Source organism: Pan paniscus, chromosome 9 (assembly GCF_029289425.2).
Source record: "Pan paniscus chromosome 9, NHGRI_mPanPan1-v2.0_pri, whole genome shotgun sequence".
Classification (NCBI taxonomy): Eukaryota; Metazoa; Chordata; class Mammalia; order Primates; family Hominidae; genus Pan; species Pan paniscus.
The window spans coordinates 56,025,959-56,098,047 of NC_073258.2; the positions used below are offsets into that span (position 1 = coordinate 56,025,959).

Here is a 72,089-nt window from a genome sequence, read left to right on the forward strand (position 1 = left end):
TAATTCCTTTTTCACCATAGGCCTCAAAGCGCTCCAAATATACACTTTCAGATTCTATAAAAAGAGTGTTTCAAAACTGCTCTATCAAAAGAAAGGTTCAACTCTGTGAGTTGAATGCACACATCACAAAGAAGTTTCTCAGGATGTTTCTGTGTAGTTTTTACGTGATGATGTTTAATTTTCCACAGTAGGCCTCAAAGGGTTCCAAATATCCACTTGCAGATCCTAAAAAAAGAGTGTTTCAAACTGCTCTATTAAAAGAAAGTTTCAACTCTCTGAGTTGAATGCACACATCACAGAGAAGTTTCTGAGAATGCTTCGGTCTCGTTTTTATTTGAAGGTATCTCATTTCCAACGAAGACCTCAAAGCGGTCCAAATATCCACTAGCAAATTGTCCAAAAAGAGTGTTTCAAAACTGCTCTTTCAAAAGGAATGTTCAAATCTCTGAGTTGAAGGCAAACGTCACAAAGAAGTTTCTGAGAATGCTTCTGTCAAGTTTTATGTGGAGAAATTTCCTTTTTCAACATAGGCCTCAAAGTGCTCCAAATGTCCACTTGCAGATTCTACAAAAAGAGTGTTTCAAAACTGCTCTATCGAGACAAAGGTTCACCTCTGTGAGTTGAATGCACACATCACAAAGAAGTTTCTGAGAATGCTTCTGTCTAGTTTTTATGTGAAGATATTTCCTTTTTCAACATACGCCTCAAAGTGCTCCAAATGTGCAATTGCAGATTCTACAAAAAGAGTGTTTCAAAACTTCTCTATCAAAAGAAATGTTCAAGTCTGTGAGTTGAATGCACACCTCCCAGAGAGATTTCTGAGAATGCTTCTCTCTAGTTTTTATGTGAAGAAATTTCCTTTTTCACCATAGGCCTCAATGTGCTCAAAACGTCCACTTGAAGATTCTACAAAAAAGTGATTCAAAACTGCTCTAATAAAAGAAAGGTACATCTCTGTGAGTTGAATGCACACATCACAAAGTGGTTTCTGAGAAAGCTTCTGTCTAGTTTTTATGTGAAGATATTCCCGATCCACCAAAGGCCTCAAAGCGGTCCAAATATCCACTTGCAGATTCTACAAAAAGAGTTTCCAAAGTGCTCTATCAAAAGAAAGGTTCACCTCTGTGAGTTGAATGCACACATCACAAAGAAGTTTCTGAGAATGCTTCTGTCTAGTTTTTATGTGAAGATATTTACTTTTTCACCACAGGCCTTAAAGTGCTCCAAATGTCCTCTTACAGATTCTACAAAAACAGTGTTTCAAAACTGCTCTATTAAAATAAAGTTTCAACTCTGTGAATTGAATGCACACATCTCAAAGAAGTTTCTGAGAATGCTTCTGTCAAGTTTTTATGTGGAGAAATTTCCTTTTTCAACATAGGCCTCAAAGTGCTCCAAATGTCCACTTGGAGATTCTACAAAAAGAGTGTTTCAACACTGCTCTATCAAAGGGAGTGTTCAACTATGAGAGTTGAATGCAAGCATGACAAAGCAGTTTCTCAGAATGCTTCTGTCTAGTTTTTATGTGAAGATATTCCCGTTTCCAACGAAGGTGTCCAAGCGCTCCAAATATCCACTTGCAGATTCTACAAAAAGAGTGCCTCAAAACTGCTCAATGAAAAGGAAAGTTCAACTCTGTGAGTTGAATGCACACAACAAAAACATGTTTCTGAGAATGCTTCTGTGTAGTTTTTATGTGAAGATATTCCCGTTTCCAGCAAAGGTCTCAAAGCGCTCCAAATATCCTCTTGCAGATTCTACAAAAACAGTGTTTCAAAACTGCTCTATCAAAAGGAGGGTTCAACTCTGTGAGTTGAATGCACACATCACAAAGAAGTTTCGGAGAATGCTTCTGTTTACTTTTTATGTGAAGATATTTCCATTTCCACCGAAGGCCTCAAGGCGCTCCAAATATCCACTTGCTGAGTCTACAAAAAGAGTGTTTCATAACTGCTGTATCAGAAGGAATGTTCATCTCTCTAAGTTGAATGCAAACATCACAAAATAGTTTCTGAGAATGCTTCTGTCTAGTTTTCATATGAAGATATTTCCTTTTCTACCAGAGGCCTCAAATCACTCCAAATATTCACTTGCCGATTCTACAAAAAGGGTGTTTCAAAACTGCTCTATCATAAGGAAGGTTCAACTCTTTGAGTTGAATGCACACATCACAAAGAAGTTTCTGAGAATTCTTCTCTCTAGTTTTTATATGAAGATATTCCTGTTTCCAACAAAGGCCGCAAAGCGCTGTAAATATCCACTTGCAGATTCTACAAAAAGAGTGTTTCAAAACTGCTTTATCTAGAGGAAGATTCAACTCTGTGAGTTGAAAGCACCCATCACAAAGAAGTTTCTGAGAATGCTTCTGTCTAGTTTTTATGGGAAGACAACCTGTTTCCAACAAAGGCCTCAAAGCGGTCCAAATATCCACTCAGAAATCCTACAAAAGAATGTTTCAGAACTGCTCTATGAAAAAGAATGTTCAACATTGTAAGTTGAAAGCAAACATCATAAAGAAGTTTCTGAGAATGCTTCCATCTTGTTTTTATGTGAAGCTATTTCCTTTTTCACCATAGGCCTCAAAGCGCTCCTAATGTCCCCTTGCAGCTTATACAAAAAGAGTGTTTCAAAACTGCTCTATCAAAAGAAAGTTTCAACTCTGTAAGTTGAATGCACACATCACAAAGAAGTTTCTTTGAATGCTTCTGTCTTGTTTTTATGTGAAGCTAATTCCATTTTCACTTTGGCCCTCAAAGCGCTCCTAATGTCCACTTGCAGATACTACAAAAAGAGTGTTTCAAAACTGCTCTACCAAAACAAAGGTTCAACTCTGTGAGTTGAATGCACACATCACAATGAAGTTTCTGAGAATGCTTCTGTCTTGTTTTTATGTGAAGATATTTCCTTTTTCACCATAGGCCACAAAGAACTCCTAAAGTCCACTTGCAGATTCTACAAAAAGAGTGTTTCAAAACTGCTCTATCAAAAGAAACGTTCAACTCTGTGAGTTGAAGGCACACATCACAAAGAAGTTTCTGAGAATGCTTCTGTCTAGTTTTTAAGTGAAGATATCCCGTTTCCAATGAAGGCCTCAAAGCGTTCCAAATATCCACTAGAAAATTCTACAAAGAGAGTGTTTCAAAACTGCTCTATGAAAAGGAATGTTCAACTCTGTGAGTTGAAAGCAAACATCACAAATAAATTTCTGAGAATGCTTCTGTCTAGTTTTTATGTGAAGATATTTCCTTTTTCACCATAGGCCTCAAGGTGCTCCAATTATCCACTTGCAGATACTACAAAAAGCGTGTTTCAAAACTGCTCTATCAAAAGAAAGGTTAAACTCTGTGAGTTGAATGCACACATCACAAATAAGTTTGTAAGAATGCTTCTGTCTAGCTTTTTTGTGAAGATATTTCCTTTATCACCATAGGCCTCAAAGGGCTCCATATGTACACATGCAGAACCTACAAAGACAGTGTTTCAAAACTGCTCTATCGAAAAAAAAATGTTCAACTCTGTGAGTTGAATGCACACATCACAAATAAGTTTCTGAGAATGCTTCTGTCTAGCTTTTATGTGAAGATAATTCCTTTTTCACCATAGGCCTCAAAGCGCTCCAAATATACACTTTCAGATTCTATAAAAAGAGTGTTTCAAAACTGCTCTATCAAAAGAAAGGTTCAACTCTGTGAGTTGAATGCACACATCACAAAGAAGTTTCTCAGGATGTTTCTGTGTAGTTTTTACGTGATGATGTTTAATTTTCCACAGTAGGCCTCAAAGGGTTCCAAATATCCACTTGCAGATCCTAAAAAAAGAGTGTTTCAAACTGCTCTATTAAAAGAAAGTTTCAACTCTCTGAGTTGAATGCACACATCACAGAGAAGTTTCTGAGAATGCTTCGGTCTCGTTTTTATTTGAAGGTATCTCATTTCCAACGAAGACCTCAAAGCGGTCCAAATATCCACTAGCAAATTGTCCAAAAAGAGTGTTTCAAAACTGCTCTTTCAAAAGGAATGTTCAAATCTCTGAGTTGAAGGCAAACGTCACAAAGAAGTTTCTGAGAATGCTTCTGTCAAGTTTTATGTGGAGAAATTTCCTTTTTCAACATAGGCCTCAAAGTGCTCCAAATGTCCACTTGCAGATTCTACAAAAAGAGTGTTTCAAAACTGCTCTATCGAGACAAAGGTTCACCTCTGTGAGTTGAATGCACACATCACAAAGAAGTTTCTGAGAATGCTTCTGTCTAGTTTTTATGTGAAGATATTTCCTTTTTCAACATACGCCTCAAAGTGCTCCAAATGTGCAATTGCAGATTCTACAAAAAGAGTGTTTCAAAACTTCTCTATCAAAAGAAATGTTCAAGTCTGTGAGTTGAATGCACACCTCCCAGAGAGATTTCTGAGAATGCTTCTCTCTAGTTTTTATGTGAAGAAATTTCCTTTTTCACCATAGGCCTCAATGTGCTCAAAACGTCCACTTGAAGATTCTACAAAAAAGTGATTCAAAACTGCTCTAATAAAAGAAAGGTACATCTCTGTGAGTTGAATGCACACATCACAAAGTGGTTTCTGAGAAAGCTTCTGTCTAGTTTTTATGTGAAGATATTCCCGATCCACCAAAGGCCTCAAAGCGGTCCAAATATCCACTTGCAGATTCTACAAAAAGAGTTTCCAAAGTGCTCTATCAAAAGAAAGGTTCACCTCTGTGAGTTGAATGCACACATCACAAAGAAGTTTCTGAGAATGCTTCTGTCTAGTTTTTATGTGAAGATATTTACTTTTTCACCACAGGCCTTAAAGTGCTCCAAATGTCCTCTTACAGATTCTACAAAAACAGTGTTTCAAAACTGCTCTATTAAAATAAAGTTTCAACTCTGTGAATTGAATGCACACATCTCAAAGAAGTTTCTGAGAATGCTTCTGTCAAGTTTTTATGTGGAGAAATTTCCTTTTTCAACATAGGCCTCAAAGTGCTCCAAATGTCCACTTGGAGATTCTACAAAAAGAGTGTTTCAACACTGCTCTATCAAAGGGAGTGTTCAACTATGTGAGTTGAATGCAAGCATGACAAAGCAGTTTCTCAGAATGCTTCTGTCTAGTTTTTATGTGAAGATATTCCCGTTTCCAACGAAGGTGTCCAAGCGCTCCAAATATCCACTTGCAGATTCTACAAAAAGAGTGCCTCAAAACTGCTCAATGAAAAGGAAAGTTCAACTCTGTGAGTTGAATGCACACAACAAAAACATGTTTCTGAGAATGCTTCTGTGTAGTTTTTATGTGAAGATATTCCCGTTTCCAGCAAAGGTCTCAAAGCGCTCCAAATATCCTCTTGCAGATTCTACAAAAACAGTGTTTCAAAACTGCTCTATCAAAAGGAGGGTTCAACTCTGTGAGTTGAATGCACACATCACAAAGAAGTTTCGGAGAATGCTTCTGTTTACTTTTTATGTGAAGATATTTCCATTTCCACCGAAGGCCTCAAGGCGCTCCAAATATCCACTTGCTGAGTCTACAAAAAGAGTGTTTCATAACTGCTGTATCAGAAGGAATGTTCATCTCTCTAAGTTGAATGCAAACATCACAAAATAGTTTCTGAGAATGCTTCTGTCTAGTTTTCATATGAAGATATTTCCTTTTCTACCAGAGGCCTCAAATCACTCCAAATATTCACTTGCCGATTCTACAAAAAGGGTGTTTCAAAACTGCTCTATCATAAGGAAGGTTCAACTCTTTGAGTTGAATGCACACATCACAAAGAAGTTTCTGAGAATTCTTCTCTCTAGTTTTTATATGAAGATATTCCTGTTTCCAACAAAGGCCGCAAAGCGCTGTAAATATCCACTTGCAGATTCTACAAAAAGAGTGTTTCAAAACTGCTTTATCTAGAGGAAGATTCAACTCTGTGAGTTGAAAGCACCCATCACAAAGAAGTTTCTGAGAATGCTTCTGTCTAGTTTTTATGGGAAGACAACCTGTTTCCAACAAAGGCCTCAAAGCGGTCCAAATATCCACTCAGAAATCCTACAAAAGAATGTTTCAAAACTGCTCTATGAAAAAGAATGTTCAACATTGTAAGTTGAAAGCAAACATCATAAAGAAGTTTCTGAGAATGCTTCCATCTTGTTTTTATGTGAAGCTATTTCCTTTTTCACCATAGGCCTCAAAGCGCTCCTAATGTCCCCTTGCAGCTTATACAAAAAGAGTGTTTCAAAACTGCTCTATCAAAAGAAAGTTTCAACTCTGTAAGTTGAATGCACACATCACAAAGAAGTTTCTTTGAATGCTTCTGTCTTGTTTTTATGTGAAGCTAATTCCATTTTCACTTTGGCCCTCAAAGCGCTCCTAATGTCCACTTGCAGATACTACAAAAAGAGTGTTTCAAAACTGCTCTACCAAAACAAAGGTTCAACTCTGTGAGTTGAATGCACACATCACAATGAAGTTTCTGAGAATGCTTCTGTCTTGTTTTTATGTGAAGATATTTCCTTTTTCACCATAGGCCACAAAGAACTCCTAAAGTCCACTTGCAGATTCTACAAAAAGAGTGTTTCAAAACTGCTCTATCAAAAGAAACGTTCAACTCTGTGAGTTGAAGGCACACATCACAAAGAAGTTTCTGAGAATGCTTCTGTCTAGTTTTTAAGTGAAGATATCCCGTTTCCAATGAAGGCCTCAAAGCGTTCCAAATATCCACTAGAAAATTCTACAAAGAGAGTGTTTCAAAACTGCTCTATGAAAAGGAATGTTCAACTCTGTGAGTTGAAAGCAAACATCACAAATAAATTTCTGAGAATGCTTCTGTCTAGTTTTTATGTGAAGATATTTCCTTTTTCACCATAGGCCTCAAGGTGCTCCAATTATCCACTTGCAGATACTACAAAAAGCGTGTTTCAAAACTGCTCTATCAAAAGAAAGGTTAAACTCTGTGAGTTGAATGCACACATCACAAATAAGTTTGTAAGAATGCTTCTGTCTAGCTTTTTTGTGAAGATATTTCCTTTATCACCATAGGCCTCAAAGGGCTCCATATGTACACATGCAGAACCTACAAAGACAGTGTTTCAAAACTGCTCTATCGAAAAAAAAATGTTCAACTCTGTGAGTTGAATGCACACATCACAAATAAGTTTCTGAGAATGCTTCTGTCTAGCTTTTATGTGAAGATAATTCCTTTTTCACCATAGGCCTCAAAGCGCTCCAAATATACACTTTCAGATTCTATAAAAAGAGTGTTTCAAAACTGCTCTATCAAAAGAAAGGTTCAACTCTGTGAGTTGAATGCACACATCACAAAGAAGTTTCTCAGGATGTTTCTGTGTAGTTTTTACGTGATGATGTTTAATTTTCCACAGTAGGCCTCAAAGGGTTCCAAATATCCACTTGCAGATCCTAAAAAAAGAGTGTTTCAAACTGCTCTATTAAAAGAAAGTTTCAACTCTCTGAGTTGAATGCACACATCACAGAGAAGTTTCTGAGAATGCTTCGGTCTCGTTTTTATTTGAAGGTATCTCATTTCCAACGAAGACCTCAAAGCGGTCCAAATATCCACTAGCAAATTGTCCAAAAAGAGTGTTTCAAAACTGCTCTTTCAAAAGGAATGTTCAAATCTCTGAGTTGAAGGCAAACGTCACAAAGAAGTTTCTGAGAATGCTTCTGTCAAGTTTTATGTGGAGAAATTTCCTTTTTCAACATAGGCCTCAAAGTGCTCCAAATGTCCACTTGCAGATTCTACAAAAAGAGTGTTTCAAAACTGCTCTATCGAGACAAAGGTTCACCTCTGTGAGTTGAATGCACACATCACAAAGAAGTTTCTGAGAATGCTTCTGTCTAGTTTTTATGTGAAGATATTTCCTTTTTCAACATACGCCTCAAAGTGCTCCAAATGTGCAATTGCAGATTCTACAAAAAGAGTGTTTCAAAACTTCTCTATCAAAAGAAATGTTCAAGTCTGTGAGTTGAATGCACACCTCCCAGAGAGATTTCTGAGAATGCTTCTCTCTAGTTTTTATGTGAAGAAATTTCCTTTTTCACCATAGGCCTCAATGTGCTCAAAACGTCCACTTGAAGATTCTACAAAAAAGTGATTCAAAACTGCTCTAATAAAAGAAAGGTACATCTCTGTGAGTTGAATGCACACATCACAAAGTGGTTTCTGAGAAAGCTTCTGTCTAGTTTTTATGTGAAGATATTCCCGATCCACCAAAGGCCTCAAAGCGGTCCAAATATCCACTTGCAGATTCTACAAAAAGAGTTTCCAAAGTGCTCTATCAAAAGAAAGGTTCACCTCTGTGAGTTGAATGCACACATCACAAAGAAGTTTCTGAGAATGCTTCTGTCTAGTTTTTATGTGAAGATATTTACTTTTTCACCACAGGCCTTAAAGTGCTCCAAATGTCCTCTTACAGATTCTACAAAAACAGTGTTTCAAAACTGCTCTATTAAAATAAAGTTTCAACTCTGTGAATTGAATGCACACATCTCAAAGAAGTTTCTGAGAATGCTTCTGTCAAGTTTTTATGTGGAGAAATTTCCTTTTTCAACATAGGCCTCAAAGTGCTCCAAATGTCCACTTGGAGATTCTACAAAAAGAGTGTTTCAACACTGCTCTATCAAAGGGAGTGTTCAACTATGAGAGTTGAATGCAAGCATGACAAAGCAGTTTCTCAGAATGCTTCTGTCTAGTTTTTATGTGAAGATATTCCCGTTTCCAACGAAGGTGTCCAAGCGCTCCAAATATCCACTTGCAGATTCTACAAAAAGAGTGCCTCAAAACTGCTCAATGAAAAGGAAAGTTCAACTCTGTGAGTTGAATGCACACAACAAAAACATGTTTCTGAGAATGCTTCTGTGTAGTTTTTATGTGAAGATATTCCCGTTTCCAGCAAAGGTCTCAAAGCGCTCCAAATATCCTCTTGCAGATTCTACAAAAACAGTGTTTCAAAACTGCTCTATCAAAAGGAGGGTTCAACTCTGTGAGTTGAATGCACACATCACAAAGAAGTTTCGGAGAATGCTTCTGTTTACTTTTTATGTGAAGATATTTCCATTTCCACCGAAGGCCTCAAGGCGCTCCAAATATCCACTTGCTGAGTCTACAAAAAGAGTGTTTCATAACTGCTGTATCAGAAGGAATGTTCATCTCTCTAAGTTGAATGCAAACATCACAAAATAGTTTCTGAGAATGCTTCTGTCTAGTTTTCATATGAAGATATTTCCTTTTCTACCAGAGGCCTCAAATCACTCCAAATATTCACTTGCCGATTCTACAAAAAGGGTGTTTCAAAACTGCTCTATCATAAGGAAGGTTCAACTCTTTGAGTTGAATGCACACATCACAAAGAAGTTTCTGAGAATTCTTCTCTCTAGTTTTTATATGAAGATATTCCTGTTTCCAACAAAGGCCGCAAAGCGCTGTAAATATCCACTTGCAGATTCTACAAAAAGAGTGTTTCAAAACTGCTTTATCTAGAGGAAGATTCAACTCTGTGAGTTGAAAGCACCCATCACAAAGAAGTTTCTGAGAATGCTTCTGTCTAGTTTTTATGGGAAGACAACCTGTTTCCAACAAAGGCCTCAAAGCGGTCCAAATATCCACTCAGAAATCCTACAAAAGAATGTTTCAGAACTGCTCTATGAAAAAGAATGTTCAACATTGTAAGTTGAAAGCAAACATCATAAAGAAGTTTCTGAGAATGCTTCCATCTTGTTTTTATGTGAAGCTATTTCCTTTTTCACCATAGGCCTCAAAGCGCTCCTAATGTCCCCTTGCAGCTTATACAAAAAGAGTGTTTCAAAACTGCTCTATCAAAAGAAAGTTTCAACTCTGTAAGTTGAATGCACACATCACAAAGAAGTTTCTTTGAATGCTTCTGTCTTGTTTTTATGTGAAGCTAATTCCATTTTCACTTTGGCCCTCAAAGCGCTCCTAATGTCCACTTGCAGATACTACAAAAAGAGTGTTTCAAAACTGCTCTACCAAAACAAAGGTTCAACTCTGTGAGTTGAATGCACACATCACAATGAAGTTTCTGAGAATGCTTCTGTCTTGTTTTTATGTGAAGATATTTCCTTTTTCACCATAGGCCACAAAGAACTCCTAAAGTCCACTTGCAGATTCTACAAAAAGAGTGTTTCAAAACTGCTCTATCAAAAGAAACGTTCAACTCTGTGAGTTGAAGGCACACATCACAAAGAAGTTTCTGAGAATGCTTCTGTCTAGTTTTTAAGTGAAGATATCCCGTTTCCAATGAAGGCCTCAAAGCGTTCCAAATATCCACTAGAAAATTCTACAAAGAGAGTGTTTCAAAACTGCTCTATGAAAAGGAATGTTCAACTCTGTGAGTTGAAAGCAAACATCACAAATAAATTTCTGAGAATGCTTCTGTCTAGTTTTTATGTGAAGATATTTCCTTTTTCACCATAGGCCTCAAGGTGCTCCAATTATCCACTTGCAGATACTACAAAAAGCGTGTTTCAAAACTGCTCTATCAAAAGAAAGGTTAAACTCTGTGAGTTGAATGCACACATCACAAATAAGTTTGTAAGAATGCTTCTGTCTAGCTTTTTTGTGAAGATATTTCCTTTATCACCATAGGCCTCAAAGGGCTCCATATGTACACATGCAGAACCTACAAAGACAGTGTTTCAAAACTGCTCTATCGAAAAAAAAATGTTCAACTCTGTGAGTTGAATGCACACATCACAAATAAGTTTCTGAGAATGCTTCTGTCTAGCTTTTATGTGAAGATAATTCCTTTTTCACCATAGGCCTCAAAGCGCTCCAAATATACACTTTCAGATTCTATAAAAAGAGTGTTTCAAAACTGCTCTATCAAAAGAAAGGTTCAACTCTGTGAGTTGAATGCACACATCACAAAGAAGTTTCTCAGGATGTTTCTGTGTAGTTTTTACGTGATGATGTTTAATTTTCCACAGTAGGCCTCAAAGGGTTCCAAATATCCACTTGCAGATCCTAAAAAAAGAGTGTTTCAAACTGCTCTATTAAAAGAAAGTTTCAACTCTCTGAGTTGAATGCACACATCACAGAGAAGTTTCTGAGAATGCTTCGGTCTCGTTTTTATTTGAAGGTATCTCATTTCCAACGAAGACCTCAAAGCGGTCCAAATATCCACTAGCAAATTGTCCAAAAAGAGTGTTTCAAAACTGCTCTTTCAAAAGGAATGTTCAAATCTCTGAGTTGAAGGCAAACGTCACAAAGAAGTTTCTGAGAATGCTTCTGTCAAGTTTTATGTGGAGAAATTTCCTTTTTCAACATAGGCCTCAAAGTGCTCCAAATGTCCACTTGCAGATTCTACAAAAAGAGTGTTTCAAAACTGCTCTATCGAGACAAAGGTTCACCTCTGTGAGTTGAATGCACACATCACAAAGAAGTTTCTGAGAATGCTTCTGTCTAGTTTTTATGTGAAGATATTTCCTTTTTCAACATACGCCTCAAAGTGCTCCAAATGTGCAATTGCAGATTCTACAAAAAGAGTGTTTCAAAACTTCTCTATCAAAAGAAATGTTCAAGTCTGTGAGTTGAATGCACACCTCCCAGAGAGATTTCTGAGAATGCTTCTCTCTAGTTTTTATGTGAAGAAATTTCCTTTTTCACCATAGGCCTCAATGTGCTCAAAACGTCCACTTGAAGATTCTACAAAAAAGTGATTCAAAACTGCTCTAATAAAAGAAAGGTACATCTCTGTGAGTTGAATGCACACATCACAAAGTGGTTTCTGAGAAAGCTTCTGTCTAGTTTTTATGTGAAGATATTCCCGATCCACCAAAGGCCTCAAAGCGGTCCAAATATCCACTTGCAGATTCTACAAAAAGAGTTTCCAAAGTGCTCTATCAAAAGAAAGGTTCACCTCTGTGAGTTGAATGCACACATCACAAAGAAGTTTCTGAGAATGCTTCTGTCTAGTTTTTATGTGAAGATATTTACTTTTTCACCACAGGCCTTAAAGTGCTCCAAATGTCCTCTTACAGATTCTACAAAAACAGTGTTTCAAAACTGCTCTATTAAAATAAAGTTTCAACTCTGTGAATTGAATGCACACATCTCAAAGAAGTTTCTGAGAATGCTTCTGTCAAGTTTTTATGTGAAGATATTCCCTTTTCCAACAAAGGCCTCAACCCGGTCCCAATATCCACTTGCAGATTCTACAAAAAGAGTGTTTCAAAACTGCTCTATGAAAAGGAAGGTTCAACTCTGTGAGTTGAATGCACACAAACAAAGAAGTTTCTGAGAATGCTCTGTCTTGTTTTTATGCGAAGATACTTCCTTTTGCACCAGAGGCATCAAAGGGCTCCAAATGTTCTCTTGCAGATTCTACAAAGAGAGTGTTTCAAAACTGCTTTGTCAAAAGAAAGTTTCAACTCTGTGAGTTGAATGCACACATCACAAAGTAGTTTCTGAGAATGCTTCTGACTTGTTTTCATGTGAAGATATTTCCTTTTTCACCACAGGCATAAAAGAGTTTCAAATGTCTGCTTACAGATTCTACAAAGACAGTGTTTGAAAACAGCTCTATCAAAAGAAATATTCAAATCTTTGAGTTGAATGCACACATCACAAAGAAGTTTCTGAGAATGCTTCTGTCTAGTTTTTATGTGACGATATTTCCCTTTTCAGCCAATGCCCCAATGCGCTCTAAATTTCCACTTGCAGATTCTACAAAAAGAGTGATTCAAAACTGCTCTATCAATAGAAAGGTTCAACTCTGTGAGTTGAATGCACACATCACAAAGAACTTTCTGAGAATGCTTCTGCCTACTTTTTATGTGAAGACATTCACGTTTCCACCAAAGGCCTCAAAGCGGTGAAATATACAATTGCAGATTCTACAAAAAGAGTGTTTTGAAACTGCTCTTTCAAAAGGAACGTTCAACTCTGTGAGCTGAATGCACACATCACAAAGAAATTTCTGAGAATGCTTCTGTCTAGTTTTTATGTCAAGATATTGCCGTTTCCAACAAAGGCCTCAAAGTCGTCCAAATATCCACTTGCAGATTCTACAAAAACAGTGATTCCAAACTGCTCTACCAAAAGAAAGGTTCAACTATGTGAGTTGAATTCACACTTGACAAAGAAGTTTCTGATAATGCTTCTGTCTAGTTTTTAAGTGAAATATCCCGTTTCAAACGAAGGCCTCAAAGCACTCCTAATACCCACTTGCAAATTCTACAAAAAGAGTCTTTGAAAACTGATCTAAGAAAACGAATGTTGTACTCTGTGAGTTGAAAGCAAACATCACTAAGAAGTTTCTGAGAATGCTTCTGTCTAGTTTTTATGTGAAGATATTTACTTTTTCACCACAGGCCTTAAAGTGCTCCAAATGTCCTCTTACAGATTCTACAAAGACAGTGTTTCAAAACTGCTCTATCAAAATAAAGTTTCAACTCTGTGAGTTGAATGCACACATCTCAAAGAAGTTTCTGAGAATGCTTCTATCTAGTTTTTAAGTGAAGGTACCCCATTTCCAATGAAGGTCTCAATGCGTTCCAAATATCCACTTGCAAATTCTACAAAAAGAGTGTTTCAAAACTACTCTAAGAAAAGGAATTTTCAACTGTGTGAGTTCAAAGCAGACATCACAAAGAAGTTTCTGAGAATGCTTCTGTCTTGTTTTTATGTGAACATATTTCCCTTTTCACCATACTCATCAAAGGGCTCCTAATTTCCACTTGCATATTCTACAAAGAGAGTGTTTCAAAACAGCTCTTTCAAAAGAAAGGTTCAACTCTGTGAGTTGAATGCACACATCACAAAGAAGTTTCTGAGAATGCTTCTGTCGTGTTTTTATGTGTATATATTTCTTTTTTCACCATAGGCCTCAAAGCGCTGCAAATGTCCAATTGCAGAATCTACAAAAAGAGTTTTTCAAAACTGCTCTATCAAAAGAAAGTTTCAACTCTGCGAGTTGAATGCACATATCACAAAGATTGAGAATCTCAGTCACAGGAGAGCTGCTGTGTATAGATGTCTGTTTGTGGCAGGGGGTCAAGGTATTCATGCTGCAGAAGACAAGCTGGAATCTCCCTCCACCCCTATTTTGACCCAACCAAGGGCTCTGGTTCCTTTCATAAACCTGCCTCTAGTCTTCCCCACCTTTCTCTGTTCCTATCCCCTCTCTAATTGCTGGATGAGGCTGTGCTGCTGCAGCCAACTGTCTGGCCCCTGAGCATTACATCCCCATACTCCAGGCCTTTATTCATCACCAAAACAGCATGGTACTGGTATAAAAATAGGCACATAGACCAGTGGAACAGAATAGAGAACCCAGAAATGAACCCAAATACTTACAACCAACTGATCTTTGACAAAGCAAACAAAAACATAAAGTGGGGAGAGGACACCCTATTCAACAAATGGTGCTGGGATCATTGGCAAGCCACAAGTAGGAGAATGAAACTAGACTTTGTGGCATGGACAAACTTTCTTATTATTATTCAATGAAACACTCATGTAGGACCTACTGGGAAGGTATTTTGCAGATGTAACGAAAGGTCCTGCTCTTGTAACTAGCAAGTGTATTCAGGTAAGCCTGACTTCATCAGTGAAAGTCCCTTAAAGAAAGACACAGGCATTCCTTGAACAACATTTAAAATAGTGAATGGGACTGTAATCTTCCAATTGCCCCCTACTGACTTGGGACCAAAGCTTTGAATCATGACCACTGGGATCCAGCCAGCTGAGTATTTTTCTTCCTAACTGACTTTAACGGGGATCTCATACTTGCTCAGGCAGCCCATCAACTGTGGAAACCAGTTCCTTGCACTTAATTCATATGTGAATCTCCCTAAGTATACATATATATTATGGGTTCTGCTTCGATTTTTGAACCTTGACAGACATAGGGCTGACAGATTTGTCTTCACTGTTCTGACCCTCTTGAATATAAGTCTTGTGGGGGCTATTGGCAAAGAATTCCTCTGTCAGAATATATTTGAGTAGCCGCTTCTGAAATCTCTTTTCTTTTTTAAATTGTCACATGACAACAAAAATATTTGTTATAGAAAGAAAAATATAATCCATCCCTATCATTTGGATTCTGTATTTGTGAATTAGCCTACGTCCTAAAACTTGTTTATAATCCCCAAATTAATTACTATATTGCATTTCTAGTCATGGCAGAACATCATACACCATGTGGAGAAAAGCATTAAAATAATAACTTGTATTTCACCCACGAGATTGGCAAAGTTTTGTAAATTCAATAAGAGACCTCAAATTAGTAGAGTTATTTGGTTAGTCAGTGATTTCTCTTAGAGTGGTAGAAAACAAAAAAAAGTTTTACCTTCCTGTTGGACTTCTCTTTTAATATCCGATAAATGTTCTAAAGCAGCATTTAAGGCTGGACGAGGTGGTTTATGCCTGTACTCCCAAGCATTTTGGAAGTCCAAGACCAGAGGATCACTTGAAGACAGGAGTTGGAGAACAGCCTGGGCTACAGAGCCATACCCTGACTCTATGAAAAGTTTTAAAAAAAACATTAGCCAGGTGGGATGGTTTGAGCCTGTAGTCCTAGCTACTTGGGAGGCTGAAGAAGGAGGATCCCTTGAGCCTTGGAATTCAAGGCTGCAGTGACCTATGATTATACCACTGCACTCCACAAGGAGACAGTTTCTCTAGAATAAATAAATGTGCCCTTAGAGGAATGCCTGTATCTTGGATGAAGCTCAATAAACAGTATAAAATGCATCTTATTTAATTTCCAGTGTATGTCAAATCTGATAGGATTTATGTTACATATGATTCATTTCAGTCATGGTTTTTTAAGGAGTGATGATAATTTAATCAGCCGTGCAAAGGTGTGATCTAAATACTGCATAAACCTAATCGTCTTATTCTCAACCTTTCTCAATACTCCACCCACTTAAAGAGGTGGGTGTGGTCTTCACAGATTCTTATAAAGGACATAGAAGAGACAAGCTCAGTTTTCTCCAAAGGAGAAGGAGCGCACTTAGAGGGAGCTGTGTTTTGGTAAACTCTGAAACTCAGTACTGCAGCGAATGAGCTCCTGACCTTGAGGAGTACTTAACAGAATTATGTCTCGAAGAATCATTGTGGGAACCCTTCAAAGAACCCAGCGGTGAGTGAAACTTATATTGATAAAATTATATCTTCTTTCCTTTACAAAATAATAAATTAGAGTGTTAAAAATATCTCATTATCTTAAATCTACACAATGATACCATCTGTAATTCATATTCTTACTATAGATTTTATGAATTATGAGGATACTAATTGTTGTTATTTTGCATTTTCTATCATTCTTCAATATAGTTTTGAAAAAATGAAAATAGTGTTTGCTGCAACAGATATGTATGCATAATGAATATATGGAGTTGATATTTATACACGTATGTACACATAGGTGTGTGTAAATATATGTGTAATGAGTGTATTAATATTATACAATTGAATTGAGAAGACATTAATGAATGTTCATTCATTCATTCAGCATTTACACATAAGTTTAAATTAGTAAGGTAATGATGAGAGATGCAAAATAGTGAAACTGAAAAAAATGAGAAAGCTCCCCAAATCATCCCAGTTTGGAAATCAAAACACAATTTTTTGACCAAATAAATACATAAGATATAATTTGATACGTGATGGTGGTTGCCATCTCACTTGAGTTTTAATCTTATTAAACTATGAAAAATTCCTTACAATGACTTAGATGACCTCTGGAGAATATTTACAATTCTAAGATTTTTCATTGCTTTCACTAAAATTCAGCAGTGTTATCAAATAAAGGAGAGTAACGGAAAGGACTTAAAATTGCCAAAGACCATAGTTTATATATTAGTCAGGGCTCTCCAGACAGACAGAATCATAGGATGTATATGTATACATGTAGAGATACATTCATGAGCCATTTCAGTCAACAACAAACCACACATGGTGGTCACATAAGATTATAATACCAGTATGTTTACTGTGCCTTTTCTGTATTTAAATGTTTACATAGTAAATAATTACCACTGTGTTACAATTGCCTAGAGTATACAGTATAGAACATGCTGTACAGTTTTGTAGTCTAGGAGCAATAGGCTGTACTGTATACCATAGGTGTGTAGCAGGCTATACCATCTAGGTTTGTAAAAGTATATTCTATCATGTCAAAACAATAAAACAATAAAACCTAGGTGCAGTGACTCATGCCTGTAATCCCAGCACTTTTGGAGGCCATGGCGGGCAGATCACTTGAGGCCGGGAGTTCAAGTCCAGCCTGGCCAACATGGCGAAACCTCATCTCTACTGGAAAAAAAAAAAATGAAAAAATTTGCCAGGTGTGGTGGCATGTTCCTATAATCCCAGGAACTCAGGAGGCTAAGGCAAGAGACTCGCTTTGACCCAGGAGGTGGAGGTTGCAGTGAGCCGAGATTGCACCACTGCACTCCAGCCTGGGTGACACAGTGAGTCTCCATCTCAGAAAGTAAATAAATAAAACCTCCTTACACATTTCTTAGAACATGTATCTGTCCTCAAGCTACACATGATTCTACACGAGAGGGAATTCATCAGGAAAATTCATTTGCTTGATTATGGAGTCTGAGCAGTTCCAAATATAGGCTGTCTTTAAGCGATGTAGTGAGGATACCGGTATCTTGACTGAGCTCAAGGCTGAAAGCCTCAGAACCAGCTTCAGGAGAAAGAAAGAGGAAATTGCCTTTCCTCTGGCCTTTTCCTTTTATCTGAGCTACCAGCTGATTGAATGGTGCCCACTCACACTGAGGGATGATGGTCCCACTCAGCTCACCAACTCACATGTCTCTCTCCTCCGGAAACACCTTCACAGACCCACCCAGAAACAATGCTGCAACAGTTCCCTGGGTGTTGGTTAATCCAGTCAGACTGATACCTAAAATTCACCATCACACCATAGAAATATAATTACACCTCTTTAAGTTTAACAAAAATCCTCCTATATGTTAGTTCAGAGTTTGGGTATCCCTAGGAGAAGTTAATTCAATCCACGAGAAAATAAAAAGGTCCGATATCTTTAATGATTTTTTCTCTTCTATTCAACCTAAATTGGTTTAATTGCTGTTTTTTATTTGTTTATTTGGTTGGTTGATTGGTTTTTCTATTTCGCTTTGGATTTGGTTTTTTATTTTACTTTAATTTTATATTATTTTAAGTCCTGAGATAAACGTGCAGGACGTGCAGGCTTGTTACACAGGTAAACATGTGCCATGGTGGTTTGCTGCCCCACTGTTGTGTCTCTCTCTCAAAATATATCATAGGACCCTCTAGCCATCTTCTCGTATTTCTTTGGCCAAGACAGTTTTTCCCACTCTTTCACACTCATTCGGCAGTCATATGAAAGAAGAATAGGAACAACTACAATTTATTCTAGGCCACTTAGAATCAAACCCAATTTCCAGATCCACATTCAGAAAAATGGGAAATTGAATAGATTAGTATTATGTTACAGACAGGCACTAGGAGTAGAAGGGGTTGTGAGGCATCTAGTCAGTAATATCTATTATAAAGCCGGGAGACTCTCTGTGTGAGATTTTTATTTTTGTTACAGAAGAAAAGTTTGCTGTGCTTTAATGAACACTGTCAAGAGAAGAAACTATAGCTATCACTTATTTCCACATGTTCAGAAGCTTTTCATCAACCCAGACCCCAAAATGACATGTTGCTCTTTCTTCCTCAGAAACATGAATTCTGGAATCTCGCAAGTCTTCCAGAGGGAACTCACCTGCCCCATCTGCATGAACTACTTCATAGACCTGGTCACCATAGACTGTGGGCACAGGTTTTGCAGGCCCTGTTTCTACCTCAACTGGCAAGACATCCCAATTCTTACTCAGTGCTTTGAATGCATAAAGACAATACAGCAGAGAAACCTCAAAACTAACATTCGATTGAAGAAGATGGCTTCCCTTGCCAGAAAAGCCAGTCTGTGGCTATTCCTGAGCTCTGAGGAGCAAATGTGTGGCACTCACAGGGAGACAAAGAAGATGTTCTGTGAAGTGGACAGGAGCCTGCTCTGTTTGCTGTGCTCCAGCTCTCAGGAGCACCGGTATCACAGACACTGTCCCACTGAGTGGGCTGCTGAGGAGCACTGGGTAAGTGATGCCTCTGAAGATCTATTTCTATAAAGGACACATGAAATTCCTGTGGCCCTATTTTCTTGGAGATTGGGTAAAGCCAACTCTGAGTCCCTTTAAGCAACTCTCTTTTGGGCTTTCTTAGCTTCAAACCTCTGAGATTTGACGAAGAAGAAGGGAAACAGAAGAAATGCCATTTACTAGGGACGTATTTGTCTCTCATTCTGGGCCCCCTCCCTATGAAACGGTCTGCATGTTACTTTATTGTCTTCACTGCTGCTTCAATTTATGGCTCTTTTGCAGGAGAAGCTTTTAAAGAAAATGCAGTCTTTATGGGAAAAAGCTTGTGAAAATCAGAGAAACCTGAATGTGGAAACCACCAGAATCAGCCACTGGAATGTTAGTCCTGTAATACCCTACCTTCTCCAGGAACTTATGGTGGGCAAATGGTTGACTCTTAAAATAGGAACTTGATATCAAACTGTAATGTTTCTGGGAGTCAAAAAAAAAAAAGAGAGAAGAAAACATTGAGAAAAAGTGGTCTCATTTCTTACATAGAATAGTGTGACTGTTAGATGGGATTTCTAACAAAACCGTTGATGTTACCCAAAGCATGCTGATTTGTTTTCATACAAACCTGTAGCTATACACCAGCAGATACAAGAAACTGGGCCATCTCACAGCATTCTATATGTGCTGGTTGGATAAATGCTGGGCATAAGAGTTATTTGTCAGTCATGGAAAGCTCAAGTGAACCTTCTGAGCCTGGGTCAGCATTAATCTGAATGCTGGTGGACAAGTAGTATTTGGAATTGCATGGAAAATTTGAGGCAGAAAGAGTGACAGGGGAAATCTAGGGCAACCATGAAATTAAGGATCCAAACTAATTAATATTGAATAATACATAACATATGATGAGAAAAGTGGTGAGAAATATGGATTTGTGTCTTGAGGGAGACATGCAAACATGCCTGAAATATGGGAACTAGTATCTAAATATAAGGAGAACTCTGAGGACTTCAGAAAAATATTAAAAATGATTTTCTCTTTGTGGATGTATACTCTGAGGGTATGATAGCTAATATTAGTGTGTTGAAAAGTATTTCATAAGAACCTAGTCTATGTTAAACATTAAATTAGAAAATTTGCCAGTATAGAAGAAAGAAAGCATCTTTGTCCTCACAAATCGTACAATCCAAATGAGAGAGGCAAAAATGGTCAACATGCAAATATGTGCAATACATGATGTGTTCGAGTGTGGTAGGTTCTTTGTTGGAGAATAATCAAGCAGGGAAGTAGAAAAGGACAATAGAGGCCAGAAACTGGAGATTAGTGTGTGAGTTTAAAATAGGGTGGTCAGAAAAAAGACTCACTGAAAAATTCAAATTGAAAAAAGTTTCAAAGAGGAAGGGGAGCACGAAAGTGTGTATGGATATATATGTGGACCATGAGTGTGTATATGTGTGTGTGTGTGTGTGTGTGTGTAAAATTCGAGTTGGAGAGAACAGCATATGTAGTAATTTTGAGTTTGTGTATATTTGGAGGCCCGGGGAACCACAAATAAGTCTATGTTTCAGATTGGGATGACTTAGAAAAAGAATGGAAGGAAATGAATTCAGGGAGACAAAGATGGCCAAATCATAAATGCAGCCTTATTAGGATAGGTTTTGCTGGGCGAAATGCATTTCGCTGGACATGTTAGTCTAAGGTCATTTCACATATAATGAGTTTAAGCAACTTGTTACATATCTCAGAAATAGAAATAATTATTTCCTTTCTAGTAACTATAGATCTATACTCCAACTCTTAAGCATGAACTGTTCTTACTTTTCCATAAATGTGGGTTGGAATAGAGAAATTCAAATTGTGTTTTTTTTTATTTCCAACTATCTTAGAACACTCCTTATCTTGAATAAATTTAATGTAATTGGTCAGATACATCTATGTTGATCTTTATGCAGAAAGAAAGGAAAGGAAAAAAATTTGTGGATTCTAAGAACTGGCAAGACTGAGGTTTAAACTATTGGATGTTTGAGAGACAAAAGGAATCAGTGAGATTTAATAGGAGATGGATATATACATTTCTCTTTTGACTAACCCATTATCACTGCAGGATTATGTGAATGTAAGGCTAGAAGCTATTAGAGCTGAGTATCAGAAGATGCCTGTATTTCATCATGAAGAAGAAAAACATAATTTGGAGATGCTGAAAAAGAAGGGGAAAGATATTTTTCATCAACTTCATTTAAGTAAAGCCAAAATGGCTCATAGGAGGGAAATTTTAAGAGGAACATATGCGGAGCTGATGAAAATGTGCCATAAACCACATGTGGAGCTACTTCAGGTACAAACTCGCAATGTGGTTTCAGGTTTTTGACTATTCACATGTATAAGTATTTTCCTCATGGCTGAAATCCATCTCCCTACCTTTATTTCCATGATGTGTTTCCAAAAACACATTTGCATAACTAATGCTAATTTATTGGGAGAGTATAGCCCCACCAAGGGATCCTACCAGGCCAAAGGTCCCTCCTACTTTATCCACCAGCCACAAAACTTTGTGGAATGGTCAAGGTAACAGCCCCAATAACTATTCCCCACCTAAGTCAATAATACATTTTGGGTTGTCAAACATGTATAAAATAGTGAGTGATTCATTTACATTTAGGTTAATTTGAGGACATGGCAAGATCAGAAGTTTTGGGAATCTAGGCTCACATTAATATTATTTTGGGATCCACTCATTTGGATAATAGGTTCTGGGAAAGATGACCGAGTAGGTTATTCGAGGTTACCATGGAGCATAGACTCTCTGGGCCTCTTCTCCCTTCACTTCTTTGGAGAATGTCTTCAAGACTCAGACTTTCCTGGGACATTAATCAGTGACAATATGACTGACTGGGTTTTTCATTACAGAAGAAATAGAAAATGCTTTGCAGAAGAGAAGAAGGTAGGGAAATAATATCTTGAGGAACTGACTCCAAATTTCACACTGAACTTAATGAAAGATGCATCTTGTGAACTGCACTAAATCTTTCTATTTTTTTTTACAGGCTTTTGGAGACATATTATACAGGTGAGTGTGTACTTGGATTTTAGCATATGTTCTTTCACTTTCCACGAATATCAAAGCAGGCTCTACCAAAGTTGTGGCATAAATGATTAAGATATTGATACTACTTTATTTTTTTTTGCATCTACTTTCGTTCCCACACCAGAAAAGACAAGACCACTAAGTAAATAAATACATAAATACATAGTGAAGTAAAATTTTAAAAAACATGTTTATTCCTGACTTTGTTTTATTGCTTAAAAGCCTGCATAGGTGAAAGATGAAGTTTTGTTTTGTGGATGGTGAGAAAGTCACCAGAGGAAGCAGGAGAGAAGTGGGGGAAGTATTTTAGCAGTGAAAAGGTTGATGATTTGTTGTTCATACCTATACACATATCAGTTAACAGTTCTGAAAAATAGATTGAAAAATCTGTGGAGTGTTAGAACTGTATAAGTCTCTAGGGAAGCTTGTTTCTAAAAGGCAGGTCTAGCTGCCTAGAACAAGTTTCATATTCTTTATCTTGAAAAGGAAGCAGCAGATGCAGCAGTCTCCCCAGAACCCCTCTATTTCAGACAAAGATGTCAGGGGAGTCGGCCAAGAAGTGGAACTCAGAATTTCATTTCTAAATATTCTCAAGGCCATAAGGCTAAGGAACTTTACACATTTGGGGCAAAAAATAAGAAACATCAGACTGAATTCTGACTCAGACTCTCCCACTATGCTTTAAAATTTGGAAACTGTAAATAGAAATTAATTCCAAAAAGGAAGGAATAATTTTTGAATTATCAAATTTGTGGGTTCAAAGGATTCTCATGAAATGTCTTTTAAACACAAGTAGTGATTTTTATTTTTATTTTTGGCTGTAGATGTTGTAACTGCAGGTTTTTCCTTGCAGGAGTGAGTCTGTGCTGCGGCACATGCCCCAGCCTCTGAATCTAGCACTCAGGGCAGGGCCCATCACTGGACTGAGGGACAGGCTCAACCAATTCCGAGGTAAGTCTCCACCCACAGGCACCACCCCCACTATCTAAATATTATTATTGTTAGGATCACATAGGTAATATTTCACCCTTTATCAAATATTTTACTACTTTATAGGCATAAGAGAACAATATAATCATGCAACCCTTTTGTATCTGTGTCTCTATAGTCAGATTTATAGCATTAAGATTGAAAGATAGTGAAAAACAAATACGTTATGGCCTCATATGTACTGAGTAATGTAATGGGAAAAAAGGAATAGTGTAGCAAATCTAAAAAAGGAGCAAATGGAACAATGCTCAGAATGAAGGTGAGTTGTTTAATGTTAAATACAAAATTTTACATTTCTTTGGTGTATTCATTTGAACAGCTAAGAACTGTTCTTTTGGGGAATATAGTTCACTGGAGATTCTTGGGGTTTTTTTAATTTTTTAAATGGATATATATTTCCAAGAAAATTAGTTAATGGGTAAAAATAAAAAGAAATCATTTTGTGAATATAAGTAAAACATCAAACAAAAAGAAGTTCAGTTTAATTGCAATATGAAAAGCTACAGGTTAAGTCTGAAATCCAGCTTCAGCCCCAAGCTAGCAAGGAGGGCCACAGAGAGACTGGTAAAAGATTTTGCAGAAATCTGCTTTAAATTATCACTTATGACATGTACTCATGGATTTTTATCCAGTTATCTAGAGCAGTTCTTGAGTAACTGAAAATCTTCACATGCTTTCCAAAATGATGGCACTAGTTTTTAAGAATAAGAAACATTTCTAAATAATGATCTTGATAACAGCATAGCATTTAGGGCGTATAATGTGCAAATTTTGCTTTGAAAATTGGATTGAAAGAAGTTGGTCTTACATTTGGCTCTCAGTATGTAAGTTTTCAAAACATTTTTAATATCTATGGTTAGCATTTTGTTTGTCATGTAGATAATATTAATCATCTCTATACTTTATTAGAAGTTACAAGCAAAAGTGTCCTTGTGACTTTACGTTTCCTGGTAAATTAACTTTTTGATAGAACAATTTTTGCTTATTTACACATGCCTATGCATGTTTTCTTTCTTTCTTTCTATTTGTTTATTTATTTTGCAGTGGATATTACTCTGCATCACAATGAAGCCAACAGTCATATCTTCCGATGTGGAGATTTGAGAAGCATTTGTATTGGATGTGACCGTCAAAATCCGCCCCATATCACTGCAACGCCTACAAGTTTTCTTGCATGGGGTGCTCAGACTTTCACCTCCGGCAAATATTACTGGGAGGTCCATGTGGGGGACTCTTGGAATTGGGCTTTTGGTGTCTGTAATAAGTATTGGAAAGGGAAGAATCAGAATGGCAATATATATGGAGAGGAGGGAGTCTTTAGTCTTGGGTGTGTTAAGAACGACATTCAATGCAGTCTCTTCACCACCTCCCCAATTAAACTGCAGTATGTCCCAAGACCTACCAACCATGTAGAATTATTCCTGGATTGTGAAGCTAGAACTGTGAGCTTCGTTGATGTTAATCAAAGCTCCCCTATATACACCATCCCTAATTGCTCCTTCTCACCTCCTCTCAGGCCTATCTTTTGCTGTATTCTCCTCTGACCAGAGACAAATCAGAAATGTGTTCATCTGCTGTGGGAACCCCTTTATCCCAGAAAGCCCTCTTCCTTGTGCCTTATCAAACAGGACAAATAGGTTCTGTTTTATGTCTTGAATTGCATTCTAATGTTATTAAAACTCATTTATTGTGTTACTATTAAATGTGGTAAAAACACTAAAAGTATATGTATTGGTTCTTTATTAATTAATTTTTGAAAAATCATTATTCATGATCATGGCATGAAATATATTATCTTTTTTTTCTTTATTTTTGACTGCCACTGAGTGAAATAATAGATGACAGACATGTCTGAATGGAGTTAAAATCAGTGGAAGAGAGTTGGGATCTTTTGCTTCATGCAAAAACTTGGAGTGAAGTCTTAATGATAACTGGGAAATGTTGTTTTTCTTTCTCTTTATCTAACTATATTGCACTTATCCATCATGTTTCATTGTACTAATTTATCCTTTGAGTTAATATAATTTGACCTTCCATGGTGGGCTTCATTTTGGAATTCTCACCACATAGATAAATAATCCTGCATTATTAGTGTGCTCTTCTACATTGAAATACACAAGGTGATCAGAACAATGCTGGATTAATTACATTTTTTTAAAAAGTAACTAAATATTGACTCCTACCTCAAAACACACACAGTCATTTCCAAATAGATTCAAGTCCTGAAGGTAAGGGGAACATGACACAATATTCTCATAAGGATTTCTTTTTATTTATTTATTTATTTATTTATTTTTTTAATTATACTTTAAGTTTTAGGGTACATGTGCACATTGTGCAGGTTAGTTACATATGTATACATGTGCCATGCTGGTGCGCTGCACCCACTAACTCGTCATCTAGCATTAGGTATATCTCCCAGTGCTATCCCTCCCCCCTCCCCCCTCCCCACCACAGTCCCCAGAGTGTGATATTCCCCTTCCTGTGTGCATGTGATCTCATTGTTCAATTCCCACCTATGAGTGAGAATATGCGGTGTTTGGTGTTTTGTTCTTGTGATAGTTTACTGAGAATGATGGTTTCCAATTTCATCCATGGATTTCATAACCAGGACAAAAATTAACAATTAATAAAATTAGTTGGTTTATATTAATGATGACTTCTGTGTTTCAAAAAACATGATACAAGAATTGAAATGCAAACCATTAGTGGAGAAAGATATCCACCCGAACATATATAAAATAAAATACAATACATGTGCATGATGAATACTTAAAATGTATTTTAAGTATTTTTCCAGATTCTTCCAGAGTGGCCTAGAATAAACTTGGATGGCAGAGTCAATGATGAGATTAGCTGTGGAAATGGGAAACCATTTTTTGGAGGACAGTAGTAATGCTGTGAACTTATGAAAACAACCAAGTATTCAGTAGCAACTAAAATGTGTCTCCATAACGTTATTTTACAGATGTGTATCTGAAATCTGAAATTTGGGAGAACATTCTAGTGTGTTCTCTAGTGAGAAAATACAGCTGGAAGGAAGAAGGGAGGGAAGATGAAGGTGAGAGAAACAGAAAGCATTTGAGAGAAAATACTATTTAGACTAAGATAGAACACTGCAGATAACACGACAAAGTGGTTAAAGTGTGTCTTATGGAGCACAAATGGCAAAAAAAAAATACCACAGTAAAGAGATTTACAACTGGATTGTTAGTTCTGGCTTTTATCCTGTCAATGTTGTGGTTTCTAAACACATCAGTGCTCTCCTTTGATCCATGTGCTAATTAACAACCAACACTCTGTCCCCTCTCCCAGATTCCTTCATCATTTTAAACCCAATCTGATTCTAATCCAGCTGGTCACTGTAACAAATGTGATCATCTAAGAATTTAAAAAAGATTTTTGATGAACTAGTGAATATACCTCATTCTCAACAAAAATGCTGTTTGAGAGGAAAAGTCGATGGTGTTTGCAACCATTTAAGTGCATCCACACATGCAGACATATACATGTATATGTATATATTTATGTATCTGAGTTAATTGCATTAATTAGCGTGGCTACCTGGATTAGGATTACACTGGGCTTTGCTGATGAAAGAATTCGGAATGTTGTTTGGTTACCCTGTAATACCTATCTGAATATATTAACCCTGAAATTTTACTACTGCCGAAGCTCCCTTAGATGTAATCAAGGATGATTGTGTAAGGATGTATATTGTTGCACTCTTTCCAATCATGAAAGAGAGAAAAATAAATATACTGTAATGTGGAAATTGTTTAGAAAATTAGAATGCATTTTACTAAACCCTGTAAAAACCAACACCATCTATATGTGTTAATATATTGATACTAACAGATTTTCTTTTATCTCTTACATGACTATAATTCCTATTTTTCACTAGTATTTTTATTATGGACAGACACAGTATTTTATTATGGATGGATATAGAAACAAAAAGAATTCCCTCTACAGAGGGTGTAAAAATTATATATAATCATATATATTATGTATTTTGTATTATAGGTACATATTTATATATATAATATATAAAATATATAATATACAAACATTTATATATTTTACATAATATATATTATATATATAAATTATATATATATATATAATATAGGGACTCTATTAGTTTCTGCTAGTGTGAAGACAAGTCATATCATGTCTAGGGGCCATGATGATAGGAGCAGTCAGAGGATTTCTTGCATTGTGATCAGTGCATATAAATTAAATGAGGCGCTTATCAGTAGAATTGATAGCAGGATAACGGCTAGGGTTACTTCATATGAAATTGTTTGGGCTACAGTTTGTAATGCGCCAATTAGTGCATAATTTGAATTTAATTGCTCTTCCTGATCATAGAATAGAGTAGACGGCTAGGCTTGATACGGTTAGTAAAAATAGGAGGCCTATATCAAAATTAATTAGAGGATCTGGTATAGGGATGGGGGTTCACAATAGGAGAGCGAAAGAAAGTGCCAGGGTTGGAGCAATAATATAAAGGTTAATAGTAGATGTTGAGGGCCATAGGGGTTCTTTGCTGAAAAGTGTTATTGTGTCAGTGAATGGTTGAAGCAGTCCTTAAGGGCTTACAATGTTAGGCCCTTTGCATAGTTGTATGTGGCCTGAGGTTTTGTTAAATGAGTGATTTAAAATCAATACTGATAATAATGATAATTATTGTTAAATAGTTATATTAATGATAAAAATAAAATTATTAATATTAATTATTAATAATAACTGATATTAACAATTGATACTGATCTTATTAATTAGAAAACAGTAATATTAGGTACCAACAATTAATATTAATGTTAATAACATGAAAACTTTTTATTAGCAATTATTTCTCAATATTGATATTGGTAATTAATATTAATGTTACTAATAAATAAGTAATAATTAATAATAATATTACTCCTAATACCGCAGTGCGTGTACACCCACCTATGATATTGTTCCTAATGTCCAGGGAGGGAGAGAGCATGGTATTACTTTCAATATTGCAGTAGGTGTACACCCACCCGGTGATATTGATCCGAATATCCAGAGGGTGGAGTATGACGTTACTCCCAATATAGCAGTGGGTGTACATCCACCTGGTGATATTGCTCCTAATGTTCGCGGAAGAAGAGAATGATATTACTCCCAGTATCGCAGGGAGTGTACACCCGTTCTGTGATATTGTTCCTAATATCCGGAGGGGGAGAGGGTGATGTTACTCCCAATGTCGCAGGCTATGCACAACCACCCTGTGATATTGTTGCTAATAATATCCAGGAAGGGAGAGGATGATATGATTCCCCATACAGCAGCAGCTGAACACCCACTCTGGGATATTATTCCTAATAACCATGGAACGTAGAGGCTGATATTACTCCCAAAATCGCAGGAGGTGTACATCCATTCTGTGATACTGTTTTTAATATTCAAAGGTGGAGAAGTTGATATTACTCCCAATATCACAGAAAGTGTACAAACCCGTGTGATATTTTTCCTACTTCCAGAAGAAGAGAAGATGATATTACTCCCCATATCGCAGGAGGTGTACACCCATTCTGTGATATTTTTCCTAATATGCAGGGCGTGAGAGGATAATATTATTGTTAATAGCGCAGGAGGTGTACAGCCCCCCTGTGATATTGTCCTTAATATTCCAAGGCGAAGAGGATATTACTGCCAATATCACAGAAAGTGTACACCACCCCAGTGATATTGTTCCCATGATCCAGGAGAGAAGAGGATGATATTACTTTCAGTATCACATGGGGTGGACACGCCCCCAGTGACACTGTTTTGAATTTCAACGTGGGAGAGGATGGTATTACTCCCAATATCACAGGGGGTATAAACACTTCTTTGATATTGTTCCTAATATTCAGGGGTGGAGAGGATGTTATCACTCCCTATATTGCAGAGGGTGTACACCAATCTGTGATATTGTTCATAATTTCTAGAGGGGGGGATGATATTACTCACAATATCATAAACACGCTGTGTGTCCACCGTGGGTCATGACATCCAGGGATGGAGAGGAGGGTGATATTACTCCCCATATCGCAGGGGGTGCCCACCCCGCCTGTCACACTGTTCTTATATGCAATGGGGAGAGGATGATATTACTACCAATATCACAGACGTGTACAGCCCCCTTGTGATATTGTTCCTAATATCCACGTTGGGAGAGGATGATATTACTCCCAATATCACAGAGGGTGTACACCCCGCTTGTGATATTATTCCTACTATCCAGAATAAGAGAGAATGATATTACTCGCAATAGTGCCGGGGTGTACACCCCCCTTGTGATATTTTTCCTAATATCCAGGGAGGGAGAGCATGATATTAATAACTCCCAATATCGCTATGGGTGTACACCCACCCTGTGATATTGCTCCTAATATCCAGGGGGTAGAGTATGACATTACTCCCAGTGTAACAGTGGGTGTACATCCACCCAGGGATATTGCTCCTAATATTCATGGAAGGAGAAAATGATATTACTCCCAATATCACAGGGAGTGTACGCCCCTTCTGTGATATTGTTCCTAACATCCGGAGGGTGAGAGGATGATATTACAGCAATATCACAGGCTGTGTACACCCACCCCGTGATATTGTCCCTAATATCCAGGAAAAGAAAGGATATGACTCCCCATATAGCAGGAGGTGTAAACCCACCCTGAGATATTGTTCCTAATATCCATGGAGGGAAAGAGCCCGATATTACTCCCAAAATCTCAGGGGCTGTACATCCCCCCTGTGATATTTCTCTTAATATTCAAAGGCGGAGAAGATATTACTCTCAATCTCGAAGAAAGTGTACACCCCCGAGTGATATTGTTCCTAATATCCAGAAGGGGAGAAGATGATATTACTACTCATATCAGAGAAGGTGTACACCCACTCTGTGATATTTTTCCTAATATGCAGGTTGGGGAGAGGATAATATTGCCAATATCGCAGTGAGTGTACACCCGCCCTGTGACATTGCCCTTAATATTCAAAGGCAGAGAGGATGACATTACTCCCAATATTGCAGAAAGCGTACGCTTCCCATTGATATTGGTCGCATGATCCAGGAGAAAAGAGGATGATATTACTTTCAATATCACAGGGTGTGTACACGCCCACAGTGATATCGTTCCTAATTTCAGCGTGGGAGAGGATGATACTACACCCAATGCCACTGAGGGTAGAAACACTCCTGTGACATTGTTGTTAATATCCAGGGGCAAGAGGATGCCATTACTGCAAATAGTGCAGAGGATGTACACCCGTCTATGACATAGCTGGTAATCTCCAGAGGCAGAGAAGATATTACTCACAATAACGTAAACATGCTGTGTGTCCACCGTGGATCGTAATATCCTGGGGGGAGAGGCGGGGTGATATTACTCCACTACTAGGATTTTACCTCTACTGCCACTCTTCGTTAACACCCTGGGACATTATTTTCCATATTCTAGGAGGATGGCAATACCAAAATCACAGGGGGTGTATACCCTGCTATATTATTCGTAATATTGTAGGGGAATGTTCATCCTGATGTCACAGGACTGTACACACTGTGATATTATTCACAATACCCTAGTGGGACATTAATAATAATGTCACAGTGTGTGTATACCTTGTGGTATTATTCGTAATATCCTAAGGGGAGGTTACCTTTATTGTCACACGGGGTGTGTTCCCTTTGATGTTATTTGTAATGTCCTGGAGGGATGTTTCTCCTTGTGTCACAGGGTTTGTCCACCTTATCAAATTACTTGTATAATCCTTACAAGATGTTACTCCCTATATCACAGGGGGTGTACACTCTGTGATATTATCGTAATATTCTAGGGAAATGTTACTTTTAATGTTGCAGAAGGTGTACACCTTGTGAAATTATTCGTTATAGCTTTGTGGGATGTTACTCCTAATGTCACACAGGGTGTACACACAGTGTAATATTCTACGGAAATGTTACTCGTAAATCACAGGTCCTGTACACCCTTTAATATTCTTCGTAATTTTCTAGGAAAACGTTATTCTGAATGTCACAGGGCATATACACCCTGTCCTGAAATCCATAATATCCTAGCGGGAGTTCACTACTAATTTCACAATGCATGTATGCCCTTTGATATTATTCGTATTATACGAAAGAGATATTACTACTGATGTCCCAATGCATGTACATTCTCTGATATTATACGTTCTATCCTCGGGGATGTTACTTCTAATGTCACACGGGGTGTACTCCCTGTGTTATTTTTCATAATATCCTAGGGGAATTTTACTTTTAATGACACACGGGGTGTACACATTGTGATACTATTCATGTAATCTAGAAAGATATTACTCCTCAGGTCACAGGGGATGTACACCCAGTGATATTATTCGTACTATCCTAGGGGACGTTACTCCAAATGTCACAGAAGGTGTAAATGCTGTGATATTACTGGAAATGTGTCAGGGAAATGTACTCGTAATGTCAAAGGGCATGTACATCATGTGTGCACAGCCCCTGTGATGTTCTTTGTGATATTCTCTAGGGATGTTAATCCTAATATTACATATGCTGTTAACTATGTGTGAACACCTTTGTGGTATTATTCCTAACATACTAGAAGGATGTAACTCCTCATATCACATGGGGTATACACCATGTGTGTACACATTCTGTGATATTATTCATAATATCTTAGGGAGATGCTCGTAATTTTACAATTATTCACGTAATATTTTGGCGGGATGATACTCCTAAAGTCACAGGAGGTGTAAACCCTGTGATATTATTCAGAATATTCCAGGGGGATGTTACTCCTAATGTCACAGGTGTGTATACCCTGTGATATTATTCACACTTTACTCGTGCGATATTACTACTAATGTCACAATGTGTGTACACCTTCTGATATTATTCGTAATATCCTGGGAGGATGTTACTCCTAACGTCACAAGGGTGTACACCCTGTGATATTATTAGTAATATTCCTGGGGGATTTTAATTTTAAAATCACATGGAGTGTCAACCCTGCGATTTCATTCGTAATATCCAAGGAAGATGTTACTCCTAATGTCACACGGGGTCTACACCCTGGGATATTATTTGGAATATCCTAAAGGGATGTTATCTTAATCCCATAGGGTGTGTACACCTATTGATACTATTTGTAATATCCTAAGGAGATATTACTTTAAAAATCACAGTGGGTGTACATCGTGTGTGTACACCCTGTGATAGTATTCAAAATATCCCAGGGAAGTATAACTTTTAATATCACAGCAGGTGTTCCCTATGTGTGTACACCCTGTGGTACTATAAATAACAGGCTATTCAGCAAGGCGCCCGCGCCCACCTTCCAGCCCCAGAGGCCGGCGCGGAAGGGCAGCACCAAGGACAGTGGCCACCTGCGGATACCTAAGTGGCCATACAAGGTGGCCAAGGAGGAGAAACCGGAGGCTGAGGAGGCCGAGAAGAAGCGCCAGGCCAACGTGCAGGAGAAGCGCCCGCCGCCCTGGAAGAAGAGGACGTGAGAATCCGCAGGTGCTTGACACGGGGTTCGAGGGCAGGGTGAGGCCACGGGGCTGAGCACCATGGCCGCTACCAGGACCACCAGGCCGTGCGCGTTTCCACGGTGTCTTTCTAGGATGCTCCCCGGAAGGAGCTGGGGGAGCCACATCGATTTGCCTGACACCAGCCACCCTAGCAATCAGTACACCTAGCGGGCATGTTGCCTAAAAGGCTTCCTTTAGAGAACCTCAATTAAGATGTTTTTAAAGATCAATTTATTAGGCCGGGCGCGGTGGCTCACGCCTGTAATCCCAGCACTTTGGGAGGCCGAGGCGGGCGGATCACCTGAGGTTGGGAGGAGTCTGAGAGTAGCCTGACCAACATGGAGAAACCCCGTCTCTACTAAAAATACAGAATTAGCCGAGCATGGTGGCACATGCCTGTAATCCCAGCTACTCGGGAGGCTGAGGCAGGAGAATCGCTGGAACCCAGGAGGCAGAGGTGGCAGGGAGCCAAGATCGCGCCATCACACTCTGGCCTGGGCAACAAGAGCCAAACTCCGTCTCAATCAAAAAAACCTCAATTTATTAAAGAGTATTTTCTGTGTGATTTTGTATTTTTAATTGTTATCCAATTTGCCAAGTTTTACAAGTGATAGGGCCCCTTGTATCCAAGGCAGTTTTCATACACTTGCCTGAAGACCTTTTATTTAAAATACTGTTTCTAGCAATAAATATTTATGATATCTGTAGGAGTTTACACAGAAATCATGGGATTCTCTCCTTTTCGGCTGTTTGTGTTGGTCTTTTCTTCTCATTGTGGGTGCACATGCACACTGGATGTTTTTATTAATTAGATTAAGTGATGCCGGATATTTCTGTTTGATGGAGGGATTGACTCATTCAGCCACATGATCAAGTGAGAAAGAGATATCATATTTTATTGTATCTTTTTAAAAAGTATTATCCATACAGTCATATATTGGGGAAAAACATTTCTCATCAAATTATAAAACAATGCAGAGATAAGCATGTATGTATTGCTAGAATTAAACTCTGTTTAATCAAGGAGTTTTAGATAAACTGGATAGAAAATCTTTTACATAGTAAAAATAGATATGAGGGAAAAGTGTCATTTGATAAAATGGGGGAAACGTAATAGATGATTACCAGAAATACAAGATTAAGCCGTATATGCTCTTAAGTAAATCAAATCCAGACGTCCTTCAAATGTAAAAAAAGGATGCAACAAGAGTAAGGAGCCCAGAATGATGCAAATTAAAGGAATAGGGGGGAGGTGATGTTTAGAACAAGCAAAGAGAATGCAATGGGAAGCAAACTTATTTTAGGCAAATTCTCCTGGAGTGGACCAGACAGCCCTCTCTTCCAGACTCAGTTCCAAAGAATCCCTCGTGTGGGTATTTCTTTTATTTTTCCTTTCAGAACTGCACTTGGTGTTTAGTTCAAACTCATGCAGACCTCATGGAATTTCCAAGACGTGGGGCCTTGGCATTGTGGCATCTTCCTGCCACATAATTCACAGCATTACCAAGCCACCACGAGCTCCACGCTCACCTCTGTCAGCCCAGGACCCAGCCAGGCAGTGTCACATGGTCTCCCAGACATGCCTTTCCAAGCCGGCTATCCCTGCTGTGAAAGTTCTGAAGGCACTGGTCCGGGGAGCTGAGCCCTGGGCCTGTCCTAAAGCTCCACAGGTGACTGCACTGCAGCCCACATGGAGAGCTGCAGCTCTAACACAGGGATTTTGAGAGGCCTCAGTCGCCTTTAAGTGGCACTTCCAGGACACCCATCCTGAGCTCTCACAAATGGCTCCACCTTCCCAAGAATGTCTAATTGTCATCGGAACAGCCAGTGTCTGGCAGCTTCGGTTGGGCTGATGTGGCATCTGACCCTTGGTGGGTTGCCAGACATTCCTTCCTGTTTCCGCCATGGGAAGTTGGCACTGGTAATGGTATGGAGCCCCCACTTCTACCCTAAGCCTTGGGTGTCTGCTGCTTCCAGGTCAAAAATGGACATTTCTAGTCCTGACCAGCCACTATCACACTGTAACCGATGCTCATAGTCTCCAGGGATGTGTAGAACAGCAATGGCAGGACAGCAAACAACTGGCGATTTCCCCAGGTCCCAAGCTGTCCCAGAGTGGGCATGTTGGGTCCCTGTCCCCAATGTGTTCCAGCCTTACCCAGGTGCACAGAGTACCCTGGGGCCAGCACAGGGCTTGTCAAGTACTGCTCCTGGTGTCCACAAAACAGCTCCAGAGATACCTGCGTTTTGAAAAGCCTGCCTAGCCAGCAAGTATGGGGCAGGACCCAGATTGCTTTGGCAAATCTGAAGGTGAGCTGGCCATTTGCCTGGTGAGTAGAAGCTGCCTTTACCTGGCCAGTGTATGCAACTTGAGAGAAAATGACAACTTCACAGGGGGGTTCTGGTGGGACTGGGAAGCCTGACCTCCCCCGGAGCTTTGGTATGGCCCCAGTGGAAAGATTGGATTTTGAAAACCCACCAGACCCAACTGAAAGAAGGGTCATCCCTGATTGGATCCCAGACTCTCCCTGGTCTCTCTGGACTCACTCTAGACGTGGCTTGCCTGTGGGCAGCCCTTCCCTTTGGCCCATGAGGCAGGTCCAGGTAGCTTCTGCAGCTGTGTGCCTGGCTACTGGCCCAGCACTTCTCATTTTTTCCATGTGGAAGCAGATTTGCTGGTAGAGGAAATTTCTAAGTCAAAGGAAGTGTCACCAAGCCTCTTTCCTTGACCTGTGGCAAGCCCATGCTCTTGGTTTCTTATTCTCTTTGGAGTGGGCAGCAGAGGGGACAAGCAGGCCTCCAGCCAGGCTCAGGGAGTGTGGGAGGGCAGGGAGAAAAGTCTAGATGATGGGGAACTGAATCTACCTTGAGGGGGGTGTCCTGGGGTCAGTGTCGGGGTGATCAGATGAGCCACTTTATACTTAAGCAACATTATTATGTTCAATTATTTTGGGTAAGGGATTCCTCAGGGGAGGTGTGGTCATCTGGTCCCAGAGGTGGAGTGAAATGCCCACTCATCTTTCTGAGTCATTTGGAAGCCCTTTCTTCTAGCCCTAGGTACTGGTGACACAGGCTCCTCGGTCTCAGGAGGTGCACAGGGCTGGGGGGGATGCAGGCTTCTTGTCACTTACCCACTCAGCACTATTGGGCATCGGGCATTCAGAGGTCTCACAGTGGCCTCTCTAAAAACCTGGTGTCCTAGGAGAACATTGATTATTTTTGTCTACTTTTGTTTCTTTGAACTGCTGCATTCACTCACTGAAGGCTCGCCCTCCCTACACCCCTCATGTTGTTCAGGAAGGAGGGGACTGATGAGCATGGGCCCCTTTCTCCTCTCCTGTCAGTTGCCACCACACTATCCCCACTGGCTTTATCACCACATTCTCCCACCCCTGTTGCCTCATCTCTTCTTCCTCATTCACCCTTCCTTCCTTTGCCTGTTTTCTTCTCCCAGTTGGTGAAGTTCTTTATCATCCCTGGCACCACCTACCCTGAGGTCTACCAAGGACAGAAAAGCAGGGGCCTCTGTGAGGCAATGTGGTGTTATCATGGTGGGACCTCCAGGCCCCCAGAGTGAGTGAACAGCAGGCCTGCCAGCATCTGTGCTGATGGCTAAGAATTCATAAACCACCGTGCCCCTCCCACCCCCTCCTCTTTGCTCAGAAGGGAGACCAGGTTTGCTCTCTTGCAATGACAGCCCAGCCCCTGCTGTGCACAGGGATGGGGCTCAGGGTCCCTCCCTGCACCCTGATGTTAATTAACTGTAGATAGTGAATTTCAAGTTGACAGCTACCTTCTCGGGGATTTATATACAAATACAGTTAAAGGAAAAGCTAAAGTCTATTTTACTACTTTTTCTTGTTTGTGAAAATTAAGCTTAAACTGGACAGAATAAATATTTCTCAGACAATGTCGATGTTACTGGTTACAAGTGAGATGAGTGGAGCTCGTCCCTTGGTGGAGAATTTTTTTGGTGATTGGAGACTGGGGACTCTGGCAGCAGAAATGGCTTTGCGGTGTGTGTGAAGTCTGTCCCTTGGAGAGCCTCTTGTGGATATGAAAGCATGTATCAACACCAGTGAAATTCACCTCCATGTGCGTGGAGGTGGCTGATGAGAACACAAAGGAGTCAGTCCTGGCACTTCCCTCCAGAACCGGGCAGTCCTGGTCTGACGTTGGGGCATGTGAATTAAGAGTGACAATATTTTCTACTTGCTTCTGTGAATAAAGTGTTCTACAGTCAGCCAGCACTAATCTCACTAGAAAAGAGGAGGGAAGAGCGTGGAGCCAATCATCTAGAATTACCTCAGTGTGCAGAGGCTGTCCATTGGCTGCACTTGGGGAAAGCAGTGTGAAACATGCTTTGCCTCTTTCTTCTGGAGCTCCTCCTGACAGTCTCCTGGCAACACTAGAGACCTCAAGACTGTGGAGATCAGAATTTCAATAGATTTGTCATCTCAGCATTGACCACTCCTGAGACCCGAGGTTTCTCCTGGGAGCAGGAGACAGGGAGTTCGTGATGTTCATTGGAAAATAGGATTTATGAATGCAGGAGGGCCGTGCTGGACCCCTCTGCCTTCTTCTCTCCCTGCTGTCAGCAGTGAACAGGTCTACGGTGTGGAGGCGAGTCTATTGTGGGTGAAACAGAAGCCCCTGGTGTAAGGCCAGACACCAGGCCTGAAAAGGATGCAAAGTCTGCTGTTTCAGGCTGTCAGGAAGAATCGTGGGTACAAAGTGAATATGATGAAATGCATCCCAGAGAGGAAATGAATGTGCCCTCACTAAGAAATGGGTCTGGCTGCCAGGTCTCTGGCAGCCCACCGGCAAGAGGACTACATCCCCTGCAGCCCTGCCATCCACACTACATGATGTGGGAAGGCTGTCTCTTCACTCTTACCCTGGGGACCCAAGCCTGCTTTGAGGAATGAGTCACAGCCCTGATGTGTGCCTTGCATTACTCTTTCCCCAGGTGTGCCTGGAGACTCAAGCTTGCTCATTTCTGTCCTGACACATCTCGCTGGTCCTGCGGTGGTCAGAGTCCTCCTGTTCTGTGTCAGCTCCTAGACATCATTAATCTTTCACGTGATAAAGTTTGAGCACTTTTCTCTTTTACAGTATTTGGGGAAATTCTAACACACTCCTCAGGGATTGGCGCAGGTCCCTCTGGCTCTCATCGTGGATAATTCTATGGATTCTGCACCTGGCAGTCAGCACTCCCCCTTGGAAGCCCCCAGGGTCCCTGTTTCTGTGGGCCTGGTCCTTGGTTTCTACCCCAGTACCTTTTTGCTGGGACCTGCCTAGAACTGCCTGGAGGGCCATGGTCTAGGGAAGGACAGGTGGAACCCTGACCACAGCAGATCCTTCTAAAACAAAAAAGTCACCTTGATGATGACGACTGCAGTGGGGTGAATGCCATCGCAGCGGGCATGCTGGGAGGCGCCAAGGGCTTACCGCAAAAGCAGTTCTTCCCAAAGCACCCTTTGCATCTTCCCCTCCTCACCTCTCAGTGCATTTGGAACTTGCTTATGCGTTGGAATGACTCAAATCAACTACTCGTTTCAGTGCCCCTGCACTCACGGGTTCCTTCATTAACATTTTAAATAAGTGGCTAAAAAAACTCCTCTGGAGGTTGTGTTTGAAAGCAGGAAAAATAAAAACGCACACTACCTGAGATGATTTTACTAATTTTTGAGTGACTCAGTTGAAAGTCAGTGTTGCATACACAATTTCCTCATGCTGAGCCAGCTTGAAATAAGACTTGATAAAAGTCACGGCCCTCAGTAGCAGGCGGTGCCACTGTGGACAGTGTACACTATGGTGTGAGGGTATGCACAGGCGAGCGTAAGTGTGTTTACTCATACACACGGATAAACCAAAAGGACACCGGGCTTCGTGCTGGCAAAGTTATGATGCTGCTGTAGCTTATTATGGGCCCCGGGCAGTGTCAGATGGGAAATGCTTTGATGGCATCTTGTTCAATGTATATAATGGGGTCTCCCATGGCCCAAGGACCCACTGTGAGCACTCCGCCCACTGTGGTGGAGAACACGGCTGGAGTCATCACAGCCCAGGTCTTTATTGAAAGGCAGTGTTGACCCAGAAGGCTCGTGTAGAACCCATTTGGCCAGGTCTGGACCATCTCTCTCCATCTGACCTGCCTTGGCTGCACAGAGGGACCCAGACCCAAAAGGCCCAGACTCAAGAGGAAACTGAATGACGTTTACCATTACATCAGCTTTCATTTATTTTTTCCATATGATCATAAGAACTGTATTACTAAGTATGCTTATAAATGCTATTTATAGTCTGTTCCCTTTTATTAGATGAAAGATTAATAAAGAACAAAAAGTTGCCTGTAGTAAAACCATGCCTGAGGTGAAGAGTAGTGGCTCATGCCTGTAATCCCAGCGCTTTGGGAGGCAGATCACCTGAGGTCAGGAGTTCAAGACCAGCCTGGACAACATGGCAAAACCCCAGCTCTACAAAATACAAAAAAAAAAAAAAAAAAAACTTATGGATTAGTTTTTATTATTCTGAGGACAAATAAAAGTAATCCCTTTTTCATATTGGTCCAGATATTTATGCCTCCAATTTTATGAAGGGCCTGTTCAAATATTTTCCCAATTTTATATTGGGTTCATTTTCTTTTATTTATTACATTCATTAATCACATGTATTATATTTTATTGCATATATGTTGGGATAAATATTTTTCTCCACTCTTGGTTTGCATTTTAATTCTTGGATGGTATATTTTGAAATACAGAAGTCATCATTTTTGATGTAAACTAACTAAATTTCTCTTCTTAATTGGTCCTTTTTTGTCCTGGTTAGGAAATCTTTCTGTGTGAGAATATTTTATTGTGTTCCCTTCACCTTCAGAACATGAATCCATGTGGAAATGCACTGTGTATGGTTTGAGGTAGGGGTCAGTATTCAGTTATGTCCATTTGAACATTTAATTGATCCAGCATTGTCCTGATCACCTTGTAAATTTCACTGTGGAACAGCACTCTAATAATGCATGAGCATTTTGTATATAAGATGAGATTTACAAAGATAAGCCCAGCATAGGATGTCAAATAAGATTACCTCAAAGAATAGGTTCATAAACAAAACACATGGAAAAGTATAATATTGTTAGATGAAGAGAAAGAAAATATTTCCAGGTTACCATTGAGTCTTTTTACTCCAAGTTTTTTCATGAAGCCCAAGATCTCTACTTTCTTCCATTGATTTTAACTTCATTTAGACAACTCTGTCATCTATTATTTCACTTTGTGACATTCAGAAATAATTAAAAACCAGAGAATATATTCTATGCCATACATCATGGGTAATGATTTTCCAGAAATGATTTAAAAAGGAACCAATACACATGGTTTTAGTGTTTTCACCATATTTAATAGAAACACTATAAATGAGTTTTGATGACATTAGAATGCAACTAAAGACATTAAATATAACTTATTTGTTCTGTTTGATGAGGTGCGAAGAAAAGAGGGCTTTCTGGGATAAACAGGTTCCCAGAGCACGTAGACACATTTCTGACTTTTCTCTGGTCAGAAGTGACTACAGCAAAAGATAGGCCTGAGAGGAGGTGAGAAGGAGCAATTAGGGATGGTGTATATCAGGGAACTTTGATCAACATCAACAAAGCTCATGGTTCTACCTTAACAATCCAGGAATAATCCCACTGTGCTGGTAGGTCTTGGAACATATTGCACCACAAGTGGGGAGGTGGTAAAGAGACTGCAGTGAGTGTCCTCCTTAACACATCCAAGAAGAAAGAGTCCCTCCTCTCCATCTATCTTGTCATTCTGTCTCTTCTCTTTCCAATACTTGTTACAGACACCAAAAGCCCAATTCCAAGAGTCCCCCACGTGAACCTCCCAATAATATTTGCCAGATGTGAAAGCCTGAGCCCCCCATACAAGAAAACATTCAGATTTTGCAGTGATATCGGGATCATCTTAAGGGTCACATCCAATATTCATGCTTCTCAAATCTCCATACAGGAAAATATGACTATTGTCCCTTTCAGGCTGTAGAGTAAAATCAACTGCAAAAATAATTTTTAAAAAATATAGATATATGTAATTAATAGAAATTAGAATTCTTGAGGGAAAAGTTGTTCTACCAAGAATTTACTTTACCAAGAAATTTGAAGTTACAAGGACAGGAGAACTGTGACTACAACATTTAATAAAGTATAAGGATGATTAATATTCTCTATAGGAAGAACAAAACCCTAAAAACAGACATTGAAAATTTATTGAAAACTTAAAAATTGAGAGTCGAATATAAGACCAGCCTGTTTTAATCCAATCTCCTATGTGAAAGTGAAATATTTTATGCCCTGAATGCCCTTTAGCTATCAAGGTCATTATTATTAAAATATTTCTTGTTCTTAAATACTAGTGGTATAATTCTGGCAGGAATGGGAAGATTTTAGCTTACTCAAGCACCCCTCTAGATAACTGCATAAAAGTCCATATGTTCAAATTATAAGTGGTAAGTTAAGGCAGATTTTTGCAAAATCTTCTACTAGTCACTTTGCGGACATCCCTGCTAGCTCTAGACTGAAACCGAAATTTAGATTTTACAAGTAGCTCTTCATGTTGTAACTAAACTGAAATTATTATTTGCAGGTTTACTTCCTATTTACATAATAATTTCTTCTTTCTTTTTACATGTTAAGTCAAAATTTTACATTATATCAACAATATATATTTATTGTAAGAAAGTACAAATACTCCAACAAACTGCAGTGAACTCTATTCCCCAATGAAATGTGTTTAATAATTCAAATGAAATACAGTAAAGAAGTGTAAAACTTTTATGTAACCTTGGATTACTATGCTTCCTTCTGAGCATTGTTCCATTTATTCAATTTTTTATTTCTTATGTCATTCCATTTACCCAATGTATAACTCTATCCATGTGAGCCCAGAACATATTTGTTTTTCACTATGTTGTACTCTTCATGTTATAAATTGGACTATAAACAGAAACACAGATATAAAAGGGTTGCATCATCATATGGTTCACTTCCTGCTGAAATGAAATAAAGATTTAATGAAGGGTAAAATATTACCCCCATAATTCTAACAAGAAGTAATACACTGTGGGAATTCTGCCAATGGGCTGACACTCACCTCTGAATCTCTTGAGCCTGTCCATCAGTCCAATGATGGGCCCTGCACTGAAATCTGGATTCACAGGCTCAGACACTTGCAGCAGCAGAGACTCATACCTGCAAGGAGAAAGATAGAGTTACCACATCTACAGCCAAAAAAATACATAAAAATCACCACCTTTATTTAAAAGACATTTCATGAGAATCTCTTTAATCCACACATTTGCTAATTCCAAAATTATCATTTTCTTTTTCAAATTCATTCTTATTCACAGTTCCTCATTTTCAAGCACGATGGAAAAGTCTCTCTGACTGAGAATTCATTCGGATCTTTCTTCGTATTGCTCCAAATTAGTAAGGATAATTAGTCTCAAGACTAGGAGAATATTCCAAAATGAAATTCTGGGTTCCAGACCTCACCAGAAATTCCTGAAATCACTGTCTGGAAAAGTGGGGCTATTTTTAAGACTGCTGTGTCTGTTTCTTCCTTCTCAAGGCCAGGGTATTGAAACGTGCTCCAGGCAGGGAGATCTGCCTTTTATAGTTGAGGTTCTCTGGAGGCCTACATGGCTCAAACATTCTGAATAGTTTGTTTCATCTATTTTTCAGAATTATATATTTAAATATAAACTAGAAATCATCAACACTTTTCACTGCTAAAATACTTTCCCCTTTTCTCTCTGGCTTCCCCTGGTTGACTTTGTAGCCATGTAGTAAATGTAATATTTTCTCTTTCAAATATGAAGGCTTTTGAGCAATAAAAAGGAAATTAGGAATAGAGATGCTCACTTCCTTTATTTTCTTTCATTTATTTATTTTTTGTTCTTTCTTTTTTATTTATTTATTTATTTATTTTTGGTTTTGCAGAACTTTCATTGAACTGCTTAATAAAAACACTGAGTATGGCAACAAAATAGATGACTACATGGGGTGGGGGATGGAGAAAGTACAACCAGCACAAGGTAGTATCAATATCTGAATCAATTATACCTTCAATATCAAAGTTCCTTCTTGATATTTGTGGAAACTGAAAGCATCTGCTAAAATCTTGGTATGCACTCACCTTTGTAATATGTCTCCAAAAGACTGTGAAAAAGAAAAAATAGAAAGGCTTAGCGCTTTCCACAAGATGCATCTTCAACTAAGTGCATTGTGAGTTATGGAGACAGTTTCTGAAGATATTATTTTCCTACAAAGTTCCCTCCTGGAAAGCATTTTCTGTTTCTTTTCTCATGACAATCCCAGTCTATCATATGTCATGAATTAATGTCCTGATAAAGTCTAAGTCTTGAAGACATTCTCTTTACAAGTGAAGGGAGAGGAGGCCCACAGAGTCCATGCTCTGCTGTAACCATAAAGAAGCTACTCAGCCATCTACCCTAAGCCCTGTTACCAAAATGAGTGGACCCCAAAATAATATTAGTGTGATCCTAGATTCCCCAACTTCTCCATCATGCCATGTCTCCAAATTAGCCTAAATGCCAATGAATCACTTCTCATTTTATCCACTTTCAAAAATCCTAAATAAATCACTGACTTTTGATGGGAAATATTTCCTGGGGCTGTCTGTTACCTTGGTCATTCCACAAAGTTTTGTTGCTGGTGGATAAAATAGGAGGGACCTTCGGTCTGGTAGAATCACTAGGAGAGGCTATACCCTCCCAACCAAGTAGCATTAGTTATCAAATCGTGTTTTTGGAAACAAATCATGGAAGTAAAGGGGGAGACGGATTTCAGGAGAGAGGAAAAACACCCATGCACGTGAATCTTCATCATCATGATACCCCATGGTCAGTTCGTACCTGGAGTAGCTCCACATCTGCTTTATGGCACATTTTCTTCAGATCCTCATACATTCCTCTTAAAAGCTCCCTGGAATGTTCCATTCTGGCTTTGCCTTCATTGAGTTGCTGAAAAATGTCCTCGCCCTCCTTTCGCAGCCTCTCCAAGTGTTGTTGCTCTTCTTCATGGAGAAATGCAGGCATCTTCTGATATTCAGCTCTGATTGCTTCTATCCTTAAACTCACATAATCCTGCAGTGACAATTAGTCAAAATAGAAATGTTTTATCCATCTTCTCTTGAATTTCACTGATTCCTCTTAGCATTCTGAACACCCAATATTTTAATCCTCAATCTTGTCAATTCTCAGATTCCACAAAATTTTATTCCTTTCCTTTTTTTTCTGTACTAATATCAACATAGTTGTTTCTGCCCAGTTACATTTACTTGATTAATGATAAAATGTTTTCTAAGATAGTTATATAAAAATGGATTTCTCTCTTCCACACCACATTTATAGAAAGAAAACACAGTTCTTGCTTAAGAATCAAACTATTGAGTTATATTGACTAGGTAAGAAACCATTATTTCTATTTTGGAGAATTGGGGCAAGTTATGTAAAACCATTATATGACAAATGATGACATGACCCAGACTAGCATTGTCAACTCAATGCATTTCACCCAGAATAACATATTCTAATAAGGTTTCATTTATTCTCTTCCAAACTCACCCTAATTGGCAACATGGACTTCTTTGTGGTTCCTCAAACCCCTAAATAAATGCAAATTAAATATTACCGCACATGCTGTTTTCTATACCTAGAATTATTTTCATATTATATATATATACATGTTTCTCGTATATGTGCTCATATATATATTTCTCAAATAAAGGCATATATGGATATATGAGGAATATATACATGTATGTGTGTGTATATATATGTTCCTCAAATATATCCATATATATATATACCAACACCCAGATACTCATATATATTCATATATTTATGAGGAAGAGGAAGGCAAACAGGAGGATATACATATTTCCTCCTGATCAAGATTTTGTTTCAGTGTGAATTTTTCCATGAGCCTTTTTTCTGACCACCCTATTTAAAACTCAAACCTTCATCCCCAGTCCCTGGCCTCTGTGCTCCTTTTCTACTTTCCTGCTTGATTATTCTCCAAAGACATTACTACACTCTAACACATCATGTACTTCACATATCTGCATGGTGACCATTTGCTTTTCTCATTTCCATGGCATGATTTGTGTGTTTTCTTTCTTCTTTACACCTTAATTTTCTAAGTTGATATTTGACATAGACTAGGTACTCATAAAATATCTTTCAATGAATTAATATTAGAATAAATTAATGAATTAATATTAGATATCATACCCTCAATATAAACATCCACAAAGAGAAAATCATTTCTAGAATTCTTCTCAAGTCCTTAGAGTTCTCCTTATATTAAATACTAGTTCCCATATTTCTCACATATTTCTGTCTTCATCAAGACACAAGTCTACATTTCTCACCACATTTCCCGTTGTGTGTTATGACTTATTCAATATTAATTAGTGCTGATATTTAATTTCATGCTTTCCCTAAGGTTGCACTCTTGCTCCTTCTGCCTGAAATTTAGCTCACATTTCAATATACTTGCCCACCAGGATTCAAATTCCTACTGACTCAGCCTTAGAAGGGTCACCTGAAATTTCCATGACTGACAAATAACTCTTGTGTCCAGAATTTATCCAGGCAGCCCATTGGGAACAGTGTGAAATGGCCCAGTTTCTTGTATTTGTTGGGGTATTCCTATAGGTTTGTATGGAAACAGATGAGCACGCTTGGGTAACATCTGTGGTCTGATTAGAAATCCTACCAAAGAGTCACACTAACTTATATAAGAAATTAGGGTGTTTTTTTCTCAAGTGTTTTTTCCTTGTTTATTGAATTCCGGAAAGGTTATGGGTTGAGATCAAGTTCCGATTTTAAGAGTCAGCCATTAGTTCACTATAAGTTCCTGGAGAAGGTAGAGTAATACGGTACTAACCTTCCAGCATCTGGTTCTGGTGGTTTCCATGTTCAGGTTTCTGAGATTTTCACAAGCTTTTTCCCACAAAGACTGCATTTTTTTTAGGAGCTCCTCCTGCAAAAGAGCCATGAATTGAAGCACAAGTGAGGACAATAAAGTATCATTCACACTCTGATATATGAAGGACCCCAAATGAGAGACAAATTAGCCCACAGAAAATAGAGTTTGCTTTGTTTCTCCTCATGTTTGTCAAATCTGAGAGGTGTGAAGTCAAGGAAGTTCATAACAGACATGCTTAAGGGGACACAGAGATGGCATCATCCAATCTCCAAGGAAATAGACTTACAAGAATTTCATGTGTCCTGTATAGAAATAGATCTTCAGAGGCATCACTTACCCGGCATTCCTCAGCAGCCCACTCAATGGGACAGTGTATGTGATTCCGGTGCTCCTGAGAGTTGGAACACAGCAAACAGAGCGGGCTCTTGTCCACTTCACAGAACATCTTCTTTGTCTCTCTGTGCATCCCACATATTTGCTCTTCAGAGCTAAGGAATTGCCGGAGGCTGGCTTTTCTGGCAATGGAAGCCATGTTCTTCAAACAAATGTCAGTGTTGAGGTTTCTCTGCCGTGTTGTCTTCTTGCATTTAGAGCACTGAGCAACAACTGCCATGTCTTGCCAGTTGAGGTAGAAACAGGGCCGGCAAAAGTTGTGCCCACAGTCTATGGTGACTGGGTCTAGGAAGTAGTTCATGCAGATGGGACAGGTGAGTTCCCTCTGGAAGACTTGCAAGGTTCCAGAATTCATGTTTCTGAAGAAGAAAGAGCAGCATGTCATTTTGGGGTCTGGCTTGGTGAAAATCTGTGAACATGTGGTGATATGTGATAGCTATATTTTCTTCTTGACAGTGCTCATTAAAGTGGAACAAACTATTTCCTCTGTAACAAAAATGAAAAATTCATACACGCAGAGAGTCTTCAGGCTTTTTAGCAGACACTACTGACTGGATGACTCACAATCTCTTCTACTCCTAGTTCCTGCCCATAACATAATGCAAATCTGTTCAAAAACCTATTCCCTGGATGTCGATATGAAACTCGGGTTTTAATCTTAAGTGGTCTAGAATAAAACGTGCTTGTCCCTATTTCTCTGTCAAATAACTACTGAATGACTATGGGAGAGGAGTAGAAAACCTACATTGGGTAACAAAACATGAGAAGATGGTCCGAGGGCGCTATGACATATTTTTAGAGAGAGGGACCCAGAAGACGGCTCTTTAAAACAAAAACAACTCCAGAACAAACCAACCGACCAGATAAACAAAAAGACACCAATTAAACCAGTCTAGGGTCACAAGGAGATAAAATAAATAATGAAAAATATTGGGTTTATTTTTCTTATGGCTTAAATTAACTTCTTTTTGGGCTACTCAAACTATGAACTGACATATAGTCAGTTTTTTAAAACTGAAATATATACAGTTATATTACTATGGTATTATGGTTAATTTTAAGTGTTGACTTGACTGGACTAAATAATACATGTAGAATTGGTAAAGCATTATTTCTGGGTGAGTCTGTGAAGGTGTTTCCAGAGAGACATGTAAGTTGGTGAGCTGAGTGAGGAACAGCAGCCCTCAATGTGGGTGGACACTATCCAATCAGCTGGTAGCTCAGACTGAAGATAAAGGGCAGAGAGAAGGCAGTTTCCTCTCTTTCTCTTGAAGCTGATTCTAACTCAGCCAAGATATCGGTATCTCCAGGACACAACATTAATGACAGCCTATGTTCAACTTCTCAGACTCCATAATCAAGGGAAGAAATTCCCCTAGTGGACTTCCTCTCCTGTACAGTGTCATGTGTAGAGTGAGGACAGATATATGATCTGAGGGACGCATTAGACAGTCTCGTTATTGTTTGAACATCATAGTGTATACTTACACAAACCTAGATGGTATAGCCTACTACACACCTATGGTATATAATATAGCATATTGTTCCTAGGCTACAAACCTGTATGGTATACGAAGGCAATTGTACCACAATTGTAAGTATTTTTGAGATATATATATATATATATTTTGTATATATATAGTTATGAACACATCCTATGGTTCTGTCTCTCTGGAGATCCCTGACCAATACAAACTGTAATCTTTGCCTTGGCAGTTTGAAGTCCTTTACCTTACTCTCTTTCACTAAACACTGCTGAATTTAAGTGCCAACAGTGAAAATTTAAGAATTGCAAATATTTTTCAGAGGTCATCTGAGCCATTTCAGGAATTTTTCATAGTTTCATCTGAGGTAATCCTCAATTAAAGTGACAACTAGTATCAAATATCAAATCATTCCTTATACAGTTATCTGCTAAACAATTGTGTTTTGATTTCTAAGCTAGGGTATTTTGGGGAGCATTCTTATTTCCTTTAGTATCACCATTTTTAACTCATCATTGCCTCAGTAGCTTAAAATCATGTCTAAAAGCTTCAGGTTATGAAAGCACAACATTTACAGTATTCAATAATTATCCTTTTTTACTTAATTAAGTGTAGCAATATTAATACATTCAGTACATGTATATATGTTTTAATGTGAATTCCATATATTCATGATGCATACAAATATATTGCAGCAAACACTAGATATCTAAAATTTTTCAAAAATATATTAAACACTTTTGGAACACACAAAATGACAACAATTAATAACCTCATGTCGTAAAATGAATAGCAATAATATGAGTTACAAATAAGATCATTCAGTAAGTTTAGACAGTTAGATATTTTTATCACTGTAATTTACTATTTTAAAGGAAGAGAGAAGTAATTTTCTCCATAGAAGTTGCACTCACCTCAAGGTTCCATGAATGTTTCCTGCAGTAATTCTTCCAAGAAAAAATTCTTTTAAGTACTCCCCAAGATCAGGAGCTCATTCCCTGTTGAGTTGACTTTCAGAGGTCATCACCTGAATGCAGTTAACTCTAAGTGCTGTCCTCCTCTGGAGAAATATGAGCTTGTCTCTTCTACATCCATTTAGGTGAATCTTCGAAGACCACAACCACCTATTTAGTGATATTTAGGGTGTTAAGAAAGGTGGAGACAGATATGATTAGGTTTATGCAATATTTAGTACACGCCTTTTCATCACTGATTAAATTAGCATCACACTATCATTGTAAAAACCACTGCCTGAATGAGGCATATCTATCATCAATCTTATCAGAGTAAACATGCTAGAAATTGACTGAAATTGATTAATGCTGTTTCCTGAATTTCTTCCAAAGGCACAAGCATTCCTCTAAGTGCACATTTATTTATTTATTTATACCAAAGAAAGTTTCACCCTCTGGAGTGCAGTGGCGCAATCTTAGCTCACCGCAGCCTTGAATTCCAGGGCCCAAGTAATCCTCCCACTTCAGCTTTCAAAGTAAAAAAGACTAGAGGTTTATGCCATTGCACCTAGCTAATTTTTCATTTATTCATCAAAAATATTTTTAAAATTCTTAGGTGATTACATGTGTTACAGTGACCAGCTGAATTAGAATTAGATTAGGTTTAAAACGATGGAAGAATCTGGAAGTGGGGGCAGAGTGTTGGTTGTTAATTAGCACATGGATGAAAGGAGATTACTGATGTGTTTAGAAGCCACAACATTGACAGAATAAAAGCCGGAACTCACAATCCAATGGTAAATCTCTTTACTGTGGTATTTTCTGCCATTTCTGCTCCATAAGACACACCTTAACCACTTTGTTGTGGTATCCCCAGTATTCTATTTTAGTCTAAATAGCATTTTCTCTCAACTGCGTTCTATTTCTCTCTCCTTCATCTTCCCTCCCTTCTTCCTTCCAGCTGTATTTCTTCACTAGAGAACACTAGTAGAATGTTCTCCCAAATTTGAGATTTCAGATATGCATCTGTAAAATAACGTTATGGAGACACATTTTAGTTGCTACTGAATACTTGGTTGTTTTCATAAGTTCACAGCATTACTACTGTCCTCCAAAAAACAGTTTCCCATTTCCACAGCTAATCTCATCATTGACTCTCCCATCCAAGTTTATTCTATGCCACTCTGGAAGAATCTGGAAAAATACTTAAAATACACTTTAAGTATTCATCATGCACATGTATTGTATTTTGTTTTATATATGTTCGGGTGAATATCTTTCTCCACTAATTGTTTGCATTTCAATTCTTGTATCATGTTTTTTGAAACACAGAAGTCGTCATTAATATAAACCAACTAATTTTTTTAATTGTTAATTTTTGTCCTGGTTAAGAAATCCTTATGAGAATATTGTATAATGTTCCCCTTACCTTCAGGACTGGAATCTATTTGGAAATGACTGTGTGTGTTTTGAGGTAGGAGTCAATATTTAGTTATTTTTTAAAATTCAATTAATCCAGCATTGTTCTGACCACCTTGTGTATTTCAATGTAGAAGAGCACACTAATAATGCAGGATTATTTATCTATGTGGTGAGAATTCCAAAATGAAGCCCAGCATGGAAGGTCAAATAATATTAACTCAAAGGATAGATTAGTAAAATGAAATGTGATGGATAAGTGCAGTATAGTTAGGTAAAGAGAAAGAAAAACATTTCCCAGCTATCATTAAGGCTTCACTCCAAGCTTTTGCATGAAGCAAAAGATCCCAACTCTCTTCCATTGATTTTAACTCCATTCAGACATGTCTGTCATCTATTATTTCACTCAGTGGCATTCAGAAATGAAGAAAAAAAACAGAATATATTTTATGCCATGATCATGAATAATGGTTTTTCAAAAATTAATAAAGAACCAATACATATACTTTTGGTGTTTTTACCATTCTTAATAGTAACACAATAAATGAGTTTTAATAACATTAGGAGGCAATTCGAGACATAAAACAGAACCTATTTGTCCTGTTTAATAAGGCACAAGGAAGAGGGCTTTCTGGAATAAAGGGGTTCTCACAGCAGATGAACACATTTCTGATTTATCTCTGGTCAGAGGTGAATACACCGAAAGATAGGCCTGAGAGGAGGTGAGAAGGCGCAATTAGGGTTGGTGTATATAAGGCAGCTTTGATTAACATCAAGGAAGCTCACAGTTCTGGCTTCACAATCCAGGAATAATCCTATGTGGCTGGTAGGTCTTGGGATATATTGCAGTGTAAGTGGGGAAGTGGTAAAGAGACTGCACTGGATGATGTTCTTGACACATCCAAGACTAAAGAGCCCCTCCTCTCCATATATATGGTCATTCTGATTCTTCCCTTTCCAATACTTATAACAGACACCAAAAGCCTAATTCCAAGAGCCCCCTACATGGACCTCCCAGTAATATTTGCCAGAGGTGAAAGTCTGAGCACCCCATGCAAGAAAACTTGTAGGTGTTGCAGTGATATGGGGTGGATTTGGACGGTCACATCCGATACACATGCTTCTCAAATCTCCGCATCGAAAGATATGACTGTTGGCTCATCATGATTCAGAGTAATATCCACTGTGAAAATAAATAAATAAATAAAAGAGAAAGAAACAAAACATACATAGACATGTGTCAATAAGCAAAAATTGTTCTATCAAGAAGTTAATTTACCAGGAAATGTAAAGTCACACGGACAATTTTGCTTGTAACTTCTAATAAAGCATAGAGATGATTAATTTTAACTACAAGACAAACAAAACACCAACCACAGGTATTAAAAATGTTTTGAAAACTTATATATTGAGAGCCAAATGTAAGACCAACTTCTTTCAATCCAATTTTCAAAGCAAAATTTGCACATTATACGCCCTAAATGCTATGCTGTTATCAAGATCATTATTTAGAAATGTTTCTTATTCTTAAAAACTAGCGTTATCATTTTGGAAAGAATGTGAAGATTTTTAGTTACTCAAGAACTGCTCTTGATGAGTGGATAAAAATCTGTAAGTACATGTCATAAGTGACAATTTAAAGCAGATTTCTGTAAAATCTTTTACCAGTCTCTCTGTGGTCCTCCATGCTAGCTTGGGGCTGAAGCTGGATTTTAAACTTAACCTGTAGCTTTTCATATTGCAATTAAACTGAACTTCTTTTTGTTTGTAATTTTACTTGTATTCACAAAATGATTTCTTCTTTTTATGTTGACCCATTAACTAATTTTTTTGCAATTCATGATACATATCCATTTAAAAAATTAAAAACCCCCAGCAATCCCCAGTAAACCATAATCCCCAAAACAACAGTTCTTAGCTGTTCAAATGAATACACTAAGGAAATGTAAAATTTTGTATTTAACATTAAATAACTCACCTTCATTCTGAGCATTGTTCAATTTGCTCCTTTTTTAAATTTGCTACACTACTCCTTTTTCCCATTACATTACTCAGTACATATGAGGCCAAAATGTATTTGTTTTTCACTATCTTTCAAACTTAATGCTATAAATCTGACTCTACAGACACAGATACAAAAGGGTTGCATGATTATGTTGTCCACTTATGTCTATAAAGAAGTAAAATATTTGATAAAGGGTGAAATATTACCTATGTGGTCCTAACAATAATAATATTTAGATAGTGGGAGTGCTACCTATGGGTGGAGACTTACCTCAGAATTGCATGAGCCTGTCCCTCAGTCCAGTGATGGGCCCTGCCCTGAGCTCTAGATTCAGAGGCTGGGGCATGTGCAGCAGCACGGACTCACTCCTGGAAGGAAAAACCTGCAGTTACAACATCTACAGCCATAAAATAAATAAGAATCACTATTTCTATTTAAAAGACAGTTCATGAGAATCCTTTGAATCCACAAATTTGATTATTCAAAAATTATTCCTTCCTTTTTGGAATTAATTTCTATTTACAGTTTCCAAATTTTAAAGCATAGTGGGAGAGTCTGAGTCAGAATTCAGTCTGATCTTTCTTTTTTTCTGCCCCACATGTGTAAGTATCCTTAGCCTTATGGCCTTGAGAATATTTGGAAACGAAATTCTGAGTTCCACTTCTTGGCAGACTCCACTGACATCTTTGTCTGAAATAGAGGGGTTCTGGGGAGGCTGCTGCATCTGCTGCTTCCTTTTCAAGATAAAGAATGTGAAACTTGTTCTAGGCAGCTAGACCTGCCTTTTAGAAACAAGCTTCCCTAGAGACTTATACAGTTCTAACACTCTACAGTTTTTTCAACCTATTTTTCAGGACTGTTAACTGATATGCATGCAGGTATGAACAACAAATCATCAACTTTTTCACTGCTAAAATACTTCCCCCACTTCTCTCCTGCTTCCTCTGGTGACTTTCTCACCATCCACAAAATAAAACTTTATCTTTCACCTATGCAGGCTTTTAAGCAATAAAACAAAATCAGGAATAAACATTTTTTTTAATTTCACTATTTATTTATTTATTTATTTATTTAGTGTTATTGTCTTTTTTGGTGTGAGAGTGAAAGCAGATGCAAAAAAAAAGGTAGTATCAATATCTTAATCATTTATGCCATGACTTTGGTAGAGCCTGCTTTGATATTCATGGAAACTGAAAGAATATATGCTAAAATCTAGGTAAACACTCACCTGTGTAATATGTCTCCAAATCCCTGTAAGAAAAACAGAAATATGTAGGACATTTCACAAGATGCACCTTTCACTAAGTTCAGTGTGAAATTTGGAGTCAGTTTCTAAAGATATTATTTCCTTACCATCTGGAAAGCATTTTCTATCTCTTCTGTAATGAAAAACCCAGTTAGTCGTTTTGTCATTAATTAATGTCCTGGTAAAGTCTGAGTCTTGAAGACATTCTCTCCAGGAGTGAAGGGAGAAGAAGCCCAGAGAGTCCATGCTCTGTGGTAACTTCAAATAACCTATTCAGTCATCTTTCCCAGAACCTATTACCCAAATGAGGTGACCTCAAAATATTATTAATGTGAGCCTAGATTCCCAAAACTTCTGATCTTGCCATGTCCTCAAATTAACCTAAATGTAAATGAATCACTCACTATTTTATACATGTTAAACACCCCAAAATATATTACTGACTTAGAAATGATTCAGAAGGTGCATTTCTCTAACATGTTTGTACCAATATAGGAGTTGGTCAAGAAGAAGACTGACATCTTCAACAAGTGAATTTTACCTCTGTGTGCAGGAAACTCCCATTTATTGCCATGTCCCATGCATCACGAAAGCCGGAAGAAAAGTAGGAGGGACAAGAGTATTTGGCTTTAAGGAAATCATCTGGTGTTTCTCACAATGCTTTTATTCCCGTCCTATAAGTTCAAAATTAGGCAGATGGGACACCAAGTTGTAATGTATCTGGGAATGCTGTTTGCACTCTAAGCCATATTTATTCTTATCATTTGATTCAGAACAAATTAAATGACTGGCACAACTGAAAATAACCCAAGAGATTTGTTCAATGAAACAAAGCTGAACCTCAACCAAATAGATAAGCTGCTGCCTAAGGTTAGCACCAGTTCTTAGTTATTCAAGAGTGAGTAAACCCTGCTTTTTACCACTGTCGAGGTGTCCAGTGTTGTCCTTTTTAGAGTCTGGCTAGCTGAGGCTTATGTGGCAAGAAACATCTTATTTGTGTTTTAGTCCCTTAAATGAACGATTTGGATAGGAATGATTCTCCAAATTTTGAAAATACTTATCAGAAATATTCTCTTATTCCTTCACTCTATGCCACATAGATTATAATAAACTGTCTCTCTTCTGCCTCCACATATTTCATGCAGAAGATTAGGGGTTAGCAGAGAGAAAGCTTATCACCAGCTTCTTTTGGACTCGCTGCTTTTTTCCAAGTGATCTGAGATGATAAAATTATTCACCTTAGGGCTCCAACCCAGCACTCCTTTTTGATTGTCACCTCTGTTTTGCGAGTTTTCTGTTGATGCTAAAACTCTATGCAACAGTCAAAGCCTCAAAATTTAATTACATTATTTGTTGCTAGATTTCAAGGAAAAATTTATTCCTGATATTCTTCTACTTTAGCTCAGATTCACTTTGGCAGAAAGACAGAATTAGCTACTCTACGATCACTTAGTATTTGACTCTGGTTTTGGAAGATGAAACAGTTTTTGTGTCTATTTACCATATTTTCTTAGCCATTTAACCAAGATAATCTTACTGTGTTGATTCTCCTAGAGATACTTACTTTATTTATTCTCTTCACCTATCAGAATTTATGTTAGAATATCACCAAGACTTACTTACAATTGAAATAAATCAAAGAGAGAACACTAAGAACATTGTCAATCATTAATACATAAATCTTAAACTTCCTGAGATTTTTATCCCTAAAAGAAGTTATTTATCAATAGCCTGGTTACAGTTTTTTTTTAATACAAGAATTTTCACTCTTCTATGGTACAAAAAGTAAAAATTGATAAAGAGGATAACTTGGAAAAAATTAATCTAACAAAACAGAGACACATTCTTGACTAGCACTTTATTTCTGTACTAAATTTAGGAGACATGTAAATGGTAGGTTTCCTAAGTGAAATAAGACAGACACACAGAGAAAAATACTTCATGGTCCCACTCATATTTGAAATCTATTTTTATAAGTTTAATACATTCAAAAAGGTGGTTATATTGGTGGGAAGAAAATAGGTAAATGAAGGGCAAAAGTTGTAAAGGTGCAGTAATGTAGAATAAATGAATCTGATGTACAACCTGTAGGTATATTAGATAATCTTGTATTGTTTTTGGGAAATATTCTGAGGGACTAGATTTTTGATGTTCTTATCATCAAAAAGAAGCAGAGCTAAGTGATATGATCCATTTGTTAATTTTCTTCATTATAGTAATCATTTCCTTACGCACATGTATCTCAAAGCGACATATTGCGCACCTTGAAAATATAAAATAAAACAAATTAAAAAATAAAGGTAATTTTGTTCCTTCATGTAAGCTGAAAATAAGTGAAGACTGGGTCAGTAATAACATTGCTTTGCTGAATTAAGGGAATTCTCATAAAATATTTTTAGTTGGGAAGCTATCTGTATGAAATAAAATTGATCTGAAGCTGGTTACAGTGGCCATACTTATAATCCCAGTGCTTTGGCAGGCCAAGGCAGAAAAATCAATGGAGGCCAGGAGTTTGAGATCAGCCTGGGCAATAGAGTAAGACCTTATCTCTACCAAAAAATAAACAGAAAATTAGCCTTGAGTGGTGGTGTGCACCTGTTGTCCCAGCTTCTCAGAAAGCTGAGTTGGGAGGATTGCTTGAGTCCAGGAGTATAAAACTGCAGTGAGTTCTGATTGTGCCATTGCACTGCAGCCTGGGTGACAGAGTGAGAACTTGTCTCAAAACAGCAACTAATTATTTTTGGTAGCCATGTTACCTGAAAGGTATAATTCTTTCTTCTACAATTACTAAATCTGCATGTGTCTAGGCCAGCTATATCAGGTAGAGCTTTTCCTCTAGTGCTTATATCTATAAAACAAGTAAGACAATTATGAGGAGGCTCTAAGCAAAACAATTTTTTCTCATTCTGGACTTTGAGGTCTTAATTCTTTAGACTAATTTTCTGTCTCAATAGTGGATATCACCCTGAAACTTAATTTGTCCAAACACCTCACATAACCTGAGATTTTACAAAACATATAGTTCATAGGATCAGTATGTTCTTATGCCTTAAAATTCTCTGGGCATTCAAGGATGCTACTATGTGGAAACTCAGTCCTTCTACTGCATTATTGAAGAGCACATTTGAGACTCACAGCTCTGGTTGCAGGAGTCTCTTAACAGGTCTGGACAATGAGTAATGTCAGTCCAGATAATTCTGAGGAAGGTTTTCTGCCTTGTTATGATGAGGATAATCAATGGAGACTCTAGACAAGTTCCCAGTCACCATTCCATCATTTAGTTGCTGTTTTTGTAATCCCAGCATTTTGGGAGGCCTAGGCAGGTGGATCACTTGAGGTCAAGAGTTCAAGACTGGCCTGTTCCACATGGTAAAACTTTGTCTTTACTTCAAATACAAAATTAGCAGGGGGCGGGGGGCAGGGAATATGCATTAGAAAGGAAGGAGTACATACTTAACATACCATTGGAAGGTGAAATTCCTAATACTTGAGAATATTTTTGAGAACTGTTTAATTCTCACTATAAAAAGATATACCCTTTGAGTGACATTAAAAATTCACTAGAAGAGTGAAGAATAATAGTTAAAATGTCACATGACTAACAAGAGTCTCAAAACATAAAGTGTTCTAAAAGGTTAAAGAACATATTTGAGATAGAGAAGAGAATAAATAATAGTTAAATAATTAGACTTCATTATGTGAAAAGACTTTTCTAAAATCTTCCATAATAATTGAAGATATAAACTACAATAATTAAAATATACAAAAAATAAAAACATTAAAATAGTGAAAAATTTTAAAAAGTGTAAACTTGAAAATTATTTAATTTTTAATCTCAAAAATCAGAAAGTGATTTTATCAATGTCCTAAAAAATTAAAATAAAAACAAACTTAATAATGTAAAAGAAGGGAGGTTTCCACCGGGCTGGGGGCGGGAGCTAGGGCTTCCCTGGGGACGCAGAAGCAAGAAGCAGGGAACTTGGCGCACACCAGCAGATGAATGAATAAAGGCAATGTGACATCTATCAATCTATCTATCTATCTATCTATCTATCTATCTATCTTTCATCTATCTAATGTACACATGCACAGATATACTCACATAATATATGGTATTATTAGCTACAGTCATTATGCTGTACCTTAGATCACCAGTATTACTTCATCCAATATAAATGAAAATTTATACATTTTGACCTCCATATTTGTATATTTAATGCAATAATATTACATAATAAAATATTATTTAACCCTTCAAAAGAACATTCTGCTCTTTTTGACAACATGAATGAACCTGGAAGACTTAATAACCTCTGTTTTATTTTGTTTTTATTTGACAAACCGTAATTGTATGTATTTGTGGAGTACAGTGTGATGTTTTTATATCACATGCGATAACACGGATGTACCTAGGGGAAATTATGCTAAGAGTAATGATGTCCTGAATAGATATCTAGTGCATTGATTTTCAGTCTTTACTATTTTCTAGCAAATGCAAGTAATATTTTAGCTGAGTCTTACAAGCTTTGATACGTCGTATTTTCATTATTATTAAGCTCAAAATATTTTCTAACTTCTGTGATTTATTTTTACAAATGGATTATTTAGAAGTGATTTGTTTAATGTTGAACCACAGAAAATTTCTGGCTAATTGTAGTTTTTCACTTTTTAGCTGATTTTCTTGATGTTCAGTGACATATTTTATTATTAGGATTACTTGAAATTCATTAAGCATTGCTTTATCAAACAGCATATGATTGATTTTTGAAAACGTTTCATATGTTCCTGAAAAAGAATGTGTATTTTGCAGTTGTTATGTGATAATCTCTTATGTCAATGGGTCAAATTTATTAATGGTTTTGTTTAAATCTTACATATCTTTATAAATTTTTTGTGTGTATTTTCTAGCAGTTTGAATTGTGCTAAAATCTTCCTGTATTATTGCTGATTTGCCTATTTCTACTTTTATGTCCGTCTATTTTTTAAAAAATAACTTATAAAGTTGTGCTTTGGGGTGCATACCAATTTATAATTTTATCTTCATGTTACTAACCTTTTGCCATTACAAAAATTTATTTCTGGCAATATTTGTTGCCTTGAAGTCTAGTTTTGTCTGATATTAGCATGGAAATAGTGTCCTTTTGGTCATAGTTTATGCAGTTTAGTCTATTAATATATTTTTACATTTTTATCCTCTTATTTAAGATGTTTCTCTTACAAGACTCTTGCCATTGTTTTCTATTTTTAAATAGGAGAAAGTTGCTCCTTTAAAAAGATAAAATTAATTATGTATTGAATTTAAATCCACCACGTTTCTCTTGATTTCGTATTTATTAATGTTAACTATGTTTAATATTCATTTCATTTATTCCTATATTTCTTCTTTCCTGCATTTCCTTTTTTCCATTTCAGAGCTTTTTCCTTCTCTCTGAAGATCATTCTTTAGAGCTCTTATTCTGTAGTCTGTGGCTGGTTATAGAATCTCTGAATGTTTTCTTAATTAGTCAAAAACTCTGCATTTTACATTCACTTCTGTGAGATTTTAAATGGATTCTATGTTGATATTTATATTCATTCATCACTGTGAAGATGTATTTCCTTTTTCTTCTGGTTTTCATTGCATCTTTCAAGAAGTAGTTTGGGCCGGGCACGGTGGCTCACGCTTGTAATCCCAGCACTTTGGGAGGCCAAGGCGGGTGGATCACGAGGTCAGGAGATCGAGACCATTCTGGCTAACATGGTGAAACCCCATCTCTACTAAACATACAAAAAATTAGCCAGGCGTGGTGGCGGGTGCCTGTAGTCCCAGCTACTCGGGAGGCTGAAGCAGGAGAATGGCATGAACCCGGGAGGTGGAGCTTGCAGTGAGCCGAGATGGCGCCACTGCACTCCTGCCTGAGTGACAGAGCGAGATGCTGTCTCAAAAAAAAAAAAAAAAAAAAAAAATAGTAGTTTGTCAGTCTTATTTTCTTTTTTCTCTCTCTCTCTTTCTCTTTCTTTCTTTCTGTTCTTTCTCTTATCTTTCCCTTCTCCCCTCTCTCCCTCCCTCCCTCCCTTCCTCCCTCCCTCCCTCCCTCCCTTCCGCCCTTCCTTCCTTCCTTCCCTCCTTCCTTAGTCTTCTCTGTCACCCAGACCAGAGTGCAGTGGTGCCGTCTTGACTCCTGCAACCTCTACCTCCCAGGGTGAAGCAATTCTCCTGCCTCAGCCTCCCTAGTAGCTGCGATTACAGGTGCCTGCCACCACACCTGGCTCATTTTTGTATTTTTAATAGAGACTGGATTTCACAATGTTGGCCAGTCTGGTCTCAAGCTCCTGGCCCCAAGTGCCTCAGCCTCCCAAAATGCTGAGATTACAGGCATGAGCCACCACGCCTGGCTTTATTAAAATTTTCTTCAATGCAGTATGTTCTTAAAATTTTTGTATGCATTTGGCTTTTATTCTGCTGTCCGTTTTTCGTTTATCCTCTTTAAACAAATTATTCTTTTAAAATTCATTCTTCATGAAACTCTTAACGCCTTATACATTCATAGCTTAGTATCTTTGAGCAGTTTTAGAGAATTTTCAGCTATATCTCTTCAAATAGTTTGCTTACCTGATTCTCTTTCTCTCCTTTTACTGGGATTTTAATTAAATTAAAAGCATGTCAGAGTTTTGCACTGTGTCCTTTATATCTGTTTTATACTGTTTTCTGTATTTGCTTTTTTTGCTCTCTGCTTTGGTCTGCATATTTTCTTCTAATATTTCTTGCAGTTTACTAATTCTCTATTTTTTTCTCTAATTTGCTGTTAAATCCAACCATTGTGTTTTTAATTTGTTATTATATATTTTAGTTTTTCAATTTATTTGGTTCATTTTATTATCTATCTTGTGTTTTAGTATTTGTACATACACAGCTTATTTAAAAATGCTTATTCATTAACTGGACCATGTATATTTGTTTTTATTGCACTCGGCTTTCAATCAGTCCATGTCTTCTATACTTTGTTACTTTTTTTGAGTGTTTGATTTTGCATACAAAATGTGGCAATTCAAGAATTTTTTCGGATTTTTTTTTCTTTAAGAGAGAATTTCCTGTATTTCTACTCAAGAGTTGGGATTGGAGAAGTAAAAAATCCCAGATAGTCTTAATCCAATCAAGAAATTAGATGATGCAAGCTGGACTTCCGTTCCTTTGAGGACTGCCCCATTGTCTGTGCATTCCTACTCCATGAGTAAATCTTCCTGGGGTCTCAAATGAAAGCCTTGCTGTTTACAAAGGATGTTTTTCCTTGGTAGACCTTCAATTTTACATGTTGTCACTTAGGGTAAAGCATCTACAGAAAGTTTCACACAACTTTTTAGGCGTTCGTTTATGGCTTTTAGAATTATTTCACTTTTAGAGAAAAGAGACTCTAAATGTGGGGTTCTGATCTCTAGCTTTCTTTTTCTTTTTTGAGACAGGGTCTTGCTATGTTGCCCAGGCTGGACTCAAACTCCTGGGCTCAAGGGATTCTCCCACCTCAGTCTTAAAAATAGCTGTGACTACATAACATGCTGATATGGTGTGGTTGTGTCCCTGTGCAAATCACATCTTGAATTATAATCCCCATTATGCCCATGTGTCATGGAAAGGACCAAGTGGGAGGTAATTGAATCATGGATGTGGTTTCCCCATGCTGTTCTCATGATTGTGAGTAAATTCTCATAAGATTTGATGGTTTTATAAGTGTCTGGTATTTCTCCTGCTTGCACAAATTGTCTCTCCTCCTGCCCTGTGAAGAGACATGATTGCAAGTTACCTGAGGCCTTCCCAATAATGTGGAACTGTGAGTTAATTAAACCTCTTTTCTTTATAAATTAATGACTCTTGGGTAATTCCTTCTAGCAATATGAGTACAGATTAATACATATGCATTTCTCCTTTTAAAACAATAAATATATATTGTGTCTATATTTCACTTTCTAATTTGGTAATACGTATGGATTGCAGACAATACTATGAACTATGGATTTTTTGGCAATTTCTACATTAATTTTTGTATTTGTACATCATTATTTTTGAAGAATTTTTTATTATTGGAGCAAATACATTCAGATTCTGTGCTGTTGTAGGTATCATACGACAAACACTTTTGTGTCATTCAGCGAAGTGGAAAGCATAGTAGATATTTGAATTCAGCCAGAAGGGATGTAGAGAATTATGGCTTATTTTTATATTAGTTCTCCATCTTGGAGTCATAGTTTAAGCCACAGTATCTTTGATCATATGTGATAGTTTTCAGAATTAAAGCTATGTTTGTGCATCTTTTACCACTTACCATTAAGAGAACACAGCACTTACAGACATGCTCTTCAAATTTTAGCAGTAATACGTATTACATTTGGGGTAGATGAATTTAATCCATTTATTAGGTAAGTTGAAAATGACCAACTTTTAGTGGAGCCTGTTACATGATAAAGACCTTATCTGGCTCAGATAGGTATTTATGAGACTCTTTATCTAAGGCTCTTTTGACACAGAAGATCCAATATTTAACTAAACGTATGATAAGATGAAGGTGTTCAGTGGAGCCATTGGTAAGCCAAGTCATGGAAATAACAAAGGCAGCCCTTAAGCACTGCTCTCTTGTTGGCAAATAAAAATGTCTGTATTGTAGGAAGAGTTATTGAATTGATATTGGAATAAAATTAAAGGATTGAATTAATGGACATAGATTCTGACATAGATTCAAGCCTTGATCAAAAGCCTGTATTCTAACCTAAATCTGCAGAACTGAGATGACCTACTTTTCCAAGAATCAGAATGTCAACTTCCATTCTTAGGCTCTCTGCCTCTGAGCCTCAGGGCTTCTTGGGAATGGACTTTCTAACAGGAAGGATAAGGCCCTCCTTGCTGGGAATATGCTTAGGGAAGAGAACCTGGGGCTGCTTTCCCCTTCATTCTGGCTTAAATATTACTTGTCTTTCCTCAGTATTTCATAATGTGAAAGATAATTTATTGTTCAATTTACTTTAGAATATATTTTTCACATTATAGGCCTTTCACATTACTTGGCAATTAGTTACTGTTCCCTGCTGAGACCAAGTCTTTTTCCTCTAGAGATACTTATAAGAGGGAAAAAAGTGTTCAAAGGGATTACTGCATTTGAATTCATTCCAAATATTCAAATTACCTAATCTATAATGACCTTACTGTCTCTTTTATTTAAAATAGTGATGATGTAAGAGTCATAGATTTTGTCTACACCTATAAATGGAACATTTTCCTGATAGAATAATGCAACAGATATCTGAAGAGTTAAATTTCTGCCCAAGGTAGAGTATGTTTTCAGCTGGTATTGAGTCCTCTAGGTGTGATGTTTTATGTCATATCCTCCATTTCTTGTAAAAAATTGCAAAAGTTCTCAATTTACTGGGATGAGGTGGGGGAGACATGGGGACATATTTTTAATTAGGAAGGAAGTGGACTTAGGTGTATGCTATTTGAATGACATTTGAATGACTGAAAGACTGAAAAGTTTGGCTTCTGCCTGTGAGAAAGCTCTGTCATTGGTTTTTCCATGAAATTAAATTTCAGCATTTTCCTTGTTAGGTACAAAGCTTAATAGCTGGGCACATGAAGGTTATCATAAATCCTCTGTCACAGGAAAGTACTTATTGTTGCTTCACCATAATCGAGTAAACTTTCACATAAAAAAATTTAGAGTAGGTGCATTTTTATTTACCTGTGTCACAAAATAACTGACTTCTGCAAGTGAATTTCCAGTAATTAGGTCAATTTTTACATAGTCATGCAAAGATAGTGCCTTTGTTTTTCTATGAAGAAATTTTCCAGCAGGTGAGAATATTTAGCTACCTTTCTACATTATGTTCAAGCATCTTTATATTTTGCTCATCTGCTTTGGATAGTGCCATACTTCTCTAATGACTAAGATAATGAGAAGCCTGTTTGGAACTGTGGGAACTGTAGCCTCTTGGCACTATTCCTATATCCATGGATCAGCCATCAATTTCATGTGTTTTGTGATACACATAGATGCATGAGGTATCTACAATAACACTCAGTGAAAGAAGCATTGTTTTTCTGGACCACGATGTGACTATGTGAAACCACTGACAGGAGATATTCATTGAAAATGTTTGTGATATGTTGAAATGTAGCTAATGTCTTAAATCCATATGATTTTTTTGAATGAATTCTAATTGTGAAAGTTAAGCTAGCAAATATGAAGCTGGTTCACAATATGGAATGTATATTTGATTTTAATATATAGCCTCTTTTCCTTTTCCATTTGGCAAATAAGAGGAAAAACAGTCCATATTGTATGTATAATAAACCAGTAGGTTTATAATCATAATCGTAGTTTATGGGATGTTGTATTTTATATGATATATTAATAAAGGTATACAATTACTTTCAGATATATTTGATTTGAGAGTTTAAAATTGCAGATCATGTCAAGTGTGTTAGAGTGTGAAGGAACCAATATCTGTTATGTTCTGGAAGCATAATATGGGTTTTTACTTAAGAATCTAAAAGTTATCCCAGAAAACATATCAGTAGATAAATATGCTGAGGAAAGTACCTAGTCTACTGTCATTTAAATAGATTTATAAAACTGTGACTGTGAAATATAATGTTACAGATATTTTTCGTCATTACCAAATTTTATCTTTGGAAAATGTCATGTTCTTAGAAAACTATGTTAAATCATTGTTTTTGTAGAACAATGTTAATTTAGTAGTTTACATTGAAGGCCTAGTGATGCTTTTAGTTTTTAAAGTATAGTATTTTTAATTACTTAAACTATAGAGAATAGTTTATGTTCCCTGTTTTTTATAAGTAAACATTTAAGTTGCTGAAAGGATTATCCTATTGAAATCTAGTTTGATGATGTAATCCGGAAAAGGCACTAAACCTTGCAGCAAGTATTGTGTGAAAAAATAACAGAGTTGTTTACAGACTACATTATTCTATTGTATTCTTCAGCCCGCATGTCTCTATCGGTCTATAGCTTCAACAATGCCAGAACTCTGGAATCAGTTGGAAGTGGTAATGTGAATGAGACATGTGGAATGTGCATCACAGCTGGCTTCTAGAAACAGCTCAAATTCTCTCTGCACAGGTCCTCTTCCACTGCCAGATTTATTTAAATAGAATAATCCTGTTTAAATTTGAGGTTTAGTAATTCTGCAGTTTTCCTCAGCAGTGCTTAATCAGAAAGTCTGGGTTTGTATCTCTACTTGTCCCGCTCTTCTCTCTGATTTAAGTTTGTCCTTAACCATCATATCTAGAGACTTTGAGAAACAATGTGTTCTTTTTTTCTTTTGAATTTTCGTTTCTTCTTTTTTTTTTTTTTTTTAACTAGGATTGTCTGTGTTTGTTAAGGCTACCTCCAAAAGCCTCCAGAGTCACCCCAGGGACCCACAGGAAGTTGCACTTTCAGTATTTCCTCACGAAAAGGAAACTTTCTGAAGAAGATTTTAAAGGAATACCAGCCTCAGTTAAGTATATTAATAATCTTCTTATTGCTTTCAAAAACTCATTTATTAACTACAATTTCTGCTTTTGCCATTTTATCCTCCTTTTCATTTCCTGAGCTCTTTCTGATGGTGGGTCCAACTTTTTCACTATAATTCTGCTTGCTTCTCATCAAGATGCATTCAACCACAGGTAAAATTACTACTTATAAAATTGTATCATTATTTTCTAAGACATACAATTATATTATGTGCCCCCAAAAGGTTTTCCTGAATTATACGTATCTTATTTTTTTTTCCTGGACTATGTCTATAAATCTTTTCACGTTGACAAAGATCTGCATGATTTGTTCTGATTCTATGTTCCCAGTGAAGCATTCAAGAATACTAATTATAGCTATCATTTATTGAGCCTATACCAGGTACCAGCCAGTATTCTAGGCACTTTACTTTGTTTTAATAAAACAACAACTCTAAGAGGTAAGGACTATTGAGATCTCCATTGTAAAAGTGATGCACCTAAGGGATAGGAGCTTTAGTAAATGGCCCAAAGTCTCATAAAAAGTGGTGAACCTGCAGTTTTAGCTGAAGGGGTGTGGCTTTTGTGTCCACATTATTCACCACATGCTACACTTTCTCTTCAAGGTTGCCTTGGATCTTAAATAGGTACATACTGAGTGAGAAACTTACAGTCACTATTTACTCACTGTAATCATGAAACCCCATGTCCCACTGACTACCATTTTTCATGTAAGAGTCATGAGCTTGGAAATTTTTATTTAATTATAAATTTATAAAAAATGAAAAAAAATCATCACAAGAATACCATAAAGGAGAGGTGCACTAATGGTTTTGTAGATAGTTGACTAGGAAGGATTCTGAATTTCTCAAATTTAATCCCATTGTTTTAAAGTGAGCAAACTGAGAGACCTGGAAATACATTCAAAAAATGACTTGAATCCAAGCCTTCTTACACTGAACTTGGAATTTCTCCTAGAGTATGCTCCTTTTTGGAATCTGGACACTCAGGTTCTGTTTTTGAGTACTCTTGGTATCTAAATACTGTTATGAATAAAACCATGTCCCACTGTTCTGTACCTCTTTCTATAGTGTCTATTTTCTCATCTTTTAGTATTTAGCTCATCCCAAGAATTCAGAGAAAAGTATTCACTGCTTCTTTGGTAGTTGGTGATACTCACAAGTTAGTTTACTTGATTTCAATAATATAAATTGCTGAAAATTTGGATATTGAATGTAAGTGTAGTAAAAATTAGGGTATAGGCAAGGTTAAAATAGAGAGAATCACAGCTCCTTATAAGGTGGACAGAGAGTTAGACCAAGTAATTGCTACAAGGTACAATGTAATAAATAATATCATAGCTATTTATACAGTTTAGAGTCCTGTCTTTTGGCATTTAATGAAAGGCTACTGAAGACTGAACATACTTTGAGGCATGAAGGAATGAAGTCTAACAGTAGAAGGCCAGTGTACTGAGTGAGATATTTCAGAAGATGTTATTCTTGGTGCCACACAGATCATATTATAAAGATACCACAAGTACAAACACAAAGGACCAAATCAGTTAGTTTACTTATTTAGAGTTTATTACCACCACCAGAGAATAAGTTTCTTGAGACCAAGAACCTATTGCCTATTCATCATAGCTGACTTCTGTGCCAAGAAAAATGATTTAATAAGAAATTATGAAATGTATGAATGGCTGTTGGGACTTTAACACTTCTTCTGTATAGAATATTCATTAAAGTTAGAGGTGGAAGCCTTTACCTGTGGCTGAAACTAAAATCTTTGAGGAGAAATAGAATTGTCAAGGGAAGATGGCCTCTTTGATGAGGAACTCAACAGAGACTTACTAAATGTTTATTGTGTGTAAATCTCTATTTAGGATACAACAATGAAGATGTGCTCTGTGACACAATGTATGTAATCATATTCCTGTTCACTATTTTGTTACAGGACCTTTTCTCCTGAGCTCTCACCTCTGATAGAAGACAGAAAGAAGAGTAAATGAGACAGAATAACAATAGTACAGAATTTGTTCTCCTGGGCTTTTCTCAGGATCCTGATGTGCAAAATGCGCTATTTGTCATGTTTTTACTCACATACATTGTGACAATGGTGGGGAACCTACTCATTGTGGTGACTATTATTGCCAGCCCTTCCTTGGGCTCCCCAATGTATTTTTTCCTTGCCCACCTGTCATTTATAGATGCTGTGTATTCCACCACCATTTCTCCTGTATTGATTGTAGACTTACTCTGTGATAAAAAGATGATTTACTTCTGAGCTTGCATGGGACAACTGTTTATAGACCACTTATTTGGTGGTTCTGAGGTCTTCCTTCTGGTGGTGATGGCCTATGATCGCTGTGTGGCCATCTGTAAGCCACTGCACTATTTGACCATCATGAATCGACAGGTTTGCATCCTTCTCTTGGTGTTGGCTGTGACTGGAGGTTTTGTGCATCCTGTATTTCAAGTTGTTGTTGTGTACAGTCTCCCTTTCTGTGGCCCCAATGTCATTGACCACTTTTTCTGTGACATATACCCTTTATTTGGAACTGGCGTGCACTGACACCTACTTTATAGGCCTCACTGTGGTTTTCAATGGTGGAGCAATGCGTATGGTCATCCTCACCCTTCTACTAGTCTTCTATGGAGTCATCCTAAACTCCCTTAAAACTTACAGTCAGGAAGGGAGGCATAAAGCCCTGTCTACCTGCAGCTCCCATGTTACCATGGTTATCTTGTTTTTTGCTTCCTATATTTTCATATATGTTAGACCTGTTTCAAATTTTCTGTTGATAAATTCATGACTGTGTTTTATACGGTTATCACACCCATGTTGAATCCTTTTATATGCATGTTGAGAAATTCAGAGATGAGAAATGCTATAGAAAAACTCCTGTGTAAAATGAACTGTAGTTAGAATAAGAGTGTTCCTTCCCACTTAGATAAGGATGTATGTAGACAAGATCTTCACAGTGAAATTTTTAACCTTTATATGTAGAGTGAGAGTGGGTAGGGCAGCTTGGGTGCAGATCGTATTGTGCATGTTTTAAATTATGTTTTTTCTCTATTACACATCTTTTGAGACACGGTGTTTCTTCCATATGCCTAGCACAGAATGGAGAAAGGGAGGAATAAGTAATTAAAATAGATGCTCCTGTTCAAAAGGGAAGGCTATGGTGCTTCCTTCAGTGTAATTTATTTAAAGACTTTTTAGAATATACAAGCACCATATTCACAAATATATTTGAAACTGGCCCTTCTCAGACTTGAGCCGAAACTCTATGTGGAGTCAGAAAATACCCTTAAGAATCTTAGAATTATGTTTATCTAGTTTAAAGTACGTATGAGACACACCATTAAATTTTTCTGAAGTCTTTTCAATGTGTCTTAACATCCACAAGTTTGAAATGACTTTTAATTTTATGACCTTTCTTACTTTTAGAGTACTTAACTCTTTGCAGAGAATGGAAAGGGAAACCATTTTTATCTTTGAAACAAGCAAGTTCTGGCTCTTTTATGTTTCTTGTAATTCTGTCTGAAAATGTAACAGTTAATCTTTTAAGTAATTCCTTTTTAAAAAAATCCATGACCTATTATAAGATACAATGCTATAAGAAACAGCCATGACTTTCAATATTCTATTTGGAAATTTTAGCCAAATCCACCTATTCGCTTAAGTAGGTTTTTTATTTTCTACCTTACTACAGGGGACAGAATTACTAATTTTTTTTTGGCACTAGGTAGAGACTCACTTTTTTCACAGCCTCTAGAACAGTTATGTCTGTATTTTCAGCCTTTACTTACAATATCCTGGAGTTTCCCTATTTTGAGGTACTAAAGCCAATTTCACACACTTTAAATTGTTGTTATATAAGCACCACACTTTGAGGTGCCACTTTTTATTCTGGTGCTGTATTTATGTATGGTGCAGGGCTCCACAGTTTTTGTTATTTCAAACAACCATCATTTTGTTTTATTTCAAAATTTTGTGAGTCAGGAATTCAGGCAGTTTTTGGGTATGTATTTCTTCTGTTTTGTGTGGCAAGGACTGAAGTCACTGTTTTATTCAGCTGATAACTGAGTTTTATGTAAATGCACGATAACTTAATTCACATTGATATAATATTGGAAGGGATGACAGTAAGAGATGCACTGGGTCCCTCTTCCTATCCCTTTAGATGAAGGACCACAAGATCACTCCAGAGAATAGTCAAGCTTTTTACATGGTGCTCAGAGATCCCAGCAGTAGAAAGTAGATGGGTCCAGCCAGTTTAAGGGCTAGGCACAATGTCACTTGTAACATATTCTATTTGTCATAGTCATCACATGACCACCCTAGATTTGAGGTTTTATAGAAATAGGTGATAATACTTGATGGGGAAGTGTCAAATCACTTTGAAGAGAAGCATGCAGAACAGTTGTCTACATCTCAAAAAGAGCATATTGGAGTTTTATTCATTTTAAGTTGGATCCATAAATCATCTTGTACTAAGGATATCTTAGCAATATTGGGTTTTCTAATTCTTGAATACAGTATATCTGTTAGGTATTTTAAATGTTTATTTTTGAGGAGTTTTGTAGTTTTTATTCATGTAAGGATCTTCCTTATCTATTCCTAAGTGTTTATGTTTTCAGATTTCATCACAGATTTTTAATTTTTAAAAAAATTCTAATTGTCATTGTTGCTAGTATATATAAAATAAATTGAATTTTTTATTTGACAGTTGAGTCCTATCAAGTTGCTAAATTTACTTCTTATTCCTACAAAGTTATTCCGTAGGGTTTTCTGAAACACTATCATGTTGTTTACAAGCAAGGATAGCTCATTGCTTGGAAAGACAAGGGGTGTTTCAGTTTCTTTTCGTGTCATTTTTAGAAGGTTGTTCTTATGGTTTTAGGTCTAATGTTTAAGTCTTTAATCCATCTTGAATTAATTTTTGTATAAGGTGTAGGGAAGGGATCTAGTTTCAGCTTTCTACATATGGCTAGCCAGTTTTCCCAGCACCATTTATTAAATAGGGAATCCTTTCCCCATTGCTTGTTTTTATCAGGTTTGTCAAAGATCAGATAGTTGTAGATATGCGGAGTTATTTCTGAGGGCTCTGTTCTGTTCCATTGATCTATATCTCTGTTTTGGTACCAGTACCATGCTGTTTTGGTTACTGTAGCCTTGTAGTATAGTTTGAAGTCAGGTAGTGTGATGCCTCCAGCTTTGTTCTTTTGGCTTAGGATTGACTTGGCGATGCGGGCTCTTTTTTGGTTCCATATGAACTTTAAAGTCGCTTTTTCCAATTCAGTGAAGAAAGTCATTGGTAACTTGATGGGGATGGCATTGAATCTATAAATTACCTTGGGCAGTATGGCCATTTTCATGATATTGATTCTTCCTACCCATGAGCATGGAATGGTCTTCCATTTGTTTGTATCCTCTTTCATTTCATTGAGCAGCGGTTTGTAGTTCTCCTTGAAGAGGTCCTTCACATCCCTTGTAAGTTGGATTCCTAGGTATTTTATTCTCTTTGAAGCAATTGTGAATGGGAGTTCACTCATGATTTGGTTCTCTGTTTGTCTGTTATTGGTGTATAAGAATGCTTGTGATTTTTGTACATTGATTTTGTATCCTGAGACTTTGCTGAAGTTGCTTATCAGCTTAAGGAGATTTTGGGCTGAGACAATGGGATTTTCTAGATATACAGTCATGTCGTCTGCAAACAGGGACAATTTGACTTCCTCTTTTCCTAATTGAATACCCTTTATTTCCTTGTCCTGCCTAATTGCCCTGGCCAGAACTTCCTAGAAATACCATTTGACCCAGCCATACCATTACTGGGTATATACCCAAAGGACTATAAATCATGCTGCTATAAAGACACATGCACATGTATGTTTATTGTGGCACTATTCACAATAGCAAAGACTTGGAACCAACCCAAATGTCCAACAATGATAGACTGGATTAAGAAAATGTGGCACATATACACCATGGAATACTATGAAGTCATAAAAAATGATGAGTTCATATTCTTTGTAGGGACATGGATGAAATTGGAAATTATCATTCTCGGTAAACTATCGCAAGGACAAAAAACCAAACACCGCATATTCTCACTCATAGATGGGAATTGAACAATGAGAACACATGGACACAGGAAGGGGAACATCACACTCTGGGGACTGTTGTGGGGTGGGGGGAGGGGGAGGGATAGCATTAGGAGATATACCTCATGCTAAATGACGAGTTAATGGGTGCAGCACACCAGCTTGGCACATGTATACATATGTAACTAACCTGCACATTGTGCACATGTACCCTAAAACTTAAAGTATAATAAAAAAAGAAGGTTGTTCTTTCCCTACATTTTACCTAATTCATCTAAGCTGTCAAATTAATTGAAATAATGTATTTCATAAGAATCCTTTTCTAACCTTTTAAGTCTAAAGGATCTATGGTGCTGATTATTTGTTTTATGATTTCTGATATTGGTAATTTGAATTTCTCTTTCTTTTATTTTGATCACACTTGCTAGCAATTTATCAATTTCATTATAAAAGTACCAATGTTTGGCTATTTTCATTTTATCTATTTTATTTTTTCCATTTTATTGGTTTTCATCTTATATTTATGTCCTTTCATTTACTTGTCGTGGTTTTTGTTTACTCTTGTTGTTCTATCTTAATGTGAAGGCCCAGGTGGCTGCTTTTAAACATTTATTTTAAATGTAAGCTTTTATAGCCATACATGTTTCTTTAAGTACTTTTTTGATCACACCTCACCCATTTTGATATGTTTTTGTTATTGCTGATTTCTAAATATTTGCTTATTTCCATTATACTTTTTTCTTTGATTCATACTTTCACTAAATGTTTTTTGGCGTGATTACCAATATTTGAAGCACATTCTAGATAGTTATGAGTTATTTATTTATACATAGGAAATTATTTTAAAACTTAGTGATTTCAACAATATGTACTCATTCTCAATTTCTGTAGTTCAGGAAATTAAGGATGGTTTAGCAGGTTCCCATGCTTCAGAGTCTGTCACAAAGCTGTAATCAAGGTGCTGTTTGGGGCTACCATCTCGTATGAAAGCTTGACTGAGGACAGATCCACTTCCACACTGGTATTAAGAAATAAGTCCTATTTTTATATTAGTGCTTTATCTTGGAATCATAATTTAAATCTCAGTGTCCTTGATCATATCTGATAGTTCTTCAGAATTAAACGTATGTTCATGCATGTTTTAACACCTAGTATAAGACAGCACAGCACTTATAGACATGATCTTTGAATTATTGTATTTACTCTGTTTTCTGATTTAGTCCCTTTTTCTTTCATTTTTTGCCATTTAGTTCTCTCTCTA

General features: G+C 37.4%; 1 protein-coding gene and 3 pseudogenes across 2 annotated transcripts; 2 read left to right on the top strand and 2 right to left on the bottom strand.

The window, feature by feature from the left end:
• The first annotated feature begins 15,939 nt into the window (after positions 1-15,939).
• On the top strand, positions 15,940-25,852 carry LOC112438863 (E3 ubiquitin-protein ligase TRIM48). Of its 2 annotated transcripts, none has more exons than XM_057299029.2 (6): positions 15,940-16,096; positions 18,680-19,094; positions 19,380-19,475; positions 22,130-22,152; positions 23,024-23,121; positions 24,205-25,852. In XM_057299029.2, the coding sequence occupies exons 1-6, from the start codon at positions 16,053-16,055 to the stop codon at positions 24,702-24,704; spliced, it is 1,176 nt and encodes a 391-aa protein (XP_057155012.2). In that variant the 5' UTR covers positions 15,940-16,052; the 3' UTR covers positions 24,705-25,852. The 2 variants fall into 2 exon arrangements, with proteins under 2 accessions (XP_057155012.2, XP_034790086.3); XM_034934195.3 differs by lacking the exon at positions 15,940-16,096 and adding an exon at positions 21,190-21,420 and having other exon boundaries at positions 18,684-19,094; positions 24,205-24,842.
• A 14,428-nt stretch (positions 25,853-40,280) lies between these two features.
• On the bottom strand, positions 40,281-47,323 carry LOC100980014 (tripartite motif-containing protein 51-like; annotated as a pseudogene).
• A 3,349-nt stretch (positions 47,324-50,672) lies between these two features.
• Positions 50,673-53,406, bottom strand: LOC106634418 (tripartite motif-containing protein 49D-like; annotated as a pseudogene).
• A 13,319-nt stretch (positions 53,407-66,725) lies between these two features.
• LOC100988427 (olfactory receptor 4A8-like) lies at positions 66,726-67,646 on the top strand (annotated as a pseudogene).
• The last annotated feature ends 4,443 nt before the right edge of the window (positions 67,647-72,089 follow it).

Excerpts from the sequence above, each read along its gene's own strand:
- LOC112438863 (XM_034934195.3), top strand. The coding sequence starts at position 18,684 with ATGAATTCTGGAATCTCGCAAGTCTTCCAGAGGGAACTCACCTGCCCC. Across the intron at positions 19,095-19,379 it reads GGGCTGCTGAGGAGCACTGG|GAGAAGCTTTTAAAGAAAAT; the intron begins GTAAGTGATGCC and ends GCTCTTTTGCAG. Across the intron at positions 19,476-21,189 it reads CCAGAATCAGCCACTGGAAT|GATTATGTGAATGTAAGGCT; the intron begins GTTAGTCCTGTA and ends TTATCACTGCAG.